General features: G+C 39.1%; 1 long non-coding RNA gene across 1 annotated transcript; it reads right to left on the bottom strand.

The window, feature by feature from the left end:
• Positions 1–33,921: 33,921 nt before the first annotated feature.
• LOC113946135 lies at positions 33,922–47,632 on the bottom strand. The gene is made up of 3 exons (XR_003527305.1): positions 47,547–47,632; positions 46,616–46,792; positions 33,922–33,979 (listed from the first exon to the last, which is right to left on the bottom strand). It is a non-coding gene; the product is annotated as an uncharacterized LOC113946135 (long non-coding RNA).
• Between the last annotated feature and the right edge of the window lie 24,457 nt (positions 47,633–72,089).

The following is a 72,089-nucleotide window of genomic DNA, read 5'->3' as shown; positions in this document are numbered from 1 at the left end:
ACTAACTTAATACTGTTTGTACACATTTCATGTTGGAAAACATTGGGTAAAACCTAAACTCTTGTTTATATTTTTTAACGAAGTTTGAGGTTATGGCAAGGGAATCAAATTATAACCAATATGGAAATTTATCTCTACAAATGTACCAAAATATCAAAAATGGTCATGCTTTTAGGGAGAACACCTGCCAAACTTTATGTTGTTATATATCTGTAGTAAACAAAAGAAAGAGTATGACGCAGCCACTGAGAATGGAAGTTATTTTCTGGAATAGTAGCTCTTCTGTTAAATTTTAAAATTATCTCATCTTGCAGGCAGACAAAAAGCCTCCATGCACATGGACATGGTTATATCATAAGGGCTGAAGTGGGGAGGTTCACATGGCACTGGATAAGATCTAGAGAGTGAAGGAGATGAGGGGTCTCCTCACATGACATGTCATTAGGTTGAAGATGCTTGTTAGAGTCTCTCTTAGTCCATGCCATTCTATTTCTTTTTTTTTTTATCTAATCCCTGAAACCTCTTGCTTGGAAACAGAATCACCTCATGAAGTTGAATATTTCCCACAGTTTGTAGACCCAGCCACTTTCTTTCTGGCTCCCGCAGTCCCCAGGCCAGCTGCATAGAAGCAGCAGCAGCTATTTATCTTGTGTATTCTGGAATTGAATGATATGAGAGTATCCCAGTTTTGTGAAAAGTCAATTATTAGAACAATCCAAATAATGTTATCTGATACAATGGTCATCTGATAGATTTTACAGGTTTTTATATTTTCCTTAAAAAGATGATTTCTGAAGGAAACCCATCATACTGTGACTTTACCAGGTATGATTTTAAATTTTGTTCCTTTCTACAAAAAGTTAGCAGCACTGGAAGCCAAGCTTCACTGTGTAAATATGAAGACTGTAGCCCTATTAAGATAAAAGTTCCAAGGAGTGAAACTCGTTGAGGCTATTGCCTAAAGCAATCCCATCAGGCCTCCTGCCGAAGGTATATCTTCTACTTAAGAAAAACCACTATGTGTGCTTCCTGCTTTGTAGTAATGCTTTTCATTTTAATCTAGTTGTATTTGTTCTAGTGCTTTTATTCCAAGCAAACAAAAATGAATTCTTAGCAACCTGGGAATATGTTTCCTAATGCCCTGTAGCAAATACACTTTTTTTCAGCAATACAGGCTACTGGAGAGGGAAAATGAACCCTTTATGTGGTAAGAAAAGACAAGTAAAAATGGAAAAGTGCAAGGGATGTTTTCTGACCAAGAGTAATTACAGTGAATAGAAGCACTTTCTATTCATAGAGCAGGTAAACTTAACTCCCCTCTTCTTCAGGTTTGATCTAAAGCGGGAGCTGTAGGATGTGATCTCCACGGAACTGAAGTGCAAGAAGGTCACTCACAGACCTGGCCTTAGAAGAAGAAACAAGCCTTTGAAACTTGTTTACTGACCCACTCTCTGTGTGGGACATATATATATTTTTAATGGCTCCATGTGGAAATGTGCGTTAGCAGAATATATACTACAGTTGTAGAAGCATCAAGCAAATCTTCACCAAAATGTTGTAGTTTGTAGCACTAGCATAAACCCTGCAGGCCCAATCATTAATGGGAAAGCCTACATTAAGAATAATGGAGTTTTATTGGACTAAGAAGGTGGACTATACAATTGGCATGAGGGGATTTTTGTTGTTCTACTTCATGGTCTACTGCACTGAATATAAAACACAAACTGCAATGGGACTGGGGGGCAAGAATGGGGAATGCGCTGCCTTGATTAGCCATTCGTGTTAACCAAATTAACACTCCTATCTGAGCCACATCACTCTGACTAGCGTGTCAAGTGTGACTGTAGGCAGACCCCTGTATCCAGCAAAGGATTTGCAATACTTCAGGATAGACACTATGACACCTTTTGCAGTGCTCATATTAGGCTGCCTGTAGGTAGGCATACGTCCTCATTGTGTACCTCAAATCAGCTATACTGTGCTATTTTTGCGGGAACTTTGCCTTTGAGGAGCAATTCAGAGTGCCCTCAGTAAGCTTTATTTTTAGATAAGAGAAGAACACAATCCCTGTTTCTCATATTACAGTTCAGTGGCTGGAACATCTGCCCAGGAGGTGGAAAACTCCTTTGGAGACCAATGCCATTGAGATGAAATGTCTGAAACCCACTTCCCTGCCCTAACCACAGCACCCTGCAGCACAGGAAGAGAGATGAGGGCTTTCCTCCATGCCTTCACCGTGACTATTTTACTTCAAAAAAGTAAGTCACAGGAACTCAGAAACCTGGAGCAAAAAACAGAGTGGGGCTTTCAGTCTTGGCAATAAGCCCACCAACAAGAGTAGGAGTAATGGCTCTTTCATTCTACCATATTCACAACCTTCAGGCAAAGCATGCCAATCAGTCCATGGACTTCAGAAAATGCAACAGTCTGTTCGAAGCTTGGTCAAAACCTACTGTACATGCTAGGGGATAATATGTACTGAATTCACTTCCATTTAAGCTCACCGTGGGTTGCAGCACAGGGTGGAAAACAATCTGGGGGGTTGTTGCGCCCTCCCCTGCTGGTGAGTAGATGCCTTGACTGTGTTTGACTGCATGGGCTTTACAGCACAGCCACCCTCACTGGCCATATTCCTTACCATAAATGCTGCTTTTGGACACACTGCCTTATCTGACTGTTCCTGGGGTGCCGGAGGAAACAGTAACTGGTATAAACTGAATTCATTCTGCATGTACTTGTTTAAAAGACATCTTTAGCTTAAAGGTAGTTAAAAGCCCTTGTGCTTACTAAATAAAGAAATTCTGTAAATTATCTAGATCTCTTCTGTTGTTGCTTTATCTTCTGTATAGTTCTTGAACGTCACAAAGTAATTAAATAGCCATAGAGGACCATTATATTTTCTTGCTATGAGAAATTCCGTCATCTCTGACAATAAATAGTTTTTTAACAAATGGTAATACTGATCTGCCTGTGTGTCAGGTGTATACATACAACTCTGTACTACTGCACTCTGATACAATTTAGAGTGTTTAATTGAAACAAATAGATCTATTTCACCTTCTGATTCTGCAGGATATGATAAATATATACCACTCTTGTATTATCATAAGGCTGTTTTTACAAAGTTTGGGCAGGAAAGGGTTTCATGTAGAGAAAGTTCATGGTGCAATTATCAAGGCTTTCCATTCCTCCCACTGATATTTTTCATTTTGATTTTTATGTTTATTTTTATTGAAGGTTTATATTGTTAATTTCATTTCTGTAATGACAATCCCTCTAAATAAAGAGGAAATAAAATGTGATAAAACACCAGTCAGTCATTTTCTGGTAATTTTTTTAAACACTGGAGAACCTGACCTACATTATTTAGGTGCAAGGTAAGATGCAATAAAATGTAACTACTCACCAGGATGCTGGAGACAAGTGTGACAGTTGTGTTGCTGAGGATCTTTGTGCAATTCTGAATGCGCTCAGACATATGGTTCATTTCTCCATTTCTCACTTAAACTGGGCATAAGCACATGTGGACTATTTTTGCTCATCCATATAAATCCAGCAAAACTTCACCGGCAAGTTGGTTTAAATAATTTAGATTGAAGTTCTACTTTAGGAAGACCTGTGACTTTCAGAATCTAAGAGAGGATTAGCATTGTGTCTCACCTGTTGCATCTCTTTCCACTGTTCCATCGTCCATGTCTCTCCTCTGTTCCATCACCTCCTTCAGACAGGCTTTTTAAGGCCTTTACCCTATATGTGCTTTGAGATGAAATTTCCAAAGTTGTATAAAGATGCAATTGAAACTGAGAAGTTTTGATTGCTGTCTGCTCACAATTCTGGCTGAAACAGAACCATCTCTTCTTTTTCATGGATGTCACAGCTATTCAAATATTTTATTTTTTCAACTAGTTAATTTTCACTGAAATTAACAGTTATAGATACAGCATAACAAGTGAAAAATATCTAGTTAAAAACATCCTTAATTACTTCCCTGTGGTCTTTTCTCTAACTTGGTAAATGTTAAGCATTTTAACCGAAGACTTGTATTTAAATTGCATTTCAAATTCACAGTTGAGTTGAATTTGTACATGGAACTTCCAGTACCATAGTTGTCAGTATGCTCTGAGTTTTGGCTATTCAGCTCATGATTTAAAGTTTTTGTGGTTTTGGAGCTCCTGTCGCTACTACATATACTGTTCTTTGTCACTGATTTATATCATCATTGTTGTTGGCCATGAACTATGGAGATATACTCTGACAACTATACCATTAATTATACCATATACATCAGAATTTTACTGAGTCAAAGAATACTTGAATCAAAGTGTTGTACTCAAAAGGAGAAAAATTAATGAAAGAGTAGAAAATTAGCCATAAACCAGAGGTTCTGGAAATTGGTTTAAAATATCAGCTTTGAATGTTGACTTTGTTTGGATACAAATAAACATTTATGAGGTTCTTATTCTTACAGTCTGCCTGAGAGAAAATCCAAGATTTTCTTTTGCACTATTATGTATTTATACTAGTAAACTTGGTGTAAGAACTGTGGCTCATGCATTATTCTTGACTACCTGGGAAATCCCATTTTTCTGAGGTAGGAGTACAGGACTGCCTCTGAGTCCTAGCAGCTTCTCAATTTTCCAGCATGAAGTAGGAACACGAGGAGCTCAGTGGGCTCAGTCTACAGAAACCATGGTGGGCCATCTACATTATTGTATTTTAATACTGTAGCATGCATCAGTGTGAGAGGGAAAACCAGCCAATGCCTTCTAAGCTCATCACTAGTGTAATGCTACGGTTTCATTTTTTTCAGTGAAAAAAATGCAGTAAACTCAAAATTATATCAAGTCCTTTGTAGCATACATAAAACATTTGCAAGTCAAAATAATTCTGCAAAGCTGTAGTTGGTGTAAACAGAATCAGAGTCAGATCTACTATATGTGGTAATTAATGCATGGTAAATGCTCAGATATTGGAAGAGGCTGCCTGGGGAATCACCTGGAAGTATTCAAAAGGTGTGTAGATGTGGCACTTGGAGACCTGGTTTAGTGGTGAACACGGTTGTACTGATTGATGGTTGGACTCAATGATCTTAGAGGTCTTTTCCAACCTAAATTATTCTTTGTTTGTATGATTCATTGATAAATGCCTATTGGGTACCCAGGATACGTGGCTGAACTTTGTTGTCTTTGGGATTGAACTGGGAGAGCACCCGAGGGGGAGGTATGAGGTAGGATCCCAGGCAGGGGCTGGTGCCAGCAGGGTAGAAGAGTGATGGGACTGCGGAAGGCTGCTCTGAAAAGACAGTTTGGGAATCTCCTGTGGACTTATCAGGTAGTTCTGTTGAATGAAATTGTACAGCCTCTATCATGTTCCTGCATAAAAATGTCATTTTAGGGTTTTTTATATTATAAAAAATTCTGTGTATACAAGGGATTCCAAATGACTGAGCCATCAGCATAGCCATGAGACACTGTTATATTAGCACAGCCAGTGCAACCTGAGATATTTCACCACAAAGAGGTGGCAAAAGAGGGATTCTTGATCATTGCTGAAGAACATCCTGACACCTTGCTGTCATCACAATGGTTTTGCTGAATGAATACATGCAGTAGAAATTAAATGTATCCCTATTTTAAATGTGCCCTCGTGCTGGCTGCATATGAAACAGCAACAACTTGCTTGATATCTTTAGCAAATACATGAGTTATGTAACTGTGTGCAATTGTCACAGTGTCTGAGGATCTTCTGCACACAATCAATGGCCAGTGACATTATTCTACAAGAAGCTGGCAGATATCTCAAAATTGCCAGGTCTTGTTCTTGTGGGTGACTTTAACCTGCCAGATGTCTGCTGGAAACTCAACACAGCAGAGAAGAGGCAGTCTAGGAGATTCCTAGAATGTATAAAGGATAATTTCCTAGTCCATCTGGTAAATGAGCCTACCAGTGCTGACGCCCCACTAGACCTACTCACAAACAGAGAGGGGATGGTGGGAGATATGGTGATTGGAGGCCGTCTGGGGCACAATGACCATGAAATAATAGAAATTTCAATACTCAGGGATGCAAAGAGGACCATCAATAAAACTTCTATCCTGGACTTCCATAGGACAGATTTCGGCCTACTCAGAAGACTGGTTCACAGGATACCTTGGGAAACAGCCCTTGAAAACAAAGGGGTCCAGGAGGGATGGACACGCTTCAAAAAGCAAGTCTTGAATGCACAGGAGCAGGCTATCCCAGTGAGCCAAAAGGCGAGCTGGCAGGGAAGACAGCCAGCCTAGCTACTCGGGGAGATTTTAAAGGAAATTGGGGAAAAAAGAGAGCTTATCGACTAGGGAAAAAAGGACTGGCTACTCATGAAGAGTTTAGGAATAGAGTTAGGACATGTAGAAAGAAAATTAGAGACACTAAAGAGTCACTTGGATCCCCATGATCCATCCTAGGGTGATGAGGGACCTGGCCAAAGAGCTCGCCAAGCCGCTTTCCATCATTTACCAACAGTCCTGGCTCACTGGAGAGCTCCCAGTGCCTGGAGTACATTATCCTAAGTACAGTCACACAGCACCTACAGGATGGACAAGGGATCAGACCCAGCCAGCACAGGGTTAGGAAAGGCAGGTCCTGTGTGACCAACCTGATCTCCTTTTATGATCAACTGACCCGCCTGGTGGATGAGGGGAAGGCTGTGGATGTGGTCTATCTGGACTTCACCAAAGTCTTTGGCACTGTCTCCCACAACACACTCCTGAAAAAGTTGGCAGCCCACAGCTTGGACAGGGGTACTCTGTTCTGGGTTAGGAACTGGCTGGAGGGCTGGGCCCAGAGAGTGGTGGTGAGTGATGCTGCATCCAGTTGGTGGCCGGTCATCAGTGGTGTCCCTCAGGGATCAGTGTTGGGCCCAGTTCTATTTAATATCTTTACTGATGATCTGGATGAGGGCATTGAATGTACTATTAGCAAATTTGCAGATGACATCAAGTTGGGGGGGGCATGTTGATCTGCTGGAAGGCAAGGAGGCTCCTTAGAGGGACCTGGACCAGCTGGAGAGATGGTCTGATTCCAATGGGATGAGGTTCAACAAGGCCAAGTGCCGGGTCCTGCACTTTGGTCACAACAACTCCATTCAGTGTTACAGGCTGAGGACAGAGTGGCTGGAGAACAGCCAGGTAGAAATAATCTGGGAGTTTGGATTGACGGGAAGATGAACATGAGCCAGCAGTGTGCCCAGGTGGCCAAGAGAGCCAATTGCATCCTGGCCTGTATCAGGAACAGTGTGGCCAGCAGGACCAGGGAAATGATTCTTCCCCTGTACTCAGCACTGGTGAGGCTATACCTGGAGTACTGTGTCCAGTTCTGGGCCCCTCAGTTCAGGAAGGATATTGAGGTGCTGGAGCAGGTCCAGAGAAGAGCAATGAGGGGACTCAAGCACAGGTTCTATCAGGAGAGGCTGAGGGAGCTGGAGTTGTTTAGCCTGGAGAAGAGGAGTCTCAGGGGAGACCTCATCACTCTCTACAACTACCTGAAAGGAGGCTGTAGCCAGGCGGACCTTGTTCTCTTCTCCCAGGCAACCAGCAGTAGGACAAGAGGGCATGATCTTAAGCTGTGCCAGGAGAGGTTTAGGTTGGATATTAAGAAGAAATTTTTTACAGACAGAGTAATCAGACATTGGAATGGGCTGCCCAGGGAGGTGGTGAATTGACCTTCCCTGGAGGTTTTTAAGATGAGACTGGATGTGGCACTTAGTGCCATGGTCTAGTAGCCACTGTGGTAGTGGATGAAGGGTTACACTTGATGATTTTGGAGGTCTTTTCCAACCCGGTTGATTCTATGATTCTATGACATCCCCCTGACCCCACCCGGGGCTCTTGAACTAAACAGTAATTTTTAACACCTGCTATCTTCCTCGTAACACCAAAAGTGAGAAATTAAACTTCTGACTGTTTACTATAATTTCCATTTTTGAATGAGTATTCCTTGTCAAATACCTGCTTGATTTTTACACCAATGGCGTGTTGGAATAGGCCTCCTAAAAGTACAATATGGTACAGGCACTATTGATTACATACCTTTTCTCAAGTCGTACAGGCTTTTGCTAAGCAACCATTAAAGTCCTCTCAAATACTCTACTGTAGTGGTTAGCTCTGTATTTTCATTAAAGCAAGCATTTAGGCCATTTCTCTTTTGGTTGATTCAGTCCCCTCCAGAGTCACATGTTCCTGCCAAGGGGATGCACAGCATGTAAACTTCACTGATACAGATCTCTTGAGGCGTCTGGTTTGGCTTTAGGGTGGAGAAAAGAGAGCTCACAAGACACAGTTTTTGGGTCTAAGTTTGCTTTACTTTTGTCTCTAGTGAATAAGATCATGGCAGATACAAACACAATGAAATGTGCACTAAACCAACTGAAACCTGCTCCATGCCTATTCCTTTAAAACAGAAGAGTAAGTGCTGTGCTGAGGAAGTCCCATAGGACACTCTTCCCTGTAGCAAGCATTGTCTGCAACCTTCTATTGATTCCTTCCCAAGGGAACCACATACATACACAGACCCCAGCAAAAAAGGAAACGATGGATGCAGAATCCCTGGAGAGCAGTAAGCTGATGCTGAAATGAGGGACCGCCCTAAAGATACAGGATGGCTCCAGACTATTACAACGATTTCAAGCTATATGTGTTTGTTATGTTTGTGAGATGTCCTTGATACCATGTTAAGGTTGCTTATTAGTTTCAACCAGGAGTAGAGGGTTAGAAAATTTGTGCATGTGGTCCTGCGTTAGTAGGAACATTTGTTCCTGCACATTATTAAACTTCTTTAGAAAGTCAGGGAATCTCGGGTAAAGTTGAAATGTCTTCAGACAGAGCCTCAGAAGGACTAAAGAGATCTGATAAAATGTAAAATAATTTTTTGTATATTTCATCTGAAAAGGAGTTTTTTGAGACACTGTTACTATATATGCACACACATGTACATATGTGTGTAAATACATACGTACACATGTAGTATGTATTTATAAAGTATGTTCTATGCTGGTTTACTAAAAACCAGTCAATTGATGAAATCACTTTCACGGATTAAAATAGCCTCTCAGAGAATATAAAAATCTTTCAGAGGCAAGGTAGAGTCCTTGTGGTGTAACGTACAGAGTGTCCTGGGCTCTGCTGACATGTCAAGTGCTGTTTCCCATCATCCTCATGCTCCTTGAGTAGTACTATGAACAGCAAGTATATATAGAGCATCCACACAACATAACATTACGAGCCTTGATGCCCTTTACTTTCTGGAGACTGAGGTAGTTTTTTCTTGATTGCAAGCCATAATACTGCAGTGTGCATTATAGACCTGATCTCAGGTCCTAAACTGCTTGAGGCAAGGAGTCCTGATATAAGCACAGAACTCCTGCCTTTTTGGCTTCCCACACATCCCAAAGAAACACAGGTGGACAAGTAGAGTCTGTATGCAGGTCTGTCTCCAAATCTGGATGTGAACAGGATATATGTGGGGACCAAGGCTGCGCAGTGTTTTGTAGACTGCAAGTCCAGTGCACTCCACAATATCTGAAAATGCAGATATCGGACAGAGAGGGAGGTGCCTCTAGGGACACTCGTGATTCGGGTCATCATGACAGGAATTGATTCCTAGCTTAAGTGCACTAAGTATTCACCAAAATGGTTTACTTTTAATTAAATAGGAACCTACATTCCTAACCTAAGCATTTTCATTTAGATAACCAACCTTACCTTCCCCATCCAGTGAGGAAGGAAAGCAGAATCTGGTTAACAATCACTATTATGAGGTCAATGTTAGCAGCACTAGAACTGAAAAATTTCAAGCATTTGTCTTCTTGGCATTTATATCGAAGTTTGTTTGCCATTTGCATTTCTTTGTATTTCCCTGTGAGTCTAGGATTAAAATGCACACTGAAACTCAACTGAATCCATAAAGCATCCACTATAGAAATTCATGCTCAGTCAGAAACTTTGCAAAATTTTAATGAAGCCATAACTAAATTCAAAGTTGAGTTAGCTGTGTTTTGTTATTTTGTAATGAAAGTTCTGTGCAGTACTGCTCAAATGGAGAGGACTGCTGCTGCTCCTGTGATTAGTAAACATGGGAGACACGCTGAGCCAATGCCTCCCTGCGGCATTCTCACTGAAGTCAAAGTCACCCTCGAGATGAATTTGACCTGTTGAACCCAGTGCTTTTAGAACTAATAGCGTAATTTCTTCAACATACAGCTACAATGAAAAAGACTTGTGACTTGAAGGCCAGGTTGTATGAATTCAGTTTAACAGTGTGGAGAAAAGGTGTGGAAGACAAATCTACCACAAACTAGTTTAAATTCTGATTTTCTGAAACATTGGCTAAAAAAACCCCACACTGTATCTGCCTAATCTGAGGCTGAGTCAGGAGACAGGACAAGGAGGCTAGTGTATACAAAGGTGTCTCTTTTTGGCTCATGTTATAGTGTACGGATTCTTCAAAATTATTTATGTACAATCTTCCAGGGACACAGGAATAGCAGAAATTAGAAATGTTAGTGCTGAGTAAGAAAACCTGGTCAGCCTAAGGGAAACCTTCAGGACAAAGTAGATAAAACTGCTCAGTAAGTACTTGTATCTGGAGACAAAGAGAATCAAGAGCAATTAAAACAGGCATGATTGAGCAAGCATCCTTCAAAGGATGACCTTGAATTTCTTTTTCATATTCACTGGAATTTATTTGCCATCCAGGGTAAAAGAACAAAACAGTGCATGTTATTTTGCTGGATTCCATGGTATCCTGGAGAAAAAGCAGATATGATCCACCATAAACATCTGGAAAGAAAAGAATGACCAGCTTTTCTTAATGTGTAGGATGGTCAAATGGAATAAAGAGCCCCTACCTATTTACAGAGGTTACCCTTTTACTGTATATGGGATAATCATACCCCATATGTATCTTTCTTCTCAATTCCATTAATCATTTGTACTGCATGTGTTCTGGATTTGAAGTCCACTGATCCGCGCAGATCTGTTAGATCATGAGTGCTGTTTTCTGGTTCTAGAACTGGATGGACCACTGTGCCTGGATATTGAAAAGGGCATTGAATGCAGCCCAGCTCTCAATGTTAGTTGAGGCAGTTCAAATGTGTCCTTTCTGTAAAGGATAATCCATGGCCAAATCAGTAGTATGAGACTTACTAAAGACTGTGTATGATAAAATGGTAATTAATATAACATGTATGTGGTTTCTATGTATACAGATAAAATATTTAATAGAATATAATACATTCACTTCCTGAAGCGAATTAATGAAGGTAATAAACTATTTGGTTTTTTTAAGATGTTTCTAGCATATTTGCATTGCTTTTAAACCACAAAAATGGCAAACTTCTTCAGAAGAGAAAAAATGTGATTTTACAAAGGGACACATAATCATAGTGTTATTTTATGAAACCATATTACATTGTAATCGACTGGAAGAGCTAGCAGGTTTTAACGCTGAGTGTGTTTTCTTATGATAAACACTTGTCAATATAAGACTATCTTGTGCTTGCTATATCTTGTTTCCACCATGACCTTTCAAACCACATGCATGTTCTTTTCTCTCCCTCTGAGAAAACCCTAACAACATTCTAATCATCATGAAGAGCAATTAACTGTCTTCAACCAGCTGTGCTACTCAGCTCATCTGGGAATGGGATAAAACCTGCTCCTTAGTGCAGATCCACCTATCCAGGCATGGCTAACAAGGCTAGCGCAAAACAGTTTTAAATATGAAAAATTGGCACTTTTGCAAATTTTGGAAGCATTGGGTACAGAGCAATGGTATCTCTTCTAGTAAAGAGAACCCTCTTTCCTGCTTGCTCTACAGTCTCTGTAAGACAATGTATTAGTTTTAATAATATGCTTTTTAAATGTCAGAATTTGAAGAACAGCACTTGTTTGTTGACATCACTGCAGAAAGCAGCCTTGCCCTCACTGAGCAAAACTTTGTGGCAGTGGTATTCTCTGATTGCTGAAGAGTAATAGCTTCTTGAATGTGCAGTTGCTGAACGGGCACTGAAGAGACTTTCAGAAACAATAGTTGGAAATTAATTGTATCAAATAGTATTTGGCTTCTTTCTTTTTACAAATCTGTGACTACACTCTGTTCTGTATCAATTCACTTCCTAGAGTTCTTGAAGTTTTTTGTCTGTTACCAAATGAAACACAGAGCAAGTAAAATTAATCTGTATACAGGATGTTTTAAAAAATAAAAAGATGAAGGCAAAAATAGTAGTTACCATTTGATAACTGGTTTTTTGAGCTGCAAAATAAGATTAAAAGAAATCAAGCTGACCATATGCTGTTTTCTGAAATCATCAGGGGGGGTTGTTCTGTATAACTGGAAGTATGCATAAAAGAAGTGTACCTTCATTTTTAACATATGTGTAGTTCAAACAAGAGAAGTATTTTTGGTTTCTGTTCTATGTGGTCATTTTATTGGCTCTTTTAACTACCTTGCAGATTGCTCAGAAATTTAATCTAGCTAACCAAAATATCTATGATACATATAATGAAAATACAAATATAATCAACATATAGTGGGGTGGATCCTACAGAAACTTTTTGGAGTTCTCTGAAAAATATAATCTTATTTAGTTTCATTTTATTTTATTTCTCATTATGTTTATATATATACTGCTGGAAAAAAAATTTGTTGTGATTAATACAATTTTCAGAAATATCTGAATTACAATTTTGTGAAACAGAATTAAACAGCTGCTGGAAAGTGTTGACTACTTTCCTTCAAGTCTGAACCTTTGTCAAATTCCTGATTTTTTTAAACTCAGACCTTTGTTTATCCTCATGCTATATGTTTTCCAAACATTACTTATTTATACTGACATTTTCTGAGGAATAAACTACATATTATGGCCCTATTCTATTCTGCAAGCTTAGTTGCCTAAAATTTAGTTCTTGGAAGTCTCAAGTCACTTTAGCAGCCTAACCATGGGTTTAAATGCAGATGTATCAAGTGGTTTCAAGTTCACCCAACCCTTTGTGTGCAGGCATTAGAGCAGGAAGCCAGGTGCGAAATATTCACCAAGTCTCAGAAGTACAATTGTTTAAACAATCCACCTTTCATTAAGTACTGAAGCTCATCAACTAAATTAAGAGTAAGATTAGCAGTAGGTAAGCTGAAAAAATATCTTGGTATAGCTTCCATTGAAATTTCAGTTTAGATCTCCAAAGAAAGTTTAAAAGAATTGGGGAAAAAAAGGAGATTTAAAAAAAATGAATGAGACATGTTTTAATATGAAGGAGTAGGAAGATCCACCACACGTTATATGTGCAGAGAGAAAATCTGTTTTTATTACACAAAGAACTAAGAGTAATTGTTATTATAAAAGTCTTTCAACTATTCAAAAGAAGGTGAGGAGATCAGTTGCTTATAATTTTGCTATACCGAAAAAATTGCTGGCAGAATCATTTTTGTTTTAATATTTGGCTGAATTTTCTTGAGGATATTTTTAGTAAAAACAGCAAAGCTGCTTCTGAGACAAATGGGATTGTGCTGCATGATCTACTGTATTGGGTCTGGCTGCAATGGAGTTCATTTTCCCATAGCAGCCCTCATGGTGCTGTGCTTTGCATTGTTAGCTGGAAAGGTGCCGATAACACACCAGTGTTTTGGCTACTACTGAGCACAGGATCAGCAGTGTCTCTCAACTTTACCCCCCTGCCATCAAGGGTGGGCAAGTTTCTGGGAGACGACACAAGTAGGCCAGCTGCCCTAACTAACCAAGGGGATATTCCATACCATATGACATCAGTTCAGACATAAAAGCTAAGGGAAGGAGGAGGAAGAGCGGGCATTCCTTTTTGCAATTCATTTTTGCCTTCTGGAGCAACCACTACAGGTGCTGAAGTCCCACTTCCCAGGAAGTAGCTGAACATCACTTGCTGATGGGAAGTAGAGAATAAACCTTTTTTTTTCTCTTCACTTGTGTACACACAAGCTTTTGCCTTTGCTTTAGTAAACTGCCTTATCTCAACCTACAAGTCATTTTCCATCTTATTTTCTCCCCCCCATCTGCCTGGGAAGGGGACAGAGTGGCTTGGTGGGCACCTGGCATCCAGCCAAGGTCAACCCACCACCTGATACCTGAGTTGTACAGAGCCAACAGGAGGAAAGAACTATTGATAGACAGAGGACAAGCTCTCTGCCTCTTTAAACAAATAGAACATATTTCTCTAAGTTAGATTTTGGAGACTTGAGCAGAAAGTGGCATATCCCCTGCATGCTGTGGGAAACAGCTCTCCATCTCAGTGGATTAAGTGTAAGAGTCATCTGCTTGGCCAACCAAGCTGATGGCCTGTAGAGTAAATTGCTCAAGTTAGAGGGTCATAGTTATATGCCTGTGAGCTATAACAACTCATATCCTGTGTGGGGTGAGGACATGTTCACTGTGGAGACTTGAGGATAGCTGCAGATGAGATGAAGCCCGTGGACAGTCAGCTGCACAAAATCCACAGGTTGTTGTTTTTCATTTTTGTGAGGTGCTGCTGGAAATGAAGGGCTTCCTGAATGCATATATCTGACATGCCTACTCCAAGAGAATAGCAAATAAAAACACTAGTATCTTTTATTTTCAAGACCCTTGTGTGCAAGAGATTCTATCTTTATTTCCCTCATGGGTAAGCAAATCTCAGTCTGCCTTTTGGGTGGGTGAGGAAATGGTATTTGACTACCTGAAGGAGACTACACTAGGTCACCTGGGTGTGAGCAGAAACATGTCTTGCTTATGCTTTTGGAATTCCTTTTCACAATCAGTAAGTCATTCTAAATATCAGCCCATCACATTAACACAAATCCAAACAGAGGCTGATTCTCTGCAGCCCTGTACAGAGAAAGCTTCTGCTTTTACCACAGAAGTGTCCTGTGTGGCCTAAAACAGTAACGGATCTGTCAAATCCCAAACTGAGATAGGTAATAAATTTTCCAGTGCTTGGTAAATGGCAGTGTGCTTTGGCCCTTGGGGAGCCTGGGTAATTATAGACTTTGGATAGGAGCTCATGGTTCAGGATAATGCAGAAATCTGTGAAATAAAGGTGGAATAGATTGTTTTGCTGTTGATTCAGAAAATTGAATGTCATATGTTTGGAAAAGTTGTGGAAGATCCAATTCCATGGTTATACAACAAAATCCCTGGATGACCTGTTCTGCTCCCAAAGGATGCTTTTTGGGCCTGGTTGGTCCTCTTTCAGAAGTTTATGGATTGCATTCTGGCTCAGGACACTGGTCCGTGAACAGCTGCCTCCTTAGACAAGGATGCATTCACTACCTAAAATGATGAGTACCAATTGTAATGGCAGTAAACATAGAGTTGCTATCTATGGAGCACAGCTCTCACTGTCAACATGATTAATGTGCTGCTCTTCTTTGTGAGATAGCCCTTTTCTGACTCAGATGCTGACTTATCTCATTGTGCAATCCTGAGAACAAAAAAGGCAGGTAGTTTTATTCCTGAACATTGTGAGAATAATTTAGACAGATTATGTGGAACATTTTCACCCTAGTTACCCTGGCAGTAAACTTCATTAGGGTCCTGAAGATGATAGCTTAGAGGGTGGCCTGAGCATAAACTTTTATGATGCTCATAGAGAAACATATGTCCACCTCTACACAGTAAGTTGTTCAATTGGACATACACAAAAGAGAAGTGTTGGAAATATCAACAAGTAGCCTTCATGCTGCTGGAAAGAGTACTGAACATGTGATTGTTACTGCATGAGGAGAAAATATTCAGCAATTGAGAAAGCCTAGAAGGAAAATGGCCTATACAGTTATTGAAATGCAAGCAGCATCTCCTGAATAATTACTTTTTTCATTGATCATGGATTATGCATGGCTTTGATGAGTGGTAGATTTCTGAAATGCAACCCATTGTCTAAGATATGTCTCAGTATGACCTGCAAAGGGCCTTTGGTGGCAGACTGAAACAAGGTATCATAGAACCATAGAATAGCCTGGGTTGTAAGGGACCTTAAAGATCATCTAATTCCAACCCCCTTGCCGCACACAGAGACATCTTCTTCTAAAACAGATTGCTCAAAGCCCCGTCCAACCTGGCCTTGAACACCTCCAGGGATGGGGTACCCACAACTTCTCTGGGCAACTTGTTCCAGTGCTTCACCACCCTCACAGTAAAGAATTCCTTCCTAGTGTCTAATCCAAACCTACTCTCTTTCATTTTGAAGATAGTCCCACTTGTCCGGTCACTACATGTCCTTGTAAATAGTCTCTCTCTATCTTTCTTGTAGGCTCCCTTTAAGTACTGGAAGGCCACAATTAGGTCACCAGGAAGCCTTCTCTTTTCCATGCTGAATAGTCCCAATTCTCTCAGCCTTTCCTTATAGGAGAGGTGCTCTATCCCTCTGAACAACTTGGTGGCCAGCCTCTGGACTTGCTCCAGCAGGTTTCCATCCTTCCTGTGCTGGGGATTCCAAAGCTGGATGCAGCACTGCAGGTGGGGTCTCACCAGAGAGGAGTAGAGGGGCAGATCACCTCACTTGATCTGCTGTCCAGGCTATGTCAAGATGCATGGTACCATGCTCATGGGCCTTACAGGAGCACATTGCTGGGCCTTACAGGAACACATTCCCAGGCAGATTCAGGAATAGCAGGCAGTGCACATGACTTGGAAGATAAGACAAAAGATATCCACAAGGAAGTTGTAATTGCCAGTGAGAAGTCTCGCTGAAGGCACAGCAGGCAGTTGGCCTGGATGAAATCTTAGCCTGTGGCTCCCTAGGACACAATATAAAGCTTGGTCCAATTGAAGACATACAGAATGAAAATCTCTCTGTTCTGGACTGCATCATTCCATGGGTTTTGGTTCATCTAGGGTGGAAAAATATCTGTAAGTAGGAATGAGAAGAAACATATGCTTGAGGCAAGGCTGAACATATATCAGAACAAATCCTTTACAGAATAGAAACAGAAGACTAGCTTTTCATTTTGAAAGCAATCACCTATATATGATATTTTGTATGGATTAGTGTTCAAGAAACTAAGGATGTGGATGATCTGGATTTATTTTATCTATTTGTATCACCTTGGGGTTTTGCTCATTGATTGGTGAATTTGCTTATGGGGAATGAAAAACTGGAATAAAAAGTGATAGCAAGCACAGAACTGTAGACTGTTCACAGTGTGCAAAAAAGTGCTAAAGCAGAAGAATGGTATGGCTAAGTGAGGGACAGAAAAACAAAGGACTTTACTGAGGATGGTGTTATTTGGTAGTAACTGAGAGACTAAGGGTCTTTTTAATTTAGCAGTTGAGGTAGGACCATGGTTACGACTCATGAGATAGGTCCATGCTATACATAAATAAATGTGCAGAGATGATTTGTAATAGAATCTGTGTATGCAAAGGCATGTTGTGGCTTCTTTGCACTTGAGGTCTAACAAAAGCTTTATAGGAAATAATTTAACCAATGTTTCTTTCAAGCTGACAGTTGGTTTGCTTTCCCTTGAGGCTATGATACATTACTTTTTTGCTCCTCTTGAGTCTTGTAAAAAAAAGCCAACACACATACAACCTAAGTTGCTTGTATTATCACTAAAGTAAGTCCTTTGCTTTTCGTTCTTTTCTTGTCTCCACTGGGAAATTACGAGCAACAACACCCTTTCATAGGAATAAAAACAAGACTATGAATCATTAAAATCTTTTAAAAAAGCTAATTTCTTACTTTGACAGTGACTTACCTTTAGCATCTCTGCTGACGTCATTTTTAAAGTCTGTGAGAAAGATATAGCTGACCTTTTTCTGAAGCAGTACCAGGGACATCTGTGTAACGTTAACTTTATCAACAGTGGACACAATCAGTGGGTTCCTCAAAATGAGCACATTTTCTGATCATTGAACACAATAAATGACAAATAAATGCAGCTCACTTCACAGTGCATTTGTGTAGTAACTAGTTCTTGCACATATTCTTGAGACTACTCCTAAGTATCCTCAAAAATACCAAATGAATGAACTCATATATTGCTTGTCAGACAGGAGTACTCCTACTTCATTTTCACTCTTTGTTTTAAAGAACCTTAAAACATGATATAAGCATCTAGAAAGAAGACAAAGAAGAAATTAAAAAATTTAAAAAGTTAAAAAAGTAAAAGAAAATGTTTCCTAATATGTAAAACAAAAATAGTGTATTCACTACTGAGCTCTATTTGGCATTGACATCTCTTTTTTTAATTTACACAATTTCAAATATTTAATTTGGACTTCTGTAAGGCCTTTAACATGGTCCACCACAACTAAATTGGAGAGAGATGGATGAACTGTTTGATGGATGAGAAACTGGTGGGATGGTCACATCCAGAGGCTAAGTGTTGGTACTTGGCTGTGAAAGTCGCAACCAAAAGCTACAATGATAAGGACAAGGGACAAGAAAGTTTGACAGTGTGAACTGCAAGCAAAGTAAGGCTCAAGCTCAAACACCCACTTTGGCATATGCAGAACACCTGCCTTCCTTTGGCTTTGCACACTAAGCATGACTTTGGGTGTTGCACCTTGGATCATGTAGAGTCTTGAGGAGAGAGGGTGCTCCTTCCCTGAGACCACCTGAGAACTGGAAGGACAGAAACAGTTAGAGAGCTTGAGATGCCAGGATATTCACAGAAGCACAGATAAACCCACAGAGAGTCTCAGAAGTGATAGCTAAATCAGATGAAGCTCCACATGAAAATGTTGAAAGTCCATTAAGGCAAATGCCATCACTAGTGGTAATCATTAACAATTGAACAAATTAGCTGCTGCTCAGCAAAAATGTCAGCAGACTCTGAAGCCTATCATTTAAGCAGGTGTAGATGTTTTGGGCTTGATATAGAAACTGGACTTTCATTGCAAGTAGGGTCAGCCTCAATTATTGTAAGAGCCTCCTCTGTATTTGAAGCACATGGCTTAATGTAGTCTCCACTGAAGTAATTTCTGCCCTATCCTGTCTAGGGCCAGAATTTCATTCTAGAAGTCTATAATTTGCTGCTTCTGCACTTTATATCTGCTGCTTAGAATGGCTTTATCCTTTACAGGGTAAACCAGTTTCTTCACAAGTGTTTACAGAATGAAATCATGATGGAAAACTTTAGCTTTCACAGCAGTTAAAATAATTTATCAATAATAGAAATTAACCTGCTATTTGTACTGCCATCTTATACTAATGTCTCTAGAGCCACTGCTTTATTCCACTGAAATATTACTGTCTTATTTCACCACCAAATTTTCTTTCTTTAAAAATGCTAAATTTCTCTGGCAGATGACTTTAAACGTATATTCAATTTCTGTCCAAATTCCTTAAGATACCATAAGACCCTTTCTTTAATGAGCACACAGACCTTTTCAGAGTATACGACTGGGGAATTCTTAAAACATCATCATAAAATTGAGTTACATAGCCCATAAGGTTTCTGTAAAAACAAAACACATTATACTCCTGGTCTGGATTGAATGTGACACTAATTGCAGACACTATTGCTTCTGGCCCATTGCCTCAGGGTGCTATTGTTTTAAAAGTGATCTCAAAAGACAGTGGTGTCTTCAGACTAGGGAAACTGGAATTTGAGTTCCTGGAAGAAGAATGACTATCCTTTGGCTTTCTTATTCTAAAGAGGAACAGAATATGTCTCTAAGTAATCCTAAAAGCAGATCACAGTTAATAGTGTCTCAACAATCTCAAAAGAAGTTGAAAAAAACAGCTACAAAAATGTCAGAAATTCTAAGAGTTATCACAAAAAAGTAAAACTGTCAATGATAGATTTGTTACAGAAACCTGAAACTGGATTTTAGCATAAAATTGACAGTTTTATATTAAAAATAACCCTCTGTCATCTTTTCTAACTTTATAATAATCCTTTTGACTTATACTGAGATTTTCAGTTGAGGCTTCCAAATTTCTCCACAGATATCACTCATTATTTATATGACTGTGCTATATGTTGTTGTACATTCCTGTATGTACGTACGTGCACATATATAGACATATATATGTACAGGCATATGCATGTGTGTAAAAACTCATGCATACAGAGTTTTCAAACACTCTGGGCCTGTATGCCACTGTTAACTCTTCAGAATTATCAGGTACCTGATATTTTTAATCAAACCAATCACGAATATTACTGCACAATAAGGTATCACAGACACTGCAGACTGCTAACCCCTGCCCTTACAAAACAGAAGAGTACTTCAGTCTGGGTTTAACAGTATTGCAATATTTCTGAGTCAGAATGAGGAATTTACTTACAATTACAAGACAATTCAGAAAGTTGGTGTCATTTAGTGACTTGACTAGTAGACTAAATTTAGGCGATATGTGGTCTATTCTGTGCTGAAGATTGGAGAAATCACTTCCTTGTCTTTTATCTGATAATTTCGATCCCTCTTGCAAAGTGTTTTGAAATCTATTAAATACTGAATAAGCACTATTTAGGGATAAATTGGGACACAGATGTTTTTAAAGACAGAGAGGCTATATTGCATAACAGAGAAAACAACTATGTCTCCTTTTTTTCCCCTCCAAGTCTTCCTTTTTAATGTCTGTGATTTCTCCTCAAAAGCTCATTAAAAAGGATTCTAAATTTGCCAGATCAAGTTTTATGAGCTGCAAACATTTAAAATTAAGTAGATTAAATATGTTCTAAAAGAGGTTTTTAGCACTAGCATTCAAGATGATTTGTTGAACTTTCCCCCTGTAATGTTGACTGTAGCTGAATAACAATCCTTGTGAACTAGAAATGCATAAATAACTTGGGACAATAAGCCTCATGTAATTATGAAAATATCTCATATTTTCAAAAAAATTTGGTTTGATAAAATATTTTGAAAAATATTTCAAAAAATTATTTCTTTGAAAAACAGTTGTAAAATTATTGCATTTGTCTATAACATGTCTTTCTCCTTCTCCCAGGCCAGAAGTATTTTAAAGACAATGACATTCAGTTCTCAAAATTTTACCCAAGCACATTTTTGCAACAATTTATTTCAAAACCTTTCAAATAAAAACAATGAACAGAAACATTTCAAGAAGCTCAGCATAAATATGTGGTTCTTTGTTGGCCATTGTGGACTTTTTTGTCGTTCACTCTTCCAGGAAATTATAGATACTTATATTAAAAAATGAAAGGGTCAATAAACAGACAGTAATTATAATGCCAATCTGAATGGCCATATTGCTATAAGACAAAAAATGTAGTTCTAATTTTGCTCTCTGTGACATTATTTTTACTTACAAGCAATCCTAAAAATAAGCTTAAAATTTCAAACAAGGAATGAGAAGTTAAATTACACAAGCAGCAAATTTGACCTAATAACAACTGTTCATCAATAAAAATTTGGGGAAAAAAGTTCAAAGGTGAAAAAGGCACTATGACCGGCAGTCACTGAGATCTGGACACCTATTTTCATCCCTCTCTTGACAAATTCTTCCCTAACCAAAAGTGAAGAAAAGGCAGGATAAAAGCAGAAAGAGAAAGGCTAGTTAACATAAAACAGCTGTACTGGGTGAGAGCAAAGGTCCGTCTGACCAGTTTTCAATAGCGACTGCTAAAGAAGGGATCCACTGTAAGACAGCAAGTATAATTCTACTAGCATTTTCCCCCCTTTCCAAGAATAAGTCACTTAGGGATGCTAAAGGCTGTTTAACAACCTTCTATGCAGCCTTCATCCAAATGGATCTGATTTTTCTGTGATATTTTTGCCACGCAAAAGTCACTAAGTTGTAAAAATCAGTTCCAGAGCATAGATATGCCCTCAGTAAAAATGTATTGTCTTCTGTTTACTCTACAAGCTTTTGGAAAACTCCATAAAAGAGTATGGCGTAATATACACTTGAAGAGAAGTACAAAGATCAGTGTTTACAAAGCCATAGTGCTGTCTACTCTCTTATATGGATCTGAATCATGGGTCATCTACCGCCACCACCTGCAACTCTTAGAATGCTTCCATCAACGCTGCCTCCATACAATCCTAAACATCCCCACTGGTCAGATTATGTGACTAATATGTCTGTTCTAGAACAAGCAGCAGTCACAAGCATTGAGGCCATGTTGCTGAGAACACAACTGCGTTGGGCAGGACACGTGTCAAGGATGAAGGACCACCGCCTCCCTAAGATCTTGCTTTATGGTGAACTTGCCACTGGCTGCCGCATGAGAGGAGCCCCGAAGAAAAGATACAAGGACTCCCTGAAACAACATCTCAGTCTTGGTCATATTGATCAACATAACTGGTTTACTCTGGCCTCCAATCGGGAGGCCTGGAGACACACCACCTATAATGCTGCTGCTTCTTTTGAGAACACCCGCAGGATCACTCTGGAGGAGAAAAGACAATGCAGAAAGAATCGTGTCTTGCAGAATGTACCACCTAAGGAGTTTTTCTGCTGTGCCTTTTGCAATCAGACATGTCTATCTTGTATTGGCCTTATTAGCCATCAGCATTCTTGTAACAAACGTGGGTAGAGCCTTTCCCAAATCTTCGTTTGCGAAGCCTAGCCATGATGATGATGATGACTGTACAAGCTTTGGTTGGTATTTTTATTATCTACTCCTAGTCATTGTGATGAGAATTAGACAATAATTATTTCATGAGTTGTATGGAGCAGGTGAACAAGAACTTATAGACCCTCCCCATATCTCTCCTTAGGAATCCCTTTTTGAAGATGTGGAGTCCTAAGGTGTTTAAGGAGCCTAGGTTGCATTCCTGAGGAGTGTGCCATCACACTATGAAATGCAGGTGAAAAACATCAGCATGTTCTGGGAAAGCTTACGTGTCATCCTCAGTTATATGCTACTTGTCTTTTCCTGCTTGGGATCCTAAAGCAATGCTCAATGAATAAGTACATCATTTTTCACTCTTGTTTAAGAAAGCCTTCGAGAGTAATTTTCGTATAAAAGAAACCACAGTTTTGTGCCTCTTGTCTCTTGTGACCTCATTTTCTCTGTACCTTTGGCAATATGTGAAAATTGTAATAATAATAAATCTGCTCTCCTCAAAAGGCTCCCACACTGCATTTTCAGCCTGATCTCAATATTTGACTGCTTCCGGTTGACACCTCAATGGTCTCTTTTCTAAAGAATAACCGTTTTGTATTGCTTTTCCTTCCACCTTGTCAAGGCCTTTAATACCTAGAATGTAAACTTCCATGGACACAGTAAGAAACAGTGTTTTCTGTAAACTGCTTATGATATGAGAAAAATCAGGGTCACTGTGTTTTTATTTTTTTCATTACTGTTGTCATCCATCACCATTCCCACAGAGTTTTGTTAAACAAATTCATTAACTCTTACAATTTCACTTTATTCTAAAGCCTTTAAAATTAAAGAAAGCATATAAGTTGCAGTTTGGGTGATTTGTCTGGAATTCTCATATACTGGTGTAGTCCCAGTGATCCTGCATTTTCCACTGACAAACAGAGAGGATAGGAGAAAACTATTCAATCTTTTATTTTTTTTTTTTTTACATGAGTATTTTTCTCCCAAGTATAAATTTACAGCTAGTCTGCTCCTGAACTCTATACACGTCTACTTGTGTGGAGTTACACACTTGAGTCATAAATTAACCTGTTTCTGCAGAGGTTGCTGTCTGGAGCTATTTGAATTTGATCCTCCAGAGGAACAATATTAAAAGTTTAGGTGAAAACACATTAACACTGATTTTCATTCAATTTTACTGAGACATCTACTGGTAATTAACATCCATTTGCCAACTGTGGTACCTATCAAAGGAGTATGGAAACAAAATTTAAAAAAAAATTCATTTCTGTAGTATAAAGTCAGTATGAAAGGGTTATTTTTTGTCTCCACCTCTTTCTTTTTACTGTAAGGCTATAGGATTTAAGTTCCTTTTTAATAACTTGTCAAATATCTCAAAGCCAGGTGGGATAAAGGCCTTACAACTATTACAAAATCTTATAGTTTGTATGTAAATAACATTTAATCATGCCTGTAAAACAAATAGAACTTTAAAATAGTATTAATAATGTTGGAAAAAAACATGTAAATATAAACCAAGAATAGGTTTTTGCATATTGTCATTATGTCATTATGTTTGACATCTTTTAGGTACCTGCTCTCTGGAATTTTAGCCTGACCTTGTAACTTTTCAAGAATTGTTTTCCTCTGTGTGTCATTAGAGACATCATAAGTGCAGTCTTACATCTTCTCTGGGGAAGTGGAAAGAAGATATGGCACACTTTGCTGAAAATGCCTAGTATCTGAGGGACTCAGATATAAACTGAGTACAGAAAACACTCTTTCCTAGGTGGTTCTATCTAAATATATAGGGAAAGTAATTTTTTTTTCCTATTCCTATGTTAATTATTGTCAAATTAAACACAGATGTTAAGAAATAATTGAAGTTTTATGGTTGGGCTCAATGATCTTAGAGGTCCTTTTCAACTGTACCGATTCTATGAGTAGATGATTTTATGTGGCAGAGCTACTTTAAGCTGTGAGTGGAAAATACTTTCTCATTCTTCCATAAGTTTGATCCTTATCTGGAGGAAAGAGACAAAATAAGTGTATTTAGTTTTCACAAATGTTATATCTAAGAGCCAAATGAATGAACAAAAAGCTCAGATAAACTGAAACATTTTCTCTCCATTTCAGTCTTCAAACTTTACACTCTAAAATAGTGATAGATTTACTTCTAGACATGATATGTGCCTTCAAAATAGAAAATACATTTTTCTAAAGCATAAGAAAATGAAACACTTAAACCAATGTTTCACCCCCCCCCAAAAAAAAAAAAATCCAACTTATCTGATATAGTAAGAAAATTTTTAAAAAATGTTGCAGATAGAGTGAAACTGTAGTTTTGACATTTAAAAGGTGAAGGGATCTTTAGTGTCTCCTTTGGATGTTAGTTTTAAAGTAAAGGATCAAGAAAAAACTTGAAAGCCTCTAAACAAGTTGGTCAGTTAGAGAGAGAAATGCAGGAACCAGGATCAAGAGAAAATATCTAGAATAATGGTTCATATATCTCTAAGGTGAATGTGAAAAATAAATTAGGGTGATTGGACTACCATGCAGCTTTGAACAGTGGGCTCCTACGAGTAGGGGTTTTAGGGAAGTCACAGCACTAGAACAAAATTACTATGTTTTGATTTGAAAGTAACTACCTAAAATATTACAAATAAGTTTCTTCCTGATAAGAAGGAATGCAAGCATTGTTACTACCTGGAAAAGTTTGACTTGCTGGTGGCCTATAGGCTTGGTGTAGACCCTTAAAATGTTCGGCTTTAACAAATGAGTTGTTATGCATCTGCCTGTCTTTGTATATATCTGTATATATATATATCTATATTGGGGCGCGTGTACCCGGCCCCGGCCCCGGGTGGGAAAGGAGTAGAGAGAGAGAGGGGGAGCTTCACCAGCGCGGACTGTGCCCACGTGGGAGATGAGAGGGGGAATCTCGGAGCACACAAAGGAGAGGGACAACTCTAAACCCAGGCAGATGGAGTTCACTTTGCCCTGTAAGGTCATCCATCTAAGAGAAGGTCACTCTAATTAAACCTATGTCCTGAGGACCTCAGTGCTACTGTCCAAGCTTGCTAGGCCCTGGCAGATGAACTGTAGGATTAAAGGGTGGGTTCAGTTCCATGCACACTGCGTCTCACCTAAAAAATCCATTGCGCAGGCTTGAAGGCCTTACCCACGTTTGCAAAGCCCTGTAGCGACATCTTCTACTAATGCAGTCACACAAAGATCAAAAGACAAAGGCATGCGCCTGCCTCCAAAGGTGTACCTAAATTAACTCTAGCATGCTGGAACATCAGAACCATGCTCGATTCTGCGGATAGTGGATGTCCTGAGAGATGTTCTGCCTTAATTGCCCAGGAACTGTCACGACATTGCTGCTCTCAGTGAAGTTCGCCTTCACGAGGAAGGCAACCTTAGAGAACATGGTGCCGGTTACACACTCTTTTGGTCAGGTAAACCCAGGACTGAAAAGTATCTCTCAGGAGTCAGTTTCATGATTAATGAAGCCGACAGGTCATTCTGACCGCATTATCTCCCTACGCCTTCCACTACACAACAAGCAACACATTCTCCTCTTTAGTATATATGCCCCAACTCTCCAAGCTGACCCTGCTGAAAAAGATAAATTTTACACTGACCTGCGCCGCCTTACCCAAAAGGTCCCTGCAGATGATAAGATCATTATCCTTGGTGGTTTCAATGCCAGAGTAGGAAAGAATTTTGAAGCCTGGAAAGGAATATTAGGCCAGCATGGTGTTGGAAGCTGCAACGATTATGGTTGACTTCTGCTAGAATTCTGTGCGGAGCAACAGCTCACCATCACCAACACTATCTTTCAGCAGAAAAATAGTCTGAAGACAATGTGGATGCATCCTAGATCTAAGCATTGGCATCTCATCAATTATGTCTTGGTGCGACAGAGAGATGTTCGTGATGTCCACCATACTTGTGTGATGCCCAGCACAGAATGCCAAAAAGACCATCGCCTTGTGCACTGTAAACGTAACTTCAATCTTAAATTCAAACCTAAAAGGGGCAGTATCCCAAGGAGGAGACTCCAAGTTAACGATCTCCAATCAGCCACAGTGAGAAACAAATTCCAGGTAAATCTTCAAACTAGGCTCGAAAACCATTCCACAGATTCTACAGATATCTCTCCTGAAACACTCTGGCACTATATTAAAAACAGTATCCTGCAGTCCTCTGAAGAATCCTTAGGGTTCTCCCTAAAGAAAAACAAGGACTGGTTTGATGAAAACAACCAAAAGATCCAGGAATTGTTGAGGAAGAAGAGAACTGCCCACCAAGCACACCTTGCACTGCCATCCTGTCACCTAAGAAAAGCAGCCTTTCTTCTTGCATGCAGCAAGCTCCAACAGAAACTCTGTGACACCCAGAACAATTGGTGGATCGATCTAGCTGAAAAAACACAATTATGCACAGACACAGGTGATCACAGAGGATTCTATGAAGCCCTGAAAACAGCATACGGGCCTACATACCAAGCCCAAAGTCCTCTACTCAGCGCTGATGGTCAAATGCTTCTGACAGATAAAACCTCTATTCTGAATCGATGGTCTGAACACTTTCAGACCCTTTTCAGTACCAGTTGTGCAGTCCAAGGCTCAGCTATTCAGTCCATCACACAACAACTGGTGAAGTATGAATTGGATACCGCCCCCACTTTAGGAGAAACCCTCAAGACCATACAGTAGGTGAAAATCAGCAAGGCAGCTGGGGTTGATGGAATTCCATCTGAAGTCTGGAAACATGGGAGCCTTGCACTCCATGCCAAATTTCATGAGTTTGTGGTGCCCTGTTGGGAACTAGGAGAACTACCGGCAGACCTTCGAGATGCAGTCATCATCACCTTATATAAAAAGAAAGGAATTAAATCAGACTGTTCAAATTACCGCGTTACTACTCTACTCTCCACTGCTGGTAAAATCCTGGCAAGAATACTCTTGAACAGACTAATACCCGCTATAGCAGAAGGAATTCTACTTGAAAACCAATGTGGTTTCAGAGCCAACAGGAGCACCACAGGCACGGTGTTTGTTCTCAGACAACTGCAAGAGAAGTGTAGGGAACAGAACAAAGGTCTCTATGTAACCTTTGTCGACCTCACCAAGGCTTTTGATACTGTGAGCAGAAAAGGTTTGTGGCAGATTTTGGAACATTTAGGTTGTCCCTCCAAGTTCCTTAAAATGATCATATCACTCCATGAGGATCAGCACGGCCAAGTCAGATATGGCAATGCACTTTCTGAGCCCTTTCTAATAACTAATAGTGTGAAACAAGGCTGCGTTCTTGCACCAACTCAATTCCCAGTCTTTTTCAGCATGATGCTCCAAAGGGCCACGGTAGACCTCGATGATCAGGATGGTATCTACATTCGATACCGTACTGACGGAAGCCTTTTCAACCTAAGGCGACTGAAGGCCCACACCAAGACCTTAAACCATCTTGTCCGGGAGCTGCTTTATGCTGATGACACCGCCCTTGTCGCCCACACAGAAGCAGCTCTGCAATGTTTAACATCCTGCTTTGCAGACACTCCTGAGCTTTTTGGGCTGGAAGTCAGCTTAAAGAAGACTGAAGTTCTCTATCAACCTCCACCTCAGGAAGTCTTCCATCATCCCCATATCACCATTGGCCAATCAGAGCTCAAATCAGTCCAGCAGTTTGATTACCTAGGTAGCCTCATCTCTTTGGATGGTAAGATTGACAGAGATAGACAACAGGTTAGCAAAGGCATATAGTGCTTTAGGAAAACTCCATAAAAGAGTTTGGTGAAATAAACACTTGAAGAAAAGTACAAAGATCAGTGTTTACAGAGCCATAGTGTTGTCTACTCTTTTATATGGATCCAAATCATGAGTCATCTACTGCCACCACCTGCATCTCCTAGAAACTTCCATCAACGCTGCCTCCGTACAATCCTAAACATCCACTGGTCAGATTATGTGACTAACATGTCTGTTCTAGAACAGGCAGCAGTTACGAGTATTGAGGCCATGTTGCTGAGAATACAGCTGTGTTGGGCAGGGTACGTCTCCAGGATGAAGGACCACCGCCACCCTAAGATCTTACTTTATGGTGAACTTGCCACTGGCTGCCGCAAGAGCGGAGCCCTGAATAGAAGATACAAGGACTCCCTGAAACAACATCTCAGCCTTGGCCATATTGATCAACATAACTGGTCTACTCTGGCCTCAAATCGGGAGATCTGGAGACACACCATCTATAACGCTGTGGATGCTTTTGAGAAAGCACGCAAGATCGCTCTCGAGGAGAAAAGAAAACGCAGAAAGAATCGTGTCTTGCAGAATGTACCACCTAAGGAGTCTTTCTGCTGTGCCTTTTGGAACCGGATATGCCTGTATCGTATTGGCCTTTTTAGCCACCAGCGTTCTTGTAACAAACGTGGGTAGAGCCCTTCCCAAATCTTCATTCGTAAAGCCTAGCCATGATATCTATGTTAATCTGCTATTACTTTATTAAACATGGTACAAGAACATAAACTGTGACCAAAGACAGGCTGCACAAAACTAATGCAATGCAAATAGCAATACAATAACACAGGAAACCATTGATTTTTCATGATTATCAAATTGATATTAGCTACCCTAGAGAGCATACAAGAAATTGCAAAGAAGGATGGAGATGAGAGAGAAACATTACTCACAGAGTAATGGAAGGCCAAAGCCCAACTAGACTTAAAATTGTCTAGTGACACGAGGAGTAATAAGAAGAAATTCTGTCAGCTTGCTGATAGAAAAATGTTCAGAGCAAAAAGTTCAGAGGAAATGTGGCACTGTTGATGAAAAGGAGAAGACAGCACAGTGATGGATGACATGGATAAAACTAAAATACTTGATGCCTTCTCCACCTCCCTACCTCAGTCCCTCTAGGAAAAGCCTGAGACCAGATCACTGCACAAGCCAGTCATGCTTGGGAAGGAGAAGAGCAGTCAAGAGTGGAATTGTCACAGGTTAGGGGCTACTTGAAGGATCCCGATGTGCTAAAATCCCTGGGCCTGGGTGAGATTCATCTGAAAGTGTTGAAGCACACAGCTGGGGTGATTGTAAAGCTGCTACTTACCTGCGGCCAAAGAAATTGAAGTAATCTGGAAAAGTCTCTTACAAATGAAAAAAGGAAAATAATATGCCCAGCTATATAAATGTCAGGAAGAACCATTTGGGAGTTACAGGCTGGTCAGATTCATTTCAGTCCCTGGAAACAGATTCTTAGATGATATTTCTAAACAATTGCGCTGGGTCTAAAAGTAGCTAATATGGGGCCGTGTTTTGGATTTGTGACCAAATCAGTGCTGATAATACAGGGATGTTTTTGTTACTGCTGAGCAGTGCTTGCACAGTATCAAGGTATTTTCTGCTACTCACCCCTCCCCACCAATGAGGAGGCTGGGGGTGCACAAGAAGTTGTGAGGGGACACAGTCAGGACATCTTACCCCAACTGATCCAAGGGATATCCCACATCATATGGCATAATGCTTAGCACATAAAGATGGGGGGGGGAGGATGCCAGGGAGGCTAATGCTCAGGAAGTGACTGGACATTGGTCGGTTGATGGTGAGAAATCATTTTCATTTGTATGACTTGTCTTTCTTGGGTTTTATTTTCTCTCTCTGTCTTATCTTTTTCCTTTTCCTTACTATTATTTTTGTTGTTTTATTGTTAAACTGTCTTTATCTCAATCCACAGGCTTTCTCACTTTTACTTTTCTTATTCTCTCTGTCATTCCTCTGTGGGAGGAGTGATGGTTGTGTGGTTCTTAGTTGCTGGCTGGGGTTAAACCATGACAACACTGAAGAACAAGAAACAAAGGTTAACCAAGGACTGATCATGCTTATTAACTCAATTGTCTTCAGTGATAAAGTGACTAGTGATGTGAATGAAGCGACAATAGTGGATGTAATACACCTTAACTTTGCTGGGGCCCTCAGCAGCACTCTCACATGTAAATTGAAGAGGGATGAGTTGTATGAATGTACATCTAGGTAGGTTTAATATTGGCTGGACTTCTGTGCTCAGAGGGCAGTAATCAGTCATATGATGTCCAGTGGAAGCTGGTAATCAGCACTAGACCCAGTGGGGTGACAATGGCTCCACGACTATTTGGCATCTTTGTCAACAACCTCAATGATGAGACAAGAATTCTCAGTAAATCTGTGGAAGATATTAAATTAAAGTAAATATTTCACACAGTAAATATTAAAACTTCAATTCAGAGACATCTTAAGATGCTGGAGGACTGGGCCAAAAGGAAGGCCATGGAGCTCACATTTGACAAGTTCAAAGTTCTGTTTCTGGAACAGAATAACTCAATACAGCTGTGAGTTGACCAAATGGCCATGGAGGTGTAGCAAATACGTGGCTGAATCTAAGGCCCCAGTGTGTTCTCATTAGAGATGAGGCAAACTGCATACTGATTTAAGTTAGGAGAATTTTTGAAGGAACTTATTATTCACTACTACCTTGTGAGGCTACACCTCAACCATTGCATCCAGCTTTTGGTCCCCCTATTCAAGGTTGATGTGGAGAAACTGGAGAGTCTCTGTCAGAAAGAACCTATCCTATGAAGACAGGATGAGACAGATGGGGTTGTTCAACCTGGAGAAGATCTCACTGTGGCCTCCCAGTTCCTTAAGAGGGCTTATAAGAAAGGAAGGAGAGGGGCTTTTTATATGGGCAGATAGGCTTCAAACTGAAAGAGAGCAGGTTTAAATTAGACGTTAGGAAGAAATTCTTTACTCAGAGAGTAGTGACATACTGGAACAGGTTGCCCAGGGAACTTTTGGGAGCCCTAACCTTGTCAGTGTTCAAGGCCAGTTTGGAAGGGGCCCTGAGCAACTTGATCTAGTGGATGGTATCCCTTGTCAATGGCTGGAGGGTTGGAACTAGATGATCTTTAAGGTCCCTTCCAAATCAAGCCTTTCTATGATCCATTCTGTACCTGGACTTGCTGACAGGCAATGGCCACAAACTGCAGCTTGAGACGTCCAAGAAGAGCATTATGAATATATTTTCCAGCAGTGGAATGATGAAAAATGGTAGTTCAGCACAGCACTAAGATTACACAGAGGAGTTGTGGAGTTTCCACTCGTGTGGGTTTTCAGGACACGATAAAGTGAATCTGATTTAGTGTTAGCAATACTCCTGCTTTGAGTAGGAGGTTGGATGAAATACTCTAAAGATCCTTCCAATGATTCCCTCGTTCTGATTCTAATTTTCTACTTCTTAATGCATTGGAGTTTTATACTGTTTCCATGTTCTTAAGAATGAAGAAAATGTACTTTTACTTGTATCTATGTAGGCAGTGTTGTTGTCTGGGATGGTGGAAGTCTACATTTATTTTGAAGAAACAGGAAAAAATGGTGAAGAAGTTAGAGCTGATTTGTTATTTATCTGAGTAAGGTGGTGTCTATTACTTCTAGTAAGAATCTGACACAAGAATTTGGATAGAGAAAGCAGCTTTTTGTTTCTTTGCTTCCTTCAGTTCAGGGATCAGGATCACCTTGGCACAATTATCTGGTAACTAAGAGAGCTATGGATGTTCTCATCAGTAAGATCTCAGTAAATAGAAGCTGTCAAATAGTAGACTGCAGAGAAGTGTTCTATATTACCAGCTACTACAAGAACACTTTGAGTTATAAATATCCATAAGCTTTAATGGAGAAGAGAACTGTGCCTGTCAGCAGAAAAAAAATACTATCAACCTGTGATGCCCTACACAAATAATGTCAAACCTGGGGCATGATGCAGATTAAGGTGCACTTTAAGCCATCTACTAAATGGAATATTAGCTGGGAACTGGATTTTGCCATCAATGAAACATAATTTAATATATCTGAAGGCCAGTATTGGTTCACCTATCTCATCTGCAGTTGCAGTGAAGGGAAAAAAAAGCCTTTTGACTGTAAGAAAGTACTCCTTTCTATTACTGAGCTCAGCAGTGAGTTTTGATCCTGATTGTGTTCCATGGTAGCATCTTGAAAGGAAAATATTTTTAACTTTGAACACAGGAATACTCTCTGCTTCTCTGAGTATAATACCACTATATCCCAGTGAAGGATGAACAGTGCTTTCATAACTTTCTACCTTAAAGTATTAAAGTTGACATGAACAGCTGATAGGAAATGTTAACCTGGGATTATCTACCCAGGTAGATAATCTGAGTTTACAATACTAACTGATATTCTAATCTAATTTCTGCTCTTATTTTGTCATTTTACCCTTTGCAAGATACGATCTTGCTTGATTTTGCCACCACCTATGCTAGGTTTACCCTACCTTAGCACTTTAAAAATTAGGCTAACAAGCTCTACTCACCTTCTATAACACCTTGAGAACTACAGAAACCAAAAATGCTAAGTATTTTAACTGTGCAGAAAAGATGTGTGTGTGAAGTGTGAAGAATCTTTGAAAATCTTTAAAAATTTCCATGACTATTCCTAATACAGAGTTTATTTGATTGCAAGCACTTTGACTCTTGGTCTGTTGTTCACCCTTGATTCAGACATCCAAAGACTCCCCAAAGTTTGGGGCCTACAGACAAGAACAAAACAATAAACTGAAGGGGACACAACTTCGAGGAGACAAGGACAAAGCTAAGAAACTGCAGAGAAAATTGCCAATAATGAGAGTGGAGTTATGCAGAGTTTGGAAGTCAGGAATGAAGATGATGAGAGGTTAATGAATAGATCATAATAGAGGTTGTCCATAATGTAGATGATTACTAGACCAGCATTTCAGATTAAATTAATAAAGGAAAAGCAAGAAAGGCCAGTGATGAAGCATGCAGCTGAAGCAACTGAAGATCAAGTTTAGACCATTTTTTGCATTGATACCAAAGAAAAACAGCTAATTTTAAAAAGAGAAATTATAGCAATGAAAAGAAATAGAGACAATTTTAAAAAGAAAAATATATGGGAATAGAAAAAGATAGAATATCTGCATTGTATAAACTTACAAAAAAAATCAAAGAAAAATGAATAGAGAGCTTGGAAGAACTGCTGAAGTCAGAGTATAGCTTAAGTAACCAGTTAGAAGCCAGTTAGAAGGTCCTATTGTCACTGGGCTCTTATTTTCTAACCAAGTATGTACTACCTCTTGATTACATTGTGAGGGAATTTCATGCTTACACAATTAAACCTGGTTCAATATTTAGAGAATACTTCAAGAAATGCTTCAGATGGCATTCCAGACCTATGCCTACAGATTAGCTTCCCAGTTGTCCCACCAAAGTCTTACCATGATTATATTTTATATAATATATTAAACATTCTATATTTAATGCATATACTATATAATATATTAAATTATGCACAAATAAATATATTATTTACAAATATATTATAATTTAAGTGGCTTTCTGGCTTACCTGATTATTCCATCTGGAGTGAAAGTTCTCTATCCCATTAGAGAAATCTACATACAACTAAGGGAAAAGAAGAAACTATATATATATTAAATATATATACAAATTATATTTTAATTTTTATATATCCTTGAATATATAATATATCACATAAATTCTTAAATACATCAAGTTATATTAGTCCTAAATTAATACTGTATATATCGAGAAAAAGTATTTTGGAAAGTTTTTTTACAGCATATCAGGATGAAAATGTATCAAATGAAGCTTTTGAAATCTTTATGCTACAGACAAGGTATGACAGTTGAGGTGGTGTCAATTATGTAGACTATACAGCAACATGGTTGTAAGAGAAAAGGGTATGGACATGAAAAGATCATACACAAAAAGTTGTATTGTACTGGTTTTATGTGGCAAGCTTTTGGTAGCAGGGTGGGCTACAGGGATGGCTTCTGTGAGAAGCTGCCAGAAGCTTACACTATGTCTGGCAGAGCCAACGCCAGCCGGCTCCGAGAGGGACCTGCCATTGTCCAAGGCTGAGCCCATGAGCAGCAGTGGTATTGTCTCTGGGATAACAAAGGTAAGAAGTGGGAAAAAACCTACTGCACAACAGCAGCCAGAGAGAGGGGTGAGAATACGTGAGTGAAACAACCCTGCAGACACCACGGACAGTGCAGAAATTCCCCTGCAGCCTGTGGTTCAGACCATGGTGAGGTAAGCTGTCTCCTGCAGTCCATGGAGGTCCAAGATGGAGCAAAATCCACCTTCAGCCCATGGAAAACCCCATGGAGGGTCACGTGGGTGCCCAAAAGATGGCCCTGTGGAGAGAGGAGCCCACGCTGGAGCAATCTTCTCCTGAAGGGCTGCATCCTATGAAAGGGACACACGCTGCAGCAGTTTGTGAAGAACTGCAACCCATAGGAAGGCTCTCAGGTTGGAGAAGGTCATGGAGGACTGTTTCCTGTAGCAGGGACCCCACAGTGCAGCAGGGGAAGAGTGCAAGGAGGAAGGAGCAGCACAGACAAAAATGTAATGAACTGACCACAGCTCTCATTCTCCATTCCTCTGGACTACTTGGGAGAGGGAGATAGAGAAATCGGGAGTGAAGCTGAGTCAGGAAGAAGAGAGGTATCAGAGGAGAGTGCTTTTAGATTTGGTCTTATTCCTCATTATCTTAATTCACTGTTAATTGGCAATAAAATAAACTAATATCTCTAAGTCAAGTCTGTTTTGCCTGTTACGGTGATCTCCCTGTCCTTACCTTGCCCCACTAGACTTTTATCATATTTTCTTCTGCCCAGTCCACAGTCAAGTTGAGAGGTTTAGTGGGTATGTGGTGGCTAGACAAGGTCAACCCACCAGATATACCAAGGGGTTTTCTTACCTATTGTGAGTGAAAAAAGGATGTGACTTTTGGGTCTGTTGTAAGGTATCCTTTGAATTTTTTTTCTTCTTTGCATCCCATTGACTAAAGAAGAAGACCAATTCAGCTCCAGGGTTTCAATTTTTTTCTCTTACCCCTACACATCTATCATCTTCCTAGGGCAAAATATCATGTACGCAAGGGTAGATAATGGCAGAGACCATTAATGGCACCTTCTCAGAGTTTTACATAAGAACACAGAAATCATCTTGCTAGAACAGGTTATCTAGGTCCACCATTCATAATCTGAGGACTAGCAACAAGCTTCCCACAGGAAGATGTGTGAAGTAAACCATGGGAAAAATGCTTCATCTTTATTCCTTAAGTTTGTGATTTGCTTAAGGTCTGAAGTGTGAATTTTGATCTCCCTTTCAAATATTCTATTGTTGTTAGTAAATATTCTGATATTATATTTTCCTGCTAGGCATATAAACATCTAACAATCCTCTAAAACTTACTCAGCTATAACCTTCAACAGCATTCTGTGACATTGATGAAAATTAAAGCCCTGTTACAGAGTGAGAGAACGGTTTGTTTTATCAGTAAAAAATTTGTCCCCTTTTGAATTCATTGAGTATTTCTGTTCTTGTGCTAGAAAACAAAAAGTACAGTCACAAAGGACTTCATGGATATTGGGAGGAATTCCCGACTTAAGAGATGAATGGTAGTTAAAAAAAGTTACAGGCTTTTCTACAGTTATCTGTTTTCCCATTTAACTTCCAGTAACAAAGGGAAAAGGAGCACAAATCATATTGTACCACAACAGAATGATCAGTGACAAATGGCTGTCAGTAAGATTACCATTGCAGATAGATTATGTAAACATATGTTTCAAAACCATTTTTCCTTATGCATTCTGTCTCGTCACAAAGATACCAACTGGATAGATTGACTCTGCAAATAAGATGAGCATATTTAATAAAATGAGAATGAAGAAATGATAACATTTTATTATCTTGTTTTAGAACACTTTCTCCGTTCAAATTTTCTCTGGAAAAAAGATTAAGCACAGTTAATCAAGGTCTGTCACTAGGTTCCAGTGATGATTTTTTTACACTGCAAAATAAAAAGCACAAAAGTAGCACAAAAGAAAGGGACATATGGAGTTGCTTGCGGTTTCTTACAGATTTCAAGCAAAGAACAGATTTTTACAGACTTTTAATACAGAGAAACTTAAAATCACACTACTTTGTCTCTTCAGTTGTTCCCAAAAGCAAATAAAAATATTACTGTGAAGCAAATAAAAATATTACTGTGCACATGGTGTGGCAAGGAGGGGCTCCATACCACAAGAATCCATACCATGGCATTACTTGGAAGAAATTATATTTTCCTGTTTTCTAATATCTTTAATCCTTCATACTACTGTAGATCTAATTTAGGTTCATAATTCCCTTCATGTTTGATTCCTGGAGCATGCCTGTTAGTTTGCATGTTGCCTTTGCAAAGGTGTACCAGCACGGTGTCTGTCTCATTGCAATGAGACAGACATGAATTTGAGTCCAAAAGACTGTTAGTGATGTAAATCCAACTTTTCTTTTACCTCAAAGGTTTAGCATATTTATTAATTACAAGGAAATCAATTACATGTTGTAGATGTGGAACCTCAAGAGGCTGTATCTGTAGAAAGACCTTTAGACAAAGCTGATCTTTAGGCTGATCTTTAGTAGTAGTATAGGTATCTTGGTTAAGCTAATTTTCTAGATTTCCTCAGTGGGCATGGAAAGATCAAAGATGGGACAAATCAATCTTTAGAGGTGTATAAGAAAGGAATTTGAAAAGTGGGATGCACTACCCTCTGGAAGTGTTGATTTGTGTCCATTGAGAAGGAATCTACTCTAGACTAGATTATTGGCCAAATTTTTTTTTAAATTAACAAAAGAAACCTAAGATTTTTTTTGGTCTGAATCAAACCCTTGTTGGTTGACTGAAAAGACTTGTTTGAAGAATGCTAAAGAGAATCCAGAAGTCATTGTGCACTGAGTGGTGGATGCCTTCTAGGAAAAGTGTATTTTATACTTTCTGGTGAAGATTCTTTAATTATGAGATATTTCATATCTTTTCTTCCCTCTAAAATGCTGCCTCTCTCACTTTTGGGGAGATTCCGTGTTTTCTTATTCTCCAAATTGCTATTTTTCCACAGTATTTTCGTAATATATTTTTCTTATGGCATATGGTAGAACTGAAGATTATAGGGCTTTCTGGCTTGTCTCATCTACTCTTTTTCTTCCAAAACATTTTCTTTTAATCTGATATTTTACTTTGTCTTAACCTACTTTTCTGATTTAGATTTGAGTTAATACAGTGCTCTGAATCTTGACATCTCTAAATAGTTTAACTGAAGTGAGAACGCTCACATTTCTTCTGTAAAGTCCACACTTAGACACACAGGTTGCTATCTTTATCACCACTCACTGTGTAACTAATTGTTCTTGGTTCTTATTGTAAATTTCCTGATTTTCTTCTGGTATAAATTCACTCACTGTAACAGAGGTGCAAGTTCACTGCTGTTAATAGAAGTCTCTCTGACTTATTCTGCTGTTCACAAAAACAAGATCAATAATATGTGAGTCCTAAAAGTTCTATAGCATGAAGCAGTATAATAAACATATGATTTCAATATGACAGGATTTATTTCATAATGTTTTAAATCTAGGTGATTATTTTTCCCGATTAGCAATAATAAGTTGAAAATTCTTTTCTATTTAGACTTTTAAGAGTTGTCTTATTATTCCTCCTTCAGTGGCACTCTGTTTCAGTGAAATGTATTAAAAGTAAAAATGAAATAAATCTGCATTAGAAAACCAAGATGTTATCTACAGGATAGCAAGGCTAGGCAGAAAGGAGTTTCTCTGTGTTCTGGTACAAGGTGAAGAATCCCCTGTGCTTAACTGACCTGGAAAGAGCTTATGCATTTCCTTTCAATTTTGTATGGATGGTTAATTTTTTTCTTAGAAAAGCCTTCTTGTTTTTAAGAAGACAAATAATTTCTATTGATTACAGTGTTATCTAATGGTGAGGAAGAAGCTTGCATACCTGCTGCTGACTTCAACTGAGAAGTCAATCATGACTGCTACAGCTGAATCTGGAGGAAAACTACAAAGCAGTTTACTAATTGAAAAATGGAAACAGGAGGAAAGGGATTATGTCTTACTCAGAGCCAGGAAGCAAGTATGAATCTTTATTTAGGAAATGTTCAGTTTCCTGATATTTCATTACTTGGCCCAATCTATTCAAATTCTAGCTTTCAAATGCAATATGCGGGGTATCAATACATGTACTGTTCAAAGATGGGGCCACCTATTGTAGAAAAAAAGACTGCTACCATGAATAAGCAACACGTTTTAGTTGTACACAGACTTTCTGTATGATTTACTGTCTTTAAGCTTGTCACTTACTAGTCTCTAAACACTAGTCAATGAGCTTAATGACTAGTAAAAAATGAAATGAAACTCTTAAGAAAAGGAAGGCCAAGCATGAACACAGCTGGAGGAGCTTGAGTCACTGCCAGCTATCTATGTATTTATCAAGTTGCAGCTTTCTCAAGCATGATGCCAGGAATAAGCCAAAGGAAAAACACAAGAGGTCAAAGAACTACTTTGACTAATTTAGTGCACTCATGTCAGTTTTCAGGTTTTAGTGAGTCTTATGTTTAATTTCACTATTTCACAAATATCTGAATGAGATGTAATTCCATTTGAAACACATTAAAGACTGTTACTCTCCGAAGCAGACTTTGAATAATAGAATCACAGGCCTGGAAAGGACTTCAAGAGGACATTTCTTCCATCTTCCAGCTCTAATGCAAACTCAGCTGTGCTTATATCTGTCTGACTGGTGTTTATTCTAAAAATCTCCAATGATGGAGTCTTTACAATCTCCCATGCCATTATCTTCCTGGCTTTCTCTGTCCTTAGGACTGGAATTTGCTTCCTAACACCTAACTTTGCTGTAATTTAAGTCCATTACTTCTCAGCCTCATCTACTGATGATACACAGAACAAATTGCTGCTTTCCTCTTTTTGTTAGCTTTTCATGTATTTGAAGTCTATTGTCATACCTCACCTTTAATTATGTACTGAGAACCTCTTGGCTTCAAGTAAAACATAACTTACCAGCTATAAAGGCAGAGAGTTTATATAACAGAAGCCACACTGTGATCAAGCAAACAAGAGTCTTGGTAAAAGTGGCTACCCTAACTGATTAGTTGTTCCTTCGGTTAACCTGCCAGGCTGTCCTTAAAGTCCAGGATCATGAACACTTGTGTTTACTTCCCTTCTTCCTGCAGTATTAAAGAATCTGAATTCTTTAGCCAATTTTTCTATATTTATAAGGCCTACCATTCGGAAAAGAGGCTGTGTTCATTTGAAATATTCCTCTGTTAGGCAATATTTGTCACCATACCTAAATATACACAGCTATGTGTAAGCCAGACTAATCCACTCACAGAATCTAAATGAAAATGAAACAAGAGTACATATTAATTTTCCCATTTATATCCTACCTTACACTGATAGCCTCTACATTAATTTCTCAATTAATTTCACTGCAAATCTCTTAAATATCTGAGTCTCCTCTGGCTAAATCAGGAGCTTATGATAGTTAGCCTAAGGTTTAGGCCTGTAATCCCCTTCTTACTGGCTGTATGACCTTCTTGCAGACTGGCACACTAAGTTGGCGCATTTCAGTATCTCATGTATTCAGTTTCATAATAAAGTAGAAAGAGTTTATCCCTGCCCTTTTTTGAAAGTATTCGGAAGTCACTAAAGCACTACTTGGTGTGGTTTTCTCCTTCTTTATCACATGTTTTACTGCTTGACAAAAATGCTGTGGGCAAAGTATTTAGGACACTGTTTTGCCCTTGGATATCAAGTTTTCCACTAACTCTGCCATACTCCAACCCTCCCACTTCCCCATGCTAACAGTGATGACTAAACTGTCTTTGAACAGTATTGAAAGGATCTTGTTGCTTAGACTTGCAAGATCAAGTGAAGTTGGTATAGGCACCTTGTATAGAACCTGTTCTGCACCCTCCAATAACTTATTAAAAAATACTTAAACAGCATGCCAGGTGTCATATAATTACTTCAAACAAGATGATGGTAGCACTATATAACCTTAAGTTTAATAGTTTTGCAGATATAGACATCATTATAACATAATTTTACTAGCAAATGTACATTGAAAAGTTGTTTAGAATTTTTAAAATGATTTTTTTTCATGAATCATTCAGAAGAAGAGGGTTTTTTTTTTAAATGTTGAAGAAGTCTCTGCTGATTGCTGCCTTTCTGTTTTATTTGTTTTATATGCCACTGACTGTTTACTGGTAGGGATATTTAGGGATATTAGATATTATAAATATGCAATATTTTCAGTCTAATTCAAAACTGCAGTAGTACTTTAACTTATGGATTCATGTAGTTTTAGTCTCCCATGTAAAAGTGGTTTTATTCTGATCCTTGTGTGATGATCTATCTATAAAGCGAGACTTTAGCATTATTCTTACAGAAATAATGTGGTTGGACCTGTGATCAAAGCAATGAGTCATGACAGGATAGCTCAGGTGACTGGAGTGGTAGGATAGACTGATCCAAGATCTTTGAGAAAGACAGGTAGAGAAGGCAAGGAGTATTATTGTCTGTGTGAAGGATCAGCTCAAATGCATGGAGATGGATGAGAGCTTGTGGGTCTCAGAGAGGCCAGTGAAGGTGTCATTGTGGAGAAAGTATGTTACCGACCACCTGATCAATGTGGTCAGAGGAAGTGGATAAAGTCTTCTTGAAACACTCAGTGAAGTCTTTTGATCCTATGATGCTGGTTCTTATAGGATTTTTAAAATCTGTTGGAAGGGCACTGTGGTAAGAAGCAAGCTATCCAGGAGGCTTCTGGATTGCACTGGGGGTAAATTTATGATACAGACACTGGAGAGGCCAGCCAGGTGAACCTGTCATTCACTATCTAGTGATAACTGTTTGGGAATGTGATAATCAATAGAAACCTTGGCTGTAGTGACCACAAAATAATGGACTTCAAGATCCTGAGGAGGCAGAGGAAGGCAAGCTGTGCAGTACAGAGCCTGCACTTTGGGAGGGTAGACTTCAGCTTATCTGGGCAGTTGAAAGGTGGGATTCCATGGGAGACAGCTCTGGCAAGCAAATGAGTGCAGAGAATCTAGCAGGTCTGTAAGGACTTCTTCCTTCAAGCACATGAGTGGTTCATTCTGATGCTCAGGAAGTCAAGTACTCTCAACAACAATAGACCAACTCAAGGCAGAGATCCACCATAAAATGCAGCATAAGGCAGATGGAAGCAAGGACAGGCTACAGCGGGGGAATTTCTGAAACACTGCACTAGTATGTAGTGCTAGTGTCAGGGAAACCAAAACTCAGATGATATTGAGACTTGCCAGGGATATCAAGGCAACAAGAAGAGCTTGTACATTACTAATAAAAGGCTGAACAAGGAAAATATGTAATGGTTGGTGAATGAAAAGGATGATTCAGCAATAGTGGACTCTGGTAAGGCTGAAGTGCTCAATGCCTTGTTCTTTGAGGCCTCTGTGCATAATGAGAGAGAAGAGAGGAACTACTAGCAGTGGATAAGGATCAAGTCAGGAATTACTTATGAGAACTCAACTCATAAATGCTCATGGACCCGGCAAGCTGCATCAAATCTTTATAAAGGTTCTAAAAGGACAACCTAGAGGATTACAGGCTGCTCAGCCTTACTTCAACTTCTGGCAAAAAACCGGAGCAAATCCTCTAGGAAGATACTTCTTGCAACCTGAAGCAGAGTAACAACAGAGTGGAGAGTCTCTCATTAAGTTTTCAGATGAAACCCAAACGGAGGTTGCAGTTGGAGGGCTTGAGGGGCAAGTTGCCTTTTGAAGGAACCTATGGGATGAACAGACCAACAAAAGCCCCTTAAGGAGAGATGGAAGGAAATAGAATTGTCTAGTTTGAAGAAGAGACAGCTTTGGGGGGAACTATGAGCAGCGTTCCAATACCCAGGAGGAAGTTATGAAAAGGAGGAAGCAGGTTTTCCAGTGTTACATGTCAGGAGAACTAGAAACAATGGACATGAATGAGAAAAGGAATGTTTCCAGCTGATTACAAGGCAAAATTTTTTCAGCATAAGGACAACCAAGAAGTGAAGTCGGTTGCTCAGAGAGGCTCTGAGCCTCTACTTTGAGGTTTTCAAGACCAGGCTGTGTAAATCTCTAAGCAAATCTGTTTAGAGTAGGAGTTTACACTAAATCCTTTCTGAGGTCCCTTCCAACCTGAAGTATCCTATGACACTATTAAAAAAATTCCTTTTATTTCTGAAACAAGAGGAAATATACTCTTTTATTTCAGGTAAAGCTGTTTCATTGGTGCTATTTTCCAAAAATCCATAATGCCCTGATCTTTCTAGCTATTTTAACACATTGGAATCATCTAGATTTTGAACTTCTCATCTTTGATGATGAAGTCTTCAACTATTACCTGTGGCTGTTTCTAAAAGAAGCATTTTTTAGCTTCTGCAATTGCGGGTTACAGATTTCATGCAACTACAGCACAAATGTTGTCTTAACTACAAAAAGAACATGAAGAACATCATGCTACTTTTAGCAGTTTCATGAACAATGATTGAAGCTTTATTTATGAGAATTCTAGATTGTATGTTGAATTGATATGTTACTAGTGTTTTCTACAATGCTATTTAATACTATTTGTCCTCAAGAACATATTAATATGTCTGACATAGTTTGTCTTTTGGCCATCATCTAACACATTTTTTAATACATCTACACTAGTCATTACCAACGGTAGGTTTGCTGAATGGAATCAGCTAAATCCTTTCCGGGCTTCCAGTCTTGGTAGTTTAGCTTGATGGGCTGATAGCTTCTATTAGACAACTTCATTTCTTTTATAAACCCTATTTGCAAACATTGTTCTATTGCTAGCATTCCTCTTTATATGTGACATGAGTAGGAGATTTTATTCTTATGTGGAATTTCTAGAACTATATACATTCCCAGTGTTTCTACTGTTGCTGCAAAATGCACATACTCTGGTTGAGACTAATTCTGGCTGAATATTTCCATATCTCATATAAAGTGGGTTGTTGGCATCATCAAAGTTCTTACAGCTGTATTCATTTAAACAGAATACTTCAATCCTATACTTTAATCCCAGCTCTTTGTGGGATAAGGTTTAAGGTTGTGGGGTGGTTTGTTTGTTTCTTTTCTTTCCCCCTTATAAACACCAGATTTATCTCTGACATGGAGAGAGGGAACTTGTATAGTTTCATTCAATAACATAAACTGCATAGGAAGGTCTTTGTTCTGGCTCTGTGAATATACTCTTGTACATCAGCATGAATATTCTCCTAGTCAATTGAGCATTAGATGCCTGATTGTGATTTCTCTGGAGATTAAGCATTTTGTTGTGGTGTGACAAGTCTGTAGAAAAACTCAGTTTATCCCACTGAGATATTTTGGTGCTCCAAGGCAGAAAAGGAAGCAAACATTTGTCTCTCATATGGTCTATACTTTTTTTTTAACCTTTCTGACAAATATATGAGACATGTGCCATTTGTCTTAGTTTTATTTCTTTCTCATGGTTCAACACTGCACTCATTCAGTGTTCCGTAACTTTTAACTCAGAAGGTCTTGTTGGCTGTATATGTCACTAAATAAAATAGGACTAAGGGCTGATTTCTGTCCGTGAGGCTAAATGGCACAGAGTGGCTGCAGGCACACTACATAACACTTGGCCTTGAGTGTTGCCTCAAGGGGACAAAGTGTCTGAAATAAAGTGAGGGTCACATTGCAGCTTTTTAGCACAGGGTTTTTCTAGTATGAAACAGAGAATTTGCAGCACACTGTGGTGTGTGGCAGGAGGAGTGTGTCATGGTGCCAAACTTCCAAGACAGTTTTAGAGAAACCATCAAGGATGATGTTGGGTATTGGGAATGATTCCTGGCAAATGCTATCCCCATGCCTGGGTATTGTCTGGAAGGGTGCTGGTTTGCACCAGGCAAACTGAGCAGAACAAAGTCAAGCAGTGTGAAAACCAGCGGTCCAGTGCTGAAATTCAAGCTCTGTTTATTTAGCATGCATAGACATTGTGTCTCTGTATTTGTACATGCACGCTGAAGCCTTGTGTATAACTTCTGTCCCTCTTCATTGTTTACTGTGTTTGGTACTTCTCAAATGAGCTGTTGTGTACAGTCACCTTTTCTGTACAGATTTCAATGAGATGCTTGTCCAAATCTTGTCCCAAAAAGATCTCCAAAGTTGTGACATATGTAGGCAGTGTAAATCTCAGTGGATCAGAGATAAGGGAAGATAACCCTATGGATACTGTTTTCTAGATCAAAAATGACATCTCACTGTGATGATGTACATGTAGACTTAAGAAATGTTGAGGTTTTGTTTCATATGTAAACAGTGTGCATAAATTTATCTGTTGCATCAGAGTAATTTGCAGAAAGAACTTCATGTGAATAGTTCAGATAGTACAGGTTTAATTAGCAGTGGAGAAAGCTACGTTCTACACTAAAAGCAGACCACACAGCTATGAACAATTTCTGTAGGCTGTCAGGTTTTAAGCTCATTCTGTGGAAGCCTTTCTGTTGACCAGTTCTAAGCCTCTTTAAACAATAACAAACAATTCTATAATAGCCAGACAGTAGATTGAATTCCCTGATGTCTGGGACTTCTGCTAATGTTACTCCAAGCTGCATAACACAGTATTCCTAGCACACTAGAATGGATACAGTCACTGTTACAGGTTAAACAGCTGTCAGCATATGAACTTGACACTTGGGCAGGAATCTTTTATGCCAGCCCACCCGCAGCCTTCATCAACCAAAACTACCAGTGGACTAGCTGTAGAAGTTGGAGGCAAAAGGTTCTGGTAATCAGGAGGAATAAAAGCAAGCATTGTACTGATAACACTGGATAATAGTAGATTTCAATAGCAATACAACAAGAGTGGTTTTGGGTGGACAATAATTGAGGAAAACCAGATGTTTGAGTGAATACTGGATTAAATCTTGGTTATGTTTCTCCGAAAAGAAGAATAAGCATGTCTTGGACCTCCTGCTGCTGAAAAACACCAGGGAGTGAATACAGGGAACACTCTTCTGGAGCTCATTGACCCTGGGAAGAGAATTCCTAAGGCAAATCACATACAACATGTTTATATATGCTTTTTGTGGGATGAGGGAAAACAGGGTAGAAGCAGGAAACTAGTGTATGTATTTGAGTTAGAAGAACTAGATACAGACTCTTCCCTGCCATGGCCTGCTGTGTAGTGTTTTACTTCTTATAGTGCAACTGCCTCTGTTCCTGATCTTTTTATCCAGGATTTATATTTTCTGATTTTATGTACTTCTGAAGATGGAATCTGTTACTAACATAGAACCCAGACACTGGCAGTGGCTAGCCCCTTTAAGAATTTCTCAAAATCAAATAATTCAACTTCGTGTGTTCATTTTTGGGAAGCATGGAGGCTAAGAAGTGGAATGCCAAAAGGAAGTCTATTTTAATTTTGTATTCTTGTTGTTAGAGAGATAGAAGAGAGACAACCCAAGAAACTGTCCCTTGTCAAATTTTATAGAGATTTTCCCCAAGCCTAGGGAACATGTCTAAGCTTTTGGGCTTTTCTGACTCTGATGCTTCACTCATCGTTAATTATAACACATGCCACTAGTCAGGGAGGTAAGAAGCAGGCAACTGAGAGCTTAAAACAAAGAGAAACAGTGCTGTTATTTTCATTTTTTCTCACCTATAATTTTTCCTTTGATTTCATTTAATTTGATAAACCTGGCAAGTTGCTGCCAGGTGGATCTCCTACACAAGTCTGTTTCGATATTTCATTATCCTTTTTATTTCTAGCATCATCATTCAGACATCTCTGTTTTCTCTAGCTAATTAGCCCGCTGTTTACGAGGTGCACATTTCTTAACATATGGTACACAGTTGCATTGCATGTGTGCTGTATTTTCATTTTCTAGTTTGAATCTTATATTTCTGATACAGTATGGCAGAAATATCAGATGCCCATCTTACAGAACAGCATTCACAACTTCACATTGAAATGTGCCCTAATTATACTTTTGAAATCCTTACATCCCCATGTTTTCAATTAAGACATCACAGCCATTACAGTACTGTGACAACAGATTGTGATTTAAAGATGCTAGTATTTGGAGGTCACAATTTAGCAGGAGATAAAAGTCACAGGAATTAAGTGTTTAAAATAATCAAGATTAAAAAAATGTACCTTTCCAATTCAGTGGAGCAAAGTTAAACCCCATATGAAAATCCTCCACATGGCGTGATACTGTCTCTTTGAGACACTGGCATTGCATGCAGCTGTTATAAATCTTCTTCCTGTGTAAGACTGCAGAGGGAGGACCTGACTGGCAACACAAAGGAAGAAGCAGGTCTGTTCGCCTGTCTGGGAGAGAAAGAGGGAGAGGAGTGGGTGGAGGGGGAGTGAGACGCACACACACACACACACACACAGCTGAATACAGAAAGATTCACTCCTTCTGTACAGCCCACAGACCATCTATGCCTAAATGATTCTGGTCCACCATTTGCATGATATATTAGCCTTTCAAGCTGTCTTGTGGTATTATCTGAGAGACTGTAGCTTTTGCTTTTAGCTAAGCTCATCTGCCATTGGTTTTATCTCCAGCAGGTCTCTATTTCTAGCTAATATTAACCTTATTGCAAGAAAAACAGTATACTCGGAGCTGTCCACATGCTGGAAATACACCAAGATACTGCAAGGGGTGAATTAAAAAGCTTCGGCATATGAATTAAATTCCTGTGTTGTTAACTCTACTGGCAAAAATGCTTGTTTTTTTTTCTTTTTTTTTTTTTCTTTTTTAAAGAAAAGCCCATATCAACATTTCAGTTTTACACAATATTTACATTAAACTGGAAAAAAGAGAATTAATAATTCTGGAATAAGAGTGTTCACATGGGTTGCTACACTCACATAACCATATCAGCTTCACTGTGGTAGTGTAACTGATAATATGTGCTGTGCTAACTTGCTCTCAGGCTCCTTCAGCTGCAGAGAGATGCAGATGTAACCTTAAATTCTCTCTAAAGCAAATCCCTCAGATGCTTTCTACCTCCCTCATCCTCCCTCAAAAAAGCCTTCAACTCCCTCTATAGGATTAGCTTTTCTCTGTACCTACCCCCTCCATGTCGAGTCTCGCCTGAATCGCTGTCAATCATCTGGTTGCTTCCCAGCTCCTCCAGACATCCCCTCCAGCCAACGCACATATCCCTGCAAGCTTCTGCCTGAATCATGAACTGACAGCTGGAAGACAGGTAGTATGAGGATCATATTGAAGAGGTGAACAAACATTTTCAGCAGAAGCAGAGCCCCTATCCATAATATGTTATTTCCCTAACAAAAAGCAAAATAATATAACGGTTTTCTTCTTGTTGTATAGCCAGCTTTTTATCATGCACTGAACACAACAGAATTATAAGATTTCGAGTGGTTTTGTAACAGCAAGTGTAACCACAAAATACACAAATGTCTGTGAGATGTATAGTTATTTCTAATACGTGGGTTAGCCATGAAGGCTCCAGTGTTCTTATACCAAAGGTACAGCATGATAGCAGAATTTTTCTTAACATAAGGACTATACTGCACAGTGAAGGTAAGAATTATACCAAAATGGCTTCAAACATTTTCCAGCTTGAGGGTACAGTGCTGGGCACCTAAAAAGCTGGGCTATTTTTCAGTAGTAGTGAGAGACCACAACCATTATCGACTTAGTGCTTGGCTCATTTAAAATGCAAGCCTTATTTCGATGCTTAATATAGATTTAGGCATCTGACTGTAAACACTTGATTAAAAATATTGGCCTAGCTTTACAAATAAAGGTCAAAGGAAACATACATTACTGAGCACTGGAAAGCAAGAGTAAGACAAGGAATTAAGACAAAAGGAGTTCTAAGGATTTGTGGAGGACAAAGGAAAGAAAGCATTTGGATGCTATTTATTATTTTTAGTATTAGTTAATTTCCATTTCAATTATTGAAATTATATAGCTTTTATATAGCCAGTGCTACTCTCCCTGTTGTTTTTATTATCCCTTACTCTTCTCTGTGCCTATTCAGCCTAAGCGAGAGCAGAAAATACTGTATAGAAATCCTGAGAGACAGCCTGCTCACATGAAACTTTCATCCAAATTTTAGTAGATACCAAAGGGTGAACCTTTAATTGGGCAAGGAAGAAGCTTAGGCATACCTAGCTAAAGCTGTACATTTTCAGATGTTCACCTATCATAACGATGTCCTGCTGTCACGCTTTCTAGTTTTTAGCCATCCATCATGAAAATAATAAAACAGAGCCACCAGCAACCACCAAAAGAACAAATGCTTTTATTTATTATTCACCTGGATGTAGGATTTTAGTGAGACTTCTAAAGCATGTGTGTGTAAATGCTGTCTGCGTGGCGGTTATTCAAGCTTCCTTTGAATTCCATCCATCCATTTAGTCATCCCTGCCAAGTCTGTCTCTATTACTTGTGTCTACTAAGATGTGTTTTAATGGTGAAAATAACAGGTTGACTTAGTAAAAATGCTGGCAGTGACACCAAGGAATGCTGGGAATTTACTAATCTGAAAAATAATGACCTTAGGGGAGCTTTGTTCCTCCTTCTCATGGGTCCTTGCTAGAAACAGCCAAATAATTATAAAAAGGAGCCAACTCAATAAACACAGTGGGAAGTATTGTGGATGTTATTATATAAATGCATTATAGATATTTTTCAGCTTTGATTTTTTTAGATATGAATTTTCTGAAACTTTTCATGCTGTTTGGTTTTGGTTTTTTGTTATTTTTTTTTGTTTGTTTGGGGTTTTTGTTTGTTTGTTTTTTGTTTTTTATTTTTAAATTTTTGTATCACTACTTCAATTTGTATTACCAAGGATTTAAAAAAAACTCAGGCAAACACTAAAACAACCCCTACCTGAATCTTACAGGCCAAATACTGTATGAGTCATATTTATGAAGGGCTTTGAACTGCACAAAAAACAAAGCTCAGATGCAATTTCATATTTGATTCCAAACGTATGTACGGGTAGATTTCAGGGTAGATTTATCTCCCTTACCCTGGGGCCAGTCTACTCTAAGCAAAGATCAGATTCAGTTTCATGTGTCTTCTAGGGACAATGGAAGCCACAGTTTGTGTGATGGGAATATGGCTGTGCTCATGGGGATTAGGGCAAATGTGGATGCCAAACTGAAAGAGTTGGTTTGGTCAAGTTTTACTGTGTAAACACATGGTATTTGTATAACATTCCAATAATATTTGTCCACAATCCTGACTTCAAATAGAAGTGATTCATGAAATGTTCCCCAAATTGATACATCTTCTTGACTTTGACTGAAATCTGTTTTCTTAATAGCACATGTCCACAGAATCATTAGTCTTGCTCTCAAAAGAGCAAGACTATGGTGCAAAAAAATGGTGCCATAAAAAACACGTTCTCTGTTATCTGCTCAGAGAAATGGCATATGTGTCAGATGTACAGAGGAGGCAGGGCTTGGACATGAAGGATTTTGCCCTCTTAAGCTCATCATAGTGAAGAAAACAGAATATAGGTGCTCTTCCATCCTGACTATACATTTGCTTGACAGTTTCTCTTCTGTCTCACAGCCGCATATCTGTCACAGACATAAGTAGTCTCAGCTAAGTCACTCAAAACAGAAAGCTTCTTGCCCTCTAAATAAAATAGACATGCACTAGTTAAAAAAAAAAAGTAATACATATTGATGCTACATGTAGATACAGGTAGTTCTCCCAGGATGTGGCTTATTTACATAAAGGTAAGTTTTAATCCAGTGGCCAATTCCCTAAGACCTCTTTGTCACAGACTCTAGCTTCTCTTTGAAAATGTTTTCACTGGAAAAGTAGGTTAAAAGAAAAAAAGGGAGCCATGTCTGATAATTATCAGACTGAAAATCAGTGTCAACGGGAACAATTTGAGTTTACTATCAAGATGTGTGTTGATTGTGATTAACCCCATAATTTCCATAAGGTTTAATCTCAATTGACTGTTTCCTGCTGTATATGTATCTTTTCCACCTAAACTGATTAACACTGTGTTAGTTGAAATGAGGACTCACAATTCTATTCTGACATGACAAAATATTCTAACAAAATGATACACTAGAAACGAAGTCTGGCCTGATGCATGTTCAGAGGGAAATCTATGTGCTCAAAAACTTAGTTCAGTAGTTCAGAGGAATTTCAGTTCATCCACAATAGTTGCCACTGTATTTACTGAGTTAGCTCCCTTTAATAATTCATAGAATCATAATATCAACTGGGTTGGAAAAGACCTCCAAAATCATCAAGTGCAACCCTTCATCCACTACCGCTGTGGTTACTAGACCACGGTACTAAGTGCCACATCCAGTCTCATCTTAAAAACCTCCAGGGATGGTCAATCCACCACCTCCCTGGGCAGCCCATTCCAATGTCTGATTACTCTCTCCATAAAAAATTTCTTCCTAATATCCAACCTAAACCTCCCCTGGCACAGCTTAACACCATGCCCTCTTGTCTTACTGATAGCTGCCTTGGGAGAAGAGACCGACGCCTACCGGGCTACAACCTCGTTTCAGGGAGTTGTAGAGAGTGATGAGGTCTCCCCCGAGCCCCTGAGCCTCCTCTTCTCCAGCTCCCTCAGCCTCTCCTCATAGAACTTGTGCTCGAGTCCCTTCCCCAGCCTTGTTGCTCTTCTCTGGACCTGCTCCAGCACCTCAATATCCTTCCTGAACTGAGAGGCCCAGAACTGGACACAGTACTCCAGGTGTGGCCTCACCAGCGCTGAGTACAGGGGAAGAATCATTTCCCTGGTCCTGCTGTCCACACTGTTCCTGATACAGGCCAGAATGCCATTGGCCCTCTTGGCCACCTGGGCACACTGCTGGCTCATGTTCATCTTCCTGTCAATTCCAACTCCCAGATCCCTTTCTGCCTGGTTGCTCTCCAGCCACTCTGCCCCCAGCCCGTAGTGCTGCAGGGGGTTGCTGTGGCAAAGTGGAGGACCCGGCACTTGGCCTTGTTGAACCTCATCCCACTGGAATCAGACCATCTCTCCAGCTGGTCCAGGTCCCTCTAAAGAGCCCTCCTGCCTTCCAGCAGATCAACACGCCCTCCTAACTTGGCGTCATCTGCAAATTTCCTAATGGCACATTCAATGCCCTCATCCAGATCAATAATAGAACTGGGCCCAACACTGATCCCTGAGGGACACCATTAGCGACTGGCTGCCAACTGGATGCAGCACCGTTCACCACTCTCTGGGCCCGGCCCTCCAGCCAGTTCCCAACCCAGCACAGAGTGCCCCTTTCCAAGCCGTGGGCTGCCAGCTTTTTCAGGAGTGTGCTGTGGGAGACAGTGTCAAAGACTTTGGTGAAGTCCAGATAGACCACATCCACAGCCTTCCCCTCATCCACCAGGCAGGTCACCTGATCATAAAAGGAGATTAGGTTGGTCAGACAGGACCTGCATTTCCTAACCCTGTGCTGGCTGGGTCTGATCCCTTGTCCATCCTGTAGGTGGTGTGTTATTGAACTTAGAATGATCTGCTCCATAAGCTTGCCAGGCACTGAGGTCAGGCTGACAGGCCCATAGTTTCCCAGGTCCTCCTTGCAGCCCTTTTTGTGGATTGGCGTGACATTCATCAACTTCCAGTCATCTGGGAGCTCCCCAGTGAGCCAGGACTGTTGGTAAATGATGGAGAGTGGCTTGACGAGCTCTTTGGCCAGGTCCCTCATCACCCTAGGATGGATCCCATCTGGTCCCATAGACTTGTGAGGATCCAAGTGGCTCAGCAGGTAACTGTTTCCTCCTGGATTACAGGGGGGTTATTCGGCTTCCTGTCTCTGTCTACCAGTTCCAGAGGTCAGTGGTCCTGAGGACAACCTGTCTTACTGTTGAAAACTGAGGCAAAGAAGATGTTAAGTACCTCAGCCTTTTCCTCATCTTTGCTGACTATGTTTTCCCCCATGTGCAACAACGACTGGAGGTTTTCCTTGCCCCTCCTTTTGCTATTGATGTATTTGTAGAAGTGCTTCTTTTTATCCCTAACAGAAGTGGCTAGATTGAGTTCAAAGTGTGCCTTTGTCTCTCTAATTTTCTTTCTACATGTCCTAACTCTATTCCTAAACTCTTCATGAGTAGCCAGTCCTTTTTTCCCTAGTCGATAAGCTCTCTTTTTTCCCCAATTTCCTTTAAAATCTCCCCGAGTAGCTAGGCTGGCTGTCTTCCCTGCCAGCTCGCCTTTTGGCTCACTGGGATAGCCTGCTCCTGTGCATTCAAGACTTGCTTTTTGAAGCGTGTCCATCCCTCCTGGACCCCTTTGTTTTCAAGGGCTGTTTCCCAAGGTACCCTGTGAACCAGTCTTCTGAGTAGGCCGAAATCTGTCCTATGGAAGTCCAGGATAGAAGTTTTATTGATGGTCCTCTTTGCATCCCTGACGGCCTCCAATCACCATATCTCCCACCATCCCCTCTCTGTTTGTGAGCAGAAGGTCTAGTGGGGCGTCAGCACTGGTAGGCTCATTTACCAGCTGGACTAGGAAATTATCCTTTATACATTCTAGGAATCTCCTAGACTGCCTCTTCTCTGCTGTGTTGAGTCTCCAGCAGACATCTGGTAGGTTAAAGTCACCCACAAGAACAAGACCTGGCAATTTTGAGATATCTGCCAGCTTCTTGTAGAATAATTCATCACCCTCATCATCCTGGTTGGGTGGTCTGTAACAGACTCCCACCAGGATGTCAGCTTTGTTGGCCTTCCCCCTGATTTTGATCCACAGGTACTCAACCTTATTGTTACTGACTTCAAGTTCTACAGAGTGAAGAGACCCTCTAACATACAGAGCCACCACTCCACCTCTCCTACCTTGACTATCCCTTCCGTGGCTTGTAAACATCCATGGCAGCACTCCAGTCATGGGAGTCATCCCACTACATTTCTGTTATGGCGACTACATCATAGCTTTCCTGCCGCACAATGGCTTCCAGCTCCTCTTGTTTTTTACCCATACTGTGTGCATTGGTGTGCATGCATTTCAGCTGGGCTGTTGAATTCACTTCTAACTCTGGCTTTCCATCCTTAGGCTCGTCTCTGGAGAGCCTGGTTTCAACCCCTTCCACCTTCAAACTTAGTTTAAAGCCCTCCTGATCAGCCCCTACAACTTATGCATTAGAGTCCTTTTGCTTTTGCAAGATAGATGAAGCCCATCTGATTCTAGCAGGCTAGGTACCATATAATTTGCCCCATGGTTGAAAAAACCAAAATTCTGCCAGTGGCACCAATCTTTTAGCCAATCTTTATTGGTGCCAGTGGCACCTTTTTAATTAGCCTGGTACTGCTTTCATTAATGTCATCGCTGCCAGCCTGGACCACCAGCAGTAGATAATAATCAGAGGGCCAGATTAGCTCAGGGAGTCTCCTGGGTTTATTTGGCTGATCCTAGCAGGGACCCATGAGAGATGCAAAGCTCTCCTAAGGTCACTATTGTTTAGATTATTAAAGTCATAGAATCACAGAACGGTTTGGGTTGGAAGGGACCTTAAAGATCAACTAGTTCCAACCCCTCTGTCATGGGTAGAGTCACCTTTCACTAGACCAGGTTGCCCAGAGCTCCATCCAGCCTGGCCTTGAACACCTTCAAGGATAGGGCATCCACAGCTTCTCTGGGCAACCTGTTCCAGTGCTTCACCACCTAAGCATTCCTTGGTGTCACCGCCAGAATTTTTATTAACTCAATCTGTTACTTTCACCATTAAAACACATCTTAGTAGATACAAGTAATAGAGACTGACTTGTCAGGGATGACTAAATGGATAGATGGAATTCAAAGGAAGTTTGAATAACCACACACAGCATTTTCACATATATGCCATGATCCGTAGGGGAGGGGCGAAGGATCGCGGTACTGCAAAAAGGGGTTCAAGCAAGGTTTGAGGTGCAATGCTGGTTTAATGAGGGTGTGCAAGGGTTTTTTAAGCTCTGGTGTGGAATGCACCAGAAAATGGGATGGAGAACGAGACAGACAACCAGGGAATGAATAGGGATAGGGACTCAGGGAAGAGGGAGGAACTGGGGAGGAACTGTGAGAGGAAAGGATGAATGGTAGCTCTCTCCACACTGCAGCTTTCTCAGCCAATCAGAGGGAGAAGCAGGGAAGCAGGGAACAGGCACCATGAGGCGTGTCTGGGCAAGCCCGGGTGTTACAACTGTAGGGGGAATCATACAATGTGCATATTTGTAAACACATAATAACTGTAAAGTCCATATAATAAAGTCCTTTCAATTGCTGTATAACTTTTTCCACTCCTGGAACCGTTCCCATTCTGATTCCTGCTCTTCCACACATATATATTTTAGAAGTGTCACTGAAATCCTATTTCTGAAGGTCAGAAGTACCTCTAAATCAAGGTTCAAGGTTGAGTATGGTATCATATCATGGAATGTCACTAAGAGTAGTACTTTAGGAGCCAAGGTCTATAGTGAATCAGAGAGAAAAGTAATTTAGAGATAAATTAATTATTCTTTTATCTTCTATGTGAAAGTATCCATGGAGTAAGATATGCTCCATGGTATCCCAACTACCTTCATGACAGTAGCTCAGAACAAGTATCAGGAAAGAAAGTTTCTTATTTCATAAAATTGTTTTTGTGATGGGCACGATCCCTTTAACTGATTATGCTGGTGAGACTGTAATACATGGGCAAGGCATGGAGTGATCCAGAGAGGCTCCTGAGAGACCTGAAGTGATGAAATAGTTTCATGGTGTGCTTTGCTTAATGACCAAGTAGGCATGGTTTGTCCACAAAATCTCTTAAAACTTTCACAGAACACATTCCTCAGCATGAGGATGTAAGGCCAAGAAGGCTACAGAAGAAGAAAAGCCCCAAAATATTAACTAAGTGATCTCAATAATATAATACAAATTAAAGATACTTTTGATCTCTAACTTGTATTAGCATTGAGAAAAATACTACAGAAAGAGAGGACCTGTACTGGGTGTGGGTGCCCAGGCACTGGCAGCAGGGGTTACACTGGGGCTCTGTGAGGGGAGGCTGAGGCTGCCCCACGCTGTGAACACAGTCAGTTCCTGCTGTCTCCAATACACCCACCGCAGTGCATAGCTGAGCCCACAGCTGAGGTGGGGGTGGAGCTGGGGAAATTTATTGAAGAAGCAGGGGAAAATGCTGCACAGTGTGAGAGAGAGAGGGGGGAGAATATGTGGGAGGAACAACTCCACAGACACCAAGGTCAGTGCAGATGGAGGGGGAGGAGGTGCTCCAGGGATTGGAACAGAGATTCCCTTGCAGCCCATGGTGAAGACCATGGTGAGGCAGCTGTGCCCCTGCAGCCCATGGAGGTCCATGGTGGATCAGAGATCCACCTGGAGCCTGTGCAGGACGAATGCTGGAGATTGTGACCCCGCGGCAAGCCTTGCTCCTGGTAGGACCTGTAGACCTGAGGAGAGAGAAGCCCACGCTGGAGCAAGTTTACTGACAGGACCTACAGCCTGTAGTGCAGCCATGTTGGAGCACTCTGGCCTGCTGGACTGTCCTCCATGGGAAGGACACATGCTGGAGCAGAGAAAATGTGTGAGGAGGAAGGAGTGGTAGAGAGGAGCTGTTATGGACTGACCACAGCCTGCATTCCCCCATCCTCATGCACCATGCGGGGCAGGGATTGGGGTGAGGAGAGGTAGAGGAATTGGCAATGATGGAGTGAAATTGAGCATTGCAAAAGAAAGAAGGTGGGGTGGAGGAAGGTGTTGTTTTAGTTTGTCTGTGTTTCTCATTGTACACATCAACTTTAATTGGCAATAAATTAAATCAATTTTGTTGAGCCTGTTTTGCCCACAGTGCTAATTGCTAAGTCATCTCACTGTCTTTATCTCGACCCATGAACCCTTCCATCTTATTTTCTCCCCCTGTCCTGTTGAGGAGGGGAGTCAAAGAGCAGCTGGGTAGGTGTCTGGCAGCCAGCTGCTCAAACCACCACAAGTACTATAATAGGTAAGGTGGATATATTCAACTATATTAAGATATAATAGTAAATCACCCACTTTTAGTGAGCAACACAAAGATGAGAAGTATTGTGTGTAGATGTTTAGTATGATTCAGATAAGATTCTGTTTTGATTCCATAAAAATTTTTGCTGATTTAAGCTTTTGTAGTAGAAAAATCTTGTTACTCTGTCTTGATCTTCTCTCCTCCTCAGCATTCTCCAACACTTATTTTTTGTAATGTACTGTCAAACTCACAGGTCGGGGCTCCTGCAAGAAGCAACCCATGGGAAACTGTTGTAAAGAACAATAACAACAGGAAGAGCAATCAAAAGAAATGAAGATTTGTGCAACTATAGCTGTTGACAAAAAGATAAAAAAGACTATTTGGATTAATTAATAGCAAAACATGAAGAATCATTGCAATTTTTTCAATAAGAAACGACCTGACTAAATAGTTCATCAAATCATAGAAAACAGTGGAAATATCAGAGGAGTCAGAGAAGCAAATGTGGTATTCCTCTTTAGTGAAATAAAATGTGAAACACTGCTATACTGCAAGAGTAGTTTCCCTGTAAAATACCTGACTATATGTTTCAAAAAACAAAACAAAAAGACACATAAACTACATGATGAAAAATTAAGAATAATCCATCCCATAAAATCTTTGACCCTAAAACTCTAAATAAAGTAAATACATAAACAATCTACACATGTCAATTTGCAGGAAATATCTGTCATTTACTTCTGCCCTATTCTTGTTCCTAAGGTCTTTTTTCCAGGACCTTAATTTCAAAGAGACTGTAACACATCTCCCAGCCTGATTGGAGCAAATTGAATCCACCTGACACTGTCATTCAGGAATAATAATATTGCCCTTTCGCAGAGATGTGAAGCTTCTGAGATCAGAATAATTCAGGGATTCTAGCTCTTACAGTCAGTTGCTCCACCAGAATAAATTGTCATGGCTCTATTATGGGCAATGAAGCTGTCATTATTTACACCACCTGAGATTCTTTGCCTCTTATCTGCCACATCTGGCCTCTAGATACAGCTTTCAACAGAACTGCCAAATCGGTAACAGCTGATGCAACATATATACCCTGCATATTTAAGATATTCTATTACATATACATCATGCATTACTGTATTTTAGAGCAATCCTTATCACAAACTTAATTTTTGTAAAGTACTGTAGTAACTCAGATTTCAAGAACTTACATTGTAATACAAGAGACAATGGCTAGGTAGCAAAAAACCCAGATGGAATGACACAATGTTGATGATATTGTCTTCTTAAATTCTGTATTCTGAATTCAAATCATCTTGGAGAGGAACACCATCACATGACAGACTTAACTATCCCAAAGATCTTCTGTGAACAAAAGATAACAATAAACAGGAATGTACAACAACTTTTAGCACAAAATTACTGTGATTTGATGTAGCTAATGGCAATTTAGCAGTGAATGTATATTTATTAAGAACCAAATTTGGAACTGCTCACTTTTCGCTTAAAAAAAAAAGGTGTTCAAAACAGTAGGAAAAGGAAGGAAAAACAGAGCCAAAAAGTGATCAGAAGGTCATCTGAGGATGATCCTTTACATTTAGTCTTAAACAACATCACAGATTTAGCCTACCAATAAATATTTTTCTCAGTGATTAAGTTACCACCCTCCTATTGAATACCACAGACATGGTGTTTGTTCTCAGACAACTGCAAGAGAAGTGTAGGGAACAGAACAAAGGTCTCTATGTAACCTTTGTTGATCTCACCAAGGCTTTCGATACTGTGAACAGAAAAGGTCTGAGGCAGATTTTGGAACGTTTAGGATGTCCCTCCAAGTTCCTTAAAATGATCATCTTACTTCATGAGGATCAGCACGGCCAAGTCAGATATGGCAATGCACTTTCTGAGCCCTTTCTAATAACTAATAGTGTGAAACAAGGCTGCGTTCTTGCACCAACCCTATTCACAATTTTTTTCAGCATGATGCTCCAAAGGGCCACGGCAGACCTCAATGAAGAAGATGGTATCTACATTTGATATTGTACTGATGGAAGCCTATTCAACCTAAGGCGACTGAAAGCCCATACTAAGACCTTAAATCATCTTGTCTGGAAGCTGCTTTATGCTGATGACGCTGCTCTCGTCGCCCACACAGAAATAGCTCTGCAGCTTTTAACATCCTGCTTTGCAGACACTCCTGAGCTTTTTGGGCTGGAAGTCAGCTTAAAGAAGACAGAAGTCTTCTATCAACCTGCACCTCAGGAAGTCTTCCATCATCCTCATATCACCATTGGCCAATCAGAGCTCAAATCAGTCCAGCAGTTTAATTACCTAGGCAGCCTCATCTCCTTGGACGGTAAGATCAACAGAGAGATAGACAACAGGTTAGCAAAGGCATACAGAGCTTTCAGAAAACTCCATAAAAGAGTTTGGTGAAATAAACACTTGAAGAAAAGCACAAAGATCAGTGTTTACAGAGCCATTGTGCTGTCTACTCTTTTATATGGATCTGAATCATGGGTCATCTACCACCACCACCTGCGACTCTTAGAACACTTCCATCAACGCTGCCTCCGTACAATCCTTAACATCCACTGGTCAGATTACGTGACCAATACATCTGTTCTAGAACATGCAGCAGTCACAAGTATTGCGGCCATGTTGCTGAGAACACAGCTGCGATGGGCCGGGCACGTCTCCAGGATGAAGGACCACCGCCTCCCTAAGATCCTGCTTTATGGTGAACTTGCCACCGGCTGCTGCAAGAGCGGAGCCCCGAAGAGGAGATACAAGGACTCCCTGAAACAACATCTCAGCCTTGGCCATATTGATCAACATAACTGGTCTACTCTGGCCTCAAATCCGGAGGTCTGGAGAGTATCTTTAATGATGCTGCTTCTTTCGACAAAGTACGCAGGATCACTCTTGAGGAGAAAAGACAACACAGAAAGAATCGTGCCTTGCAGAATATTCCACCTAAGGAGTCTTTCTGCTGTGCCTTTTGCAATCCGACTGGTCTATCTCACATTGGCCACTTTAGCCACCAGCACACTTGTAGCAAATGTGGGTAGAGTCCTTCCCAAACCTTCATTCGTGAAGCCTAGCCATTAGTTACCATCCATGTATAAAAACACCATGTACAGATGGTGTTTTAAAAGAGCAGAGGAAATCACGACATGAACCAATGGCTGAAAGTTGAGCGAGGGAAGTCCAAACAAAAGAAATTACAAAAGGAATCTGATTAACTTTTGCAAAGATACTAAGGCAAATGTTGAATTCCCTCTCTTTATTCTCCAAATCAATATAGTCTTAGAAGAAATACATCCAAACTTAAGAGCAAGCTAGTGGGCTTTCGGTAGGGCAGCTGAGTGGAAAGTGTGGCACACGACCTCCTGCGTGTGCAGGAGGCCTGACCCTTTGGCCTTTGTATCTGATATTCAGATCTACAAAAAATTGTCAGCAGATTTAATTCCTGAGAGTAGTCCAATTACAACCAGAAGATTATTTTTTGAAAGTGCTATTAATAATACCAGAACTTAAATGTGCAAATAGTATTAAAAGGAAAAAAGCTAGTATCAAGATGTGAGATCAAGGGAAGGAAAAGAGGTAAAATAAAAAGCCCAGGTCAGCAAATCAAATTCAAGTAGATGTGAAAAGTCCAAAGTCATTTTCATGAAGTGATATCAAAAAACAAAATGAAATTTCAATTTGAAATGAAAAAGATATATTTACCGTGGTTTTGCTAAAAGTCAGTACTTGTTTTGTCATTTCCCCCAGAAAAGTATGCTAGTATATATCACAAATGTAAACTTTTGAAAATAAAAAGTATATACTAAAATACAAATATTACTTTTCAAGTGGATGTCTTTATCAAATTGACAAACCGTATCCAAAAAACATTAATATCGAATGAAATATATGGACAGTCATAGATGATAAATTTAGCACAATAAAAGGGGCTTCAGCTTACATATGTAGTGTCATATCCAGAAGCTGATTCCCTCTTCCTATAAATCCTTGAGTGGGATCACTGAGGTGAGCTCTGAGGCAGCAGGCATCAACAAATGTCAGAAGTCTACAAAGTGTTGGGAGAACACTAGTCAAGGCAGTGGAGAAACTGAAGTGTAAGACAATAAATATGAAAAGAATTAGACTGCTGTGTCCTAAAAATGCAAAGACCTAGAGAAATGTTCCTACTTCTAACATGAACAATTAATCAGTATTTTAATTTTACAGGTCAGTTTTATAAGTTGAAACTGCATAGTCACATTATTTCTCTCGTGACACTAAAGACAATAGGAATGAAATCAGGAGAAATTTCTTTTTCCAGCACACTCAGGTTTTTTTTTTGGTTTTGGATGGTGGTGTTTTTGTTTGGTTGGGGTTTTTTTTGTTTGGTTGTTTTTTTTGCTACATTCTATCAAAATGGTCCTTCTGGGTTTTCTCTATGTCCCACTCCCATGTTGTTCAGGCTCTCTGTATATCTTTGGGAAACCAAACCAAACATCCCTTTGCAATGAATGTCAATATAGCATGACATGGATGTGCTTCTGATCAAACTTGTCTTTGGGCACTGGTTTATTTCATTGTAATATCTTAATACAGAATCCACCATAACTATTTCTTACATTTATCTTTCAAAAAAGCTTTTGCCAGTTTTCTTCAACAGTTTCAATCAATCACTGACAAAGGGGTATAAGCAAAAAATCCTAAGATTTTGAAGAGAAGACAGGAAGTAGGAAGAAGGAATTTTTAATACATAAATATACAATGAAAAGTTGAGTCTAAATTAAGTGTTAAAAAGAGACATGTCTTCTAAATCCAAAAATATTGTTGCAATGTGGATAAGAAAAAAATATTAGAAATTATAGAGCAACAATTAACAGAAGGAGCCAATTATTTCAAACTATTTATTGCTATAATCTATTTCTTTGTTTTCTACCGTTTTCATGTTCTGACATTATAAGGTCATAATCCTATGATCTCAGTTTGAGTACTAGATGGGTTTTGAACCATTGAACAGTGGCTATGCTCATCTGAATGGAAGAAAGAAAGAAAAGTTTTCTACCTCTCTTTCCTCCACAGTGTGTGCTGCTTACATATGCTTTAGAAATTTGTACTTTATTGAACCTCTCAACATTTCTGAATGTCTCCAGATATTTTTTCTAACTGGTATTTTACCAAAACTGTACCATGATTTTGTATCATTTTACCCTTTTTATAATTGTTGTTCATTCTGGAATCCTTCACCCCTTTTTTACTGCTCTGATTTTCCTTTTTATATTTTAACAACCCTACAATTTCTCTGCTGTGAGTTTTGCTAAGATATCCTATGCATCTAGCTTCCCATTTTTCCTGAAATTTGCAAGCAGTTTTTAAAAGTGCGAAAATATGAAGAAGAATTATTAGTTTTACTTGCTAAAAATATTCAGAAGCCTTTTACATATCCTTTTACTGTTCTAGCATCCTAGCTTCATGGTCATCTTGGACTTGGAAAATTATCATTTACTTTCCTAATACATATGTTTTCTTTTTCATCTTTCTCAATATTTATATTGCATGCACTAGTTTCTTGCCCTAATACCACTTTAAATGTTCCGCATCTAATAGGACAGTTAGTACAAGAGGCAACAGGCAGAAACTGATGCACAGGAAGTCCCACTTGAATATGAGAAAGAACTTCTTTACTATGCAGGTGACTGAGCACTGGAAGAGATTGGCCAGAGAGGTTGTGGAGTCTCCCTCATTGGAGATATTCAAGAACCATCGGGACACAATCCTGTGCAATGTGTTCTAGGATGGTCCTGCTTGAGCAGGGAAGTTGAACCAGATGACCCACTGTGGTCCCTTCCAACCTGACCCATTCTGTGATTCTGTGATTCTGTGACAGAACATTCACCAAACTGAAGAGCATAGAAAATAGCAACACCTAAACTGCTCCCAGATACAGTTCACTCCATAATATATTTAACACATATTGTAATCTTTCAGAACTTCCAATCAGCCACAGTAAGACAATTAAAAAACAGTAAGATTCCTTAGGGTCATCCTTAGTCATCCTTAGGGAAAAATAAATATTCCAGCTGTATGACCCAAGGAAGCTATTATGCATGCATAATAAAAAGCCATGTATACATGGCTAGTAACAACATAAGCCAGCATGATTGGAAAAAGGGGAGAGAATCACCCCATTAATTGTGATAAAACCCAAAAAATTTGCATTTGGATGATTCAAGCTCCCTGTTAGATCTTTATACTCCCATTCTTTCTGTTCATTCTAGTCTTTCCTCTTCTATAATTCACCACAGTCTCTTGATTTCACTGGTACTTTTGTGAGGATGTATTCTGGCTTGGGAATATGCTTAATGAAGGACTATATATTCCCCATTAGATAGAATTTAGTATTTGCAACATTATTTTCTTCACCCTGTGTGAGACACTGTATTTCAATCTCATAGAGGATTATTTAATTATTGGGTTGGAACCAACTCAAGTGTGTGTGTGTGGAGAAGACCCAGGCCAGAGTCCACAGGGTGTGTTTGTGTGTGCAAGTCATAGTTTGATGGAATGCTTTGTTTTGGTTGCACATTACCCCTTTTAAAATTTCGCCAAGATCCTTATTTTGTCCCATATTTCATCTAAAATTAAAAGTCTCTTGGGAAAATGTGTGCAGCATTCTCTCTTTATGCTACCTCAAGGTATTAAAGAACTGAAGGCTCTGCAACAGTTCAGTAGGCAAACTTTTCAGTCTTGGATATTTTTTAAAAGTAGTACTCCCAGTTGAGCTTGTGGCTTTGGGTCTGGGGTCTTACACCCTCTTCTCATAAATAAACAAAAAGCTAAGTTATAAACAGCATTTTTTAAAACTATTTGTTTCAGTAAAATGAAACTTTTAGCTTTTAAAAAAATCAACATTTTCTATAAAAAACAAGTAATTTAAAATAATATTGATGTTACTATTATAATTATTATTATTATTATAAGGAACGCTCAGTAAAAAATATTCAACTAATCCAAAAAGAAATTAAAAGCTACCTCTAGTTTGTCCCTGAAATTATGTTGACTCAGACGCAATTAAAGTAATGAGGGTTTTTTTCAGAAAGTGTATGCAAAATGTATTATGAAAGTAGTTAAACCATCTGATTACACTATACTTATTTTATCAGTAGGGATTAAATACTGAAAAAATGTGACTAGAGGTAGAGATGGAAGGGCTCATTTTGTTTAGGTAATTCTCATTATATAAAAAAAGATTTTTTTTTTTTTTTAGAATTCTGTGTATGGAAAAAAATAAAGTTAATTAACAAAATTCATTAATTTTACTCAAGTGAACCTACCCACACTTCAACTTCCAATACTTTTGTGAAGGAGGTAGGAACTTATTATATCCATGTTTTCATTACACAGCTTCAGAATATTAGATGCAGAGTGAAGTCCTGACCCTACTGAAGACCAAGACTCCTGTTCTTGGTAGCAGGGCCAGGATTTCACTCCCTCCTGAAGTATGGGATCTACTCCAGGCTACACAACAAAATATTGACAGAGGGAAGATTTTTGTACACCGACACATATACATAAGCCTTATCCCAAAAAGGCAGGTCATGTTGACAACACAGATACAGAATGAAGAATCTCATTCTCTCCAAAGTTCAATATTCAATTGTTTAAGTGGTTTGATGATAGCATTATGATTCCTTTATTCAGGAGTCAAACAAATCTGGTTACATAAAGGCTAGATCAGCAGCTAAAGCTTCATGTCAGCAATAGAGGATAGCATACAAAGTGCAGGTTTCCTTCTCAGTATAACATCTGTAAAAACATGCCAAGAAGATTACTTTTGGTTTTATACAGTTTTCTCTACATCTTAGGAACCATGTCCTCTCTTTCTTCATTTGACTGCTACTGATTCTACATCTGTAACTATCTCACCTTTAAAAGTGCAAAGGTTTCTATGACTGGAAAAGTCAGTCTCAGTGTGAAAGAAGCTCTATTTACAGACATTCGGGGGCCTGTTTGCTGTACTGTAACAGAATGAAAAAAACAGGCAGCAGCTCTTTTATGTCTACTTTTGCACAGTGTAGTATGGAGCTGCAAGCTACCTCTTCCTCTTACAGTGATTCAAGTTGCATATTTTAGCTTCCATATTTCTTATCTTGACTGAGGCATTAACTAAGGCCATTAATGGATTGCTAAATTGCTAAACACATTTCTGTACATGGTGTAGTGCATGGAGAATGTGTCTACCAGAACCTGTAGCAGTCCTTTGTATGTGAGCAACTTCAAACATTTTTCTCTTTATGCACTGATTGTAACTGAACCATACATAAAAAAAGCAATATTGTGCCTTTACATGGGAATTCATATTAAGTGGTCAACTAGTTCACAAAGTGGTTACCTGGTGAGGCTGGTGAAAAAATTATAAACAGAACACTTCAGACACTAATTTCCTATACAAATACTTTTTAAGCTTGAGAACAGGTTTGTCTGTTTTCTCTGTGTGTCTGTACATGTCTTCAGAACATTATTGGCTAAACCTGAAAATGGGAAAGAAGCAGCCATGTCCGTCAGCTTCAGATGGAGACCCCTGCATCTCTAGGCTGGAATCCAGTGGCCAGACAGAGGAATCCCTGGCCCTGGAGCTGATGGAGGTGGTCTCTGCTTGTAATACCCATTAACAAGAAGTAGGTGTGAAGAGATATTTTTGTGTTGTTTTATTTTGTGATGATTGCAACTCACCCAACATGCAGGATCTGAATGAAAACCTAAAAGCTAACAAGTTTTGCTGCAGCTGGAGCTCACTAGAGCAACATGCATAGCCTCTCAGTCAGACATGGGCACACCATAAATACTTAATCACAAGTGATATTTCACATATACTTTCACTTGTGCTGACTAGTATGATATTTGTCTAGAACTCATGGATGCTTTCCTCCAAGTATTTGGAGTGTGCAAGCTAAAAGTCATTAAAGACATGAATGACATGGTCTGGCTGTATGCAGCTACCAGAGAACTGCAAGAGGAAATACCAGACAAAAAAACCCATACAGTGCAACAACACAGCTTCAAGAAGTAGGTGGTGGAAAGCTAAGGAGGATGACTTAATTTACTCTTTATCTTATGTGATTTATTTTTGAGACATATTCTCATTATATAGCTCGTCTAGTGTAAGCTGTACATATAAAGTCTGCTGATTCTAAATTTAAATTTCAGTGACATCTGCAGAGCAAATCAATTTTGAAGAAAAGAAAGGTTATGCAATAATTTCTAGTGTACATTGAGGTTAATGGCTTATACAAATACTCATCTTTTAGGCCAAAAGGACCCCTTAAGAAAATCAAAATACTTGAGAATGTGCTTAATGCCACACCTCACCTAGGTTGCTTTATTAAGCATTTTGAGGACTCTGTCAGCTTAGAATAATTTTTAATGGTTTGGTTGTATTCTAGCCAATTCTTCCTTTTACAAACATAAATGTAAGGACTATTCCTAAGCTCCACTTCCACTGAAAGTTATGTAAAATTTAATTCTTTGCAGATATTTGACGCTGTTTCCCAGTCAGTGTTTTTGCCACCTAAATCTGAAGACAGGATTTTAAAGTATAATACAATTTAATTCAAATTAAATTACTTACACCATTTTTACTGATGAATATGAATTTCATTCAGGAACAAAAGTTTAAAGAGATGAGAGATGCCTGTGAGTGTATACAAAGTAATACAAGATCTGTTTCTGTTGGACAGGTGAGTATAACTGGAGAGAATAACAGCTACTGTGTCACTGGTACTGATTCACTGAATATCTAGTATTAAATTTAAACTCCATTTACAAAGTACAAAAAGAATAATTCACTAAAAACAAAGCTGTAGGTAGAGTCTGACGATATATTTATTTGTAAAAGGGTATTAGGCAAACAGGGGATTTCTACTGCTGAGAAATGTGTACAGTTATGGTCCAGCAGCTGTGTTGTTATCCATGTGCTCAGAATACTGGATGCAACTCTGTCTTGGGATAACTATTTCTTTGTGGATTTTTTAGAATGGCTTGTTGTTCCTTCCTTTATCCTGCAGTGAAATCCAGCATCTAATTTAGCTAGCAATAATAACAGGAGAAGAGACAGAATCAAATGCAACTGTTACAAGAATGTTGAAGTTAACATCCACAGTACAAAGTCAATTGAAATGCCATGGGCATTGATCAGCCTAAGTTCAGCTCTTAAATGCACTTCGTTCCAATTAGGGGTTGCCTAAATTACAGCTTGAACATGACCAGAGCTGGAAGATCCAGCAAAAAGAAATGAAGAGTGTTTTGTATTAGGAATGCTTATCTTGCAAAGCAGGTATAAAACCCTAAGTTGTTTAATCAAGGTAATTTTTACTGTATCAATTAGCGTTATTATATTAAATAATATTAGATTAATGCCACAGTCATAGCTAAGGACAAAGACTGGAAGCAGTTCTACAAAGGCTGGAAACATATCAAGCAATATAACTGTAAAAATTCTGTGATTCACTTATACAGTTAGGCAAAATATTTTCACCAAACTGAAAAATCATGTGCAGAATAGTATTTTGTTATTTGCTTATTTGCTATTTCTGTCCATTTTTGTTTCATTTTATCTTGCATGTTCAGTTGCTCTAGAATTCAGCTGTACTGTGATAGTGCAAAAGAATTCTAGTCATAGCTGAGGGTAGTGTTTGAACACAAAATGGAAAGGTTACAGATTTAAATACAGCTAGAGTAGTCAGAATAGCTCAGGTTAAAAAAAGAGAGCTTATCACATCTGCTCTCTAACAGTTATCAAGGCACTTCTGACAGGATTCTAAAAGAATAGACCTTACTGTAGAATGGCAAGTTTCTTGTGAAGGATTTTCCAAATGCTCTTCTGAAAGTAAAATTGTGTGATCTGAGTGATGACATCATCTGTTGACTAAAGACAGGAATCAAGATCCCAGTTCCATGTACAGCTTGAAGCAAGCTTTGTATCTTAAAGCTCTCTCTAGAGTGAAAATATTCTTTGAATCCTGATTTCATGTTTGAGTCATTTCATGTAAAGTGAACTGCTTTATCCTTAAGAGCTTCCTGAGCAAAGTGCTCTCAGCCAATAAACATCCCTTCCCACAGAGCAAGGTCTTGTCCAGCAAGGCACTGCTATGTATCCCATTGTTTTATATCGAAGCTTTTCCTAGGTGAGATAGTTGTAAAAAAATAGAATAATACATGCATTTCAGGTTTTTTTCCTTTCTTATAAGGGGTCCCAGATAAATCTGCTTGTGATTCCAAAAAACTCCTACTAGATAGTTTTTTGTGAATGGAGTTTCAGTGAAAAGACTATGATCAGGAAGTGGCATTTACTGGTTGCTGTCAGGACCAGTGCAATTGCACAGCAGATAGCAATCAAATACTGCTGATGTGCTTCAGACTCCTGAAAAATGAAGAGACTAAAGCAGATGGTACAAAGATCTGAGGCCAAATATTAGCATCTGTAAGATCTGCATAGGACTTGCAGGGGGTGGGAGATGGTTGATTCCAAGAGTACATCTTACTCTGTTATCAAGCTGTGAAAACTCAATAAAAATTTTCATAAATAATGTGACCTAAAAAGAGTTACTCTGAGTCATAGTCTGAATGCTAACAGGGTTTTCCATATATTCACTGAAGACTAAGCTTACACTGGAGAGGTCTATGTAACTTATTTCTTCCAGGACAGACAGTCAATGGAGAGAAAAAGGTTCCTTCAGTAAACTAATTCAAAGCACATGAAGTAGGCTGTGAATTGCCCTTCAGAAGAATCATTTGACAATAGAGTCTTAGGAGAAAAGCCTGTCTTAGCTGAAGTTAGCCCTTAAGACTACAGTCCTTAATGCAATAAGGAAATTCTTTACAGCAAAACACTGCGGAAAAACAAAGTGCTAAATCTATTACAGGTATCAAAAGAAAAGAACTTTTCTGACACTGGTTATGTATACTTAATACCTTTTAAAACCTTCTGTGATAAGTTAATTCCACTCGTTTTCAATGTTTCTGTGCTTCTCAAGATGTCCATTTAAAGCTTTATCATACCATGTAGATCCCAGTCTTTGCTCAATGGCTTCTTTGATTCCGTACTTCTTTTCACACGAACACGCTGACTTGCAAGTTCCATAGGTATGTAGTGAATACATGGAAAAGATCTACTGGTTCATACAATATATGTCACCTGATACCCATATTAGCTTTTACACCAGTATGCCATAATCAAGTTTAAAATATAAAATAGCTTGCCCCTACTTGACTTGTTGTTTTTAATTTTAAAATCATGTTACATCTGTAAAGTAACATTAAGTCCTAATTGTGCCAGGGATTATAGAAACACAGTAGAATGTATCTTCCCCAAACTGCTTGAAATATCAGACAATCGAAAGAGGTGAAAAAACAGCAAGAAACTTTACAGCAAGTCCATAAAAGAATCCAAGTGTAAACTTCTCACCAGCTAGTGCACTGTCTTCTGGACCACATGGTTCCTGAAATTTGAGGCAAATGAGGAGGTAAAACATCACCAGTTCCATTATTTTTATTAAACTGATTTATACAGAAGTAACTTTAGGTGAATGTGTGTACTAAAAAGGTTTCTGAATAAGAAAAGGATTATTTTCAATACTCAATAAAGATGCAAGATATTAACAAAAACACCACATCTTCTCTTAACATATGATAAATATATGATCTTTGAATAATGTTATTCTAATAAATCATTACCACGATTGTATTTTGTCCAAAAGAAATCACTATGATCTTATCAATGCAATTAGAATTAAAAACACAGAAAAAAAATCTTTGACTAGAAGGGAAGGACTTTACACATTACTTGTATGTATAAATTTAATTTTCTAATCTCATTCTATCCCATTGTTACTGTAGGAATATTTTCTTTTTTACAGTAAATATTATTCTTTGGGTTTTATCAATATCTAATAGAGATGTTGTGTTTGTTTCTCTGTTTTCTCTCTTGGGAAAAGAAAATGTTATATGTACTAGGTCATTCTACATGACTAGCATTTTTATGGTAGACAGAAAAATGTTAATACGCATTTCTGTTCCATAAGAGAGACATCTGAAGTCTCTAGATGTGAAGTATTGCCTTTTTCCTGTGTAAAGCATGGGAAACTGCAAATTATAAGGTCTTGTATTTAGACGATTCTCCACTTGCTCTTCTCTATAGGTGGCATTGTAAAAATTTTCCTCCTCTTTCCATGGTACAGAAAGTCAGGAAGGAAGACTAAGACAGAAAGTTGGAAATCTACAAAGTTTTAACTCATACAATTTTATAGAAAGAGGGAAGGAGCATAGGAGGTGATTTTCCCTGAAGTGTTAACCTGAAGTGTTACCTGGCCTTCCAGTGTGTACACTCACAACCATGGGTTCATAGGGTCCTGTAATGCACAAGAACACTAAGGTTTTATCCTCTAAAATTCTCTATTACTGATCACCCCAAATACCACAAACATCACCACCAGCCAATACACACATAATTAATAAATGAATATGAATAAATATATATAGACCAAGCTATGTACAAATTACTGTCAGCAATCAATAACACAGTATAAATCAATAGTATGTTATCAATCAGTAATAGCATCAATTAGTATTGCATTACAACCACTAACAGCAACAACCAAATAGTTACACACTACTACAGGTTACTACAACTTATCATTAGTGAAGCTAACATATCAGCACTATAACACCAGATACACTTATGATAGGTTACTTATAAGAATATATATATATAATATCAATAAGAAGCAAATTAGACAGATTTCAGAAGGGGCCACACTATCCAAAAAGAGGTGAGATGGATTCCAGAGGGATCTAGCCACCCCCAAAAGAGGGGAGGACAGAGTGAACCCATAAGGTAACAGTCTCTCTTCAAAACTGATCCACATCATTAAGTCTAGAGTCAGGCAGGTATTCCCAGTGAGAGTCTGAAAGCTGATATAAAGTTCACATGGGTTTCAACTGTGAAGTTCTCAAAGACCAAGAGGAGGCTCCATTTTGAAGAAAAATAGAGTCCTTTCTATAAAACACCTGAGATGGTGTGGGATATCCTACTCTGAGCAACCAATAACCACTTGTAATTTTGATTTTCCGCTTCTAACAGCCAATAAACGACACTATTTTCTGTTCTTTCAGAGCTGTTTTTCCAGGTGTTTTTCCACGTTGTCAGATTATAAATTGACATTAAGGTCGCTTGGTTTTGTGTTTATCCATGGTATCTCTGGTTTCTAGATACCCTGGCTGCACTTGAAAGTGACCAGCTGCACTTTTTAAAGATGGTAGTATTTTTCAGCAGAAAATTTCTTTTGTTCAGTATTATTTGACTTCTTATCTGGCCACCTTTATGGCTGCTCACATCACCAAGGCAATTCAAAGACAGGTGCCAGAGCCAAAAGGGAAATTCAGAAGTAATTTTAAGTGTCCAATAGTCTTTTTCACAGAACATATTTCTTCCTAATAATGAGCTACTGCTTCCCACCTTAAAAAATGAAAATACTATCTGCACTTGGCTGATATGACCACCATCCATTCTTTTGTGGTGAAAAACTACATCAATGCACAGCAGAATGACCAGAGCAGTAAGTCAAGTGTTACCAAGTGAACAGATGGTATAAAACACTGATTATACTGATTTGGGCATGTATAAAAACTGTCAGCACAACACAAATGACCTTTAGTCATCATGCAGCTAAAACTGTCAGGTTCCCTCTTCTTTGAATGCTTTGGTTTCATGCATCCTGCCTAGACATAAAAACCTTTGGGTCTTGCTGCAAGATACAGTTACTCCTTTGCTTTGTCTCCCTCTTAATATTGATTAATATTGTTAATTTACAAGAGCTGACTACTATTCACTGAATATAAGGGCTCAGAAAAGTGGCCAAGGTTCCTTTATTTGATACCTGTTACTCTTTGCAGCTGAAAATCAAAGGAAAACAACAGAAAATGACCACTCATTTAACATATTAAAAGAAAGATACTAATGTTAGAAATACTTGCTAATTTTTAAGAAAGCTACTGACTTCAAGAAGGACTATTTTGTTTTACTCATTGCTTTTGCAGCTGGTATTTTTGACAGTGGTACATGGTGGATAAGTCTAATTTATCTCTAGTTATTGTGATAAAAATTTTGGTTGTTTTCCCCACATAGTGAAAAAACATGGACAAAGCTAAGGTTCAACAAATAAGTCAAAGAGTTCTAGGTGAGTAGAGTTTCATGCTTAAGTGATTCTCACTATATGATACCTGAATTTGGTATCTGATTTGCATTGTCAGTAAGTAAACCCTGGTAAACCTCCAATTATATAAATAGCCAAAGATAGACAAACTGGTATGGTTAAGAGAAAATTATTTATATTGTTTATTTGAGCATCTTGTGGACATGAAACATTCATCATGTCCAGTATACACATATGTACTATTTGAATCACCACAGCATAATATACAAAAAATAGCAAACCACATAAATTTTTAAGTATACTTAAATAACAATATATATGTATTCAAAGTTTCACAGACTAATAAAAATGATTTTATATATTTCTTCACTTATAATCCAAGAATCAGTTTCTCATTGGCCTTTCATGTATACAAATGTAAAAGAAAATATGACACTGAATGTTCTTTACTG

This window comes from Corapipo altera, unplaced genomic scaffold, assembly GCF_003945725.1.
Source record: "Corapipo altera isolate COAL_440 unplaced genomic scaffold, ASM394572v1 46, whole genome shotgun sequence".
In the NCBI taxonomy this organism is placed as follows: domain Eukaryota; kingdom Metazoa; phylum Chordata; class Aves; order Passeriformes; family Pipridae; genus Corapipo; species Corapipo altera.
Note: the sequence above shows the minus strand (reverse complement) of the source record. Positions and strands in the feature narration are given on the sequence as shown.